The sequence below is a fragment of the Sarcophilus harrisii genome, chromosome 3 (assembly GCF_902635505.1).
Source record: "Sarcophilus harrisii chromosome 3, mSarHar1.11, whole genome shotgun sequence".
NCBI classification, from domain to species: Eukaryota; Metazoa; Chordata; class Mammalia; order Dasyuromorphia; family Dasyuridae; genus Sarcophilus; species Sarcophilus harrisii.
In genome coordinates, this window is record NC_045428.1 from 503,596,388 (window position 1) to 503,668,476 (window position 72,089).

The window sequence follows — 72,089 nt, forward strand, 5'->3', positions numbered from 1 at the left end:
ACTGAGGTTCCCATCCCACCCTGAGAACTCTAGCTAAGTGATTGAGAAAGAATATTCAGGCCAAAAGGAATCTTGTAATTTTGTTGTTCTGAAACTGCAGGGCCTTCCAGCTAGCTGACAGTGGCTAGGGCCAGCAATAGTCTAGCTGCGCTCCAGTCAGGGTCACACTTACACTTATATCACCCAAAGTAAAACTGAAATCAGGGGACTGCAAAGCTCAGATTAAGAGCAGCAACCATATTTTGCTCTAAATCAGGCAATTTAAGGCATACTGAAAGTTTGCAGGTCCCTAGCACAAGCTGTCTCTGAGATCCTTGAACATAATTCCTGGAGAAAGCAGCAACAGGACTTCTGATAACACCAAATAAAATCAAATAAGACCCTGACACTGTCTTCAGAAGAGCACAAAGTCCAGACTCCAATACAAATTACTAATTCAAGAAGTCTAGAAGAATGATTAAACAAACAAAAAAGATTTTCATGATAAACAACTTTTATGGTGCCAGGAACTTTCAAGATATAAACCCAGGAGAGACTGACTGCAAAACAACTACAAACAAAACCACAAGAAAAATAGCTTGACCATAAGACTAACTAGAACTTTTAAAAGAAATATAGTCAAAGAAATAAATTCCATAAACAAAGAAATGAGATCTTGTAAAGACTAAGATAAATTAAGAATTGGATAAAGAATTAACAGTTTAGTACATATTTTCAAACTTTTCCCTGCTTGAAAATTAGAATGGACCAAAGAAAAGTTAATTATTCCATGATGTTTCATGACTGACAAAGAAAGGGTCTTTGATATCATATTTCAAGAAATCATGAAAGAAAAATTCCCAAGTGAACATTATAGCCAAAACTCAGAGATTCTAGGTCAAAGAAAAAAAATATGGCAAACAGCCAGAAAGAGACAGTTCAGGTGCCAAGTAGTAACAACCACAATCACAGAGCTTAGAATATGACTTTCCAAAAGGCAAACTATGTGGGTTTATAATAAAGAATATTTTATCCAGGAAAATTGAGTATAATCTTTCCCTCTTTTATTCTTTTAAAAATTTATTTAGCATTGTATTCTCTCTCATTACATGTAAGAACAATTTTTAAACATTCATTTTTAAAAACTTTGAGTTCCAAATTCTCTTCATTCCAACTTCTCCATCTGCCACCCCATTGAGAAGGCAAGGAATTAATTTGATAGAGGTTATGCATATGTAATCATGAAAAACATTTCCACATTATTTGTGTTGTGAAAATTCTTTCTCTGGGGATAAGTAGCATTATTCATCACAAATCCTTCAGAATTTTTTTGGATCATTGTATTGCTGAGAACAGCTAAATCATTCATAACTGATCACCTTATAATATTGCTGTTACTTACATCATAATCATATACCATAATTTGTTCAGTCATTCTTGATTTCTTGATTGATGCATATCCCCTCAATTTTCAATTCTTTGCCACTAGAAAAGGGCTTCTATAAATATTTTTGTCCTCCTACTTTTTGGGTTTTAAAAATCTCTTTTAGGATATAGACCCAGTAGTAGTATCACTAGATACAAAGAGTATGTATAGTTTTATAGCTCTTTGGTTATAGTTCCAAATTGTACCACAGCATGGTTGAATCAGTTCACAACTCCACCAACAGTGAATGAATGTCACATTTCCCCCACATCTCCTCCAACATTTGTTATTTTCCTTTTCTGTCCTATTTGTACCTCCAAATTGTTTTAATTTACATTTCTACAATCAATCATGAGTTAGGATTTTTTCATATGCCTAAAGATGGCTTTGATTACTTCATCTGAAAACTGTTCATATCTTTTGATCATTTATCAATTTGGGAATGGCTCTTATTTTTATAAATTTGACTCAGTTCTCTATGTATTTGAAAATTTCATGAGGTCTTTATAAGAGAAATTTGCTTCAAAATTTTTTCCCCAATTAGGATTGCTAACTGCATTTTCTTCCATCCTTCTTTCTACTCATCCCCATTTATTCTACTTTCTCTCCTTTCACCCTATCTCTCCTCAAAAGTGTTTTGCTTCTGACTACCCTCCTTCACCAAACTACCCTCCTTTTTATCACCCCCTTTTCTCTTATCCCCTTCCCCTCCTACTTTCCTGTAGGATAAGACAGATTTCTGTACCCAATTGAGTGTGTTTGTTATTTCCTTTTTGAGCCAATTCTGATAAGAATTCATTCACTCCCCCCCTTAATTCCCCTCTCTTCCACTCCACTGTAAAGCTTTATCTGTCTCTTTTATGAGATAATTTACCCCATTCTACCTCTCCCTTTCTCTTTCTTCCAATACATTCCTCTCTCACCCCTTAATTTTTTTTTTTTAGCTATTATCCCTTCACGTTCAACTCATACCTGTGTCTTTTGTCTATATATAATCCTTTTAACTGCCCTAACAATGAGAAAGTTCTTATGAGTTATAAGTATCATCTTCCTATATAGAAATGTAAACAGTTTAGTCTTATTAAGTCCCTTATGATTTCCTTTTCCTGTTTACCTTTTTATGCTTCTCTTGAGTTGTCTAAAGCCAAGAGATGGAGTGTCTTATTTGTAGAACAGAAAAAGGGCTTCTTACTGAATCAAAGAGTACATGTCAGGGAATAAGTTTGTAAAAGACTGGAAAGGTATAAAGGGGCTAGTTTATGAAGGGCTTTGCATGCCAGAATATTTTATATTTACTTCTGGAGGCAACAGGGAGCCACCGAGTTTATTGAGTTGGGGGAGCTTGGGAAGCAACATGATAGGCCCATTATTTTCGGAAACCAAGAAAGATAAGAGGAAATAATGAGGTAACCATCTTTCTGCATTGGTCACTTATCAAGCAGATTGCAGACCAGTAGGTTTTCCACTGCTTCCTGTTGCTGAGCTATTGGTCTGCTCTCTGATATGGTCTGCTGAGAAGGAAAAAACTCTTCTCTGCATTGTCATGTTTTATTGCTGAGAGATGAAGAAGAATTCTGAAAAGTAGTAAGAGTTGGAGAGGGTTTTGCCAATTCTAGGATAAAGTTTGCCACTTTTTCTTAAAAGAATGTAACAAAATGTCAACTGATGGTAATGAGCTAAATTTGAACCTAGATGTGCTAGATATATATACGGTTGCTGTTGAAGAATACAGCTTGAAAGCAGAGAATCCAAGAAATCTCCCATTGTATTTAGTAGTTTGGTGAGACATAACCAGTGGGTATTAGTAAAGAACAGTGTGGATCAATTCATTTTAATGGAAGTATCTGTTCAACATTGAAGTTACAATTATCAAGGTAATTTATGGACAATTCCTCAAGCAGAAAGAAGATACTGAAATTTTCAATTCTGGAATTGTTAGCCAAGGAGATGGCTCACTTCATTCCCCATTGGGTTTCCATATGTACCCACTTTCCCCCACAGATACTGAATGAATCAGTAGAAGAATGATCTAGGTTTCTGTGTGCACTATAATGTATTTCATATTTCTATACATATACCTTATATGAGGACCTATAATGTAATTATTATGACTTTTATCTTATTCCTTATTGGTGGGTTTTTGTTTGTTTGTTTTTTTGCTGAGACAATTGGGGTTAAGAGACTTGTCCGGGATCACATAGCTAGGAAGTGTTAAGTGTCTGAGGTCAAATTTGAACTCAGGTCCTCCTGACTTCAGGGCTGGTGCTCTATCCACTGCACCACCTAGCTGCCCCCTTATTCCTTATTGTTAATGATTATGTTTAACATTCAATGTATCATCATTGTGATGGATTTAATTTTTGTAAATGGGGACTCGAGCTGACAGTGATTAGAGTGAGTGTATTCCTTTACAACAGGGTTACTTACCCCTAAGGCCCCAAGAAGACCTGAGTGCATTTGAGAGCTGAGTGGTGATCAGTTTTCTGTGGGAACCCAGAACTGTCAGTGAGGGCAGACTAGGGTAAGAGTTAAGTATGGGAGTCATCAACACACAGCCCAAATGTAGACAAGAAAACGGAAACTTTGCTCAAGGTCACAGTCTGAGTTAGCAAACTGAGGCAGAACCAGAATCCATTCCTCCTGATTCACAGACCAATGTCCTTTTCATTATACCACACTGGATGTTCCTCTATAAAATAGGGATAATTTTTGTGGTTGTTCAGTTATTTCAGTTGTGTTTGACTCTTTGTGATCCCATTTAGGTTTTCTTGGCAAAGATTTTGGAGTGGCATACCACTTCCTTCTCCAGCTCATTTGATAGATGACAAACAGGGGCAAACAGTGACTTAGCCAGGGTCACACAGCTTGGGTGAGTATCTGAGGCCAGACCTAAACTCAGGAAGATGAATCTTCCTGACTGCTCTGTGCATGTGGTGCACTTAGCTCTCCTGTGCCACCTCCCTAGATTTTTAGTTTTTCTTTCAGATATTTCACTGGTGTGGAGAACTCCCTGTGAGAAAACTCCCTCCATAAGGTAAATTGGCAACTGCTCTTTAACCTTTGATCTTACCTGATTGGTAGGAGCACTGAGGGTTACTTGATTTGCATAGTATGTACAAGAGGTGGGACTTACTTAGAAGTCTTTTTTTTAAATAGGCAAACATATTTATACAATTCTCTTGCTGCACAAGAAAAATTAGATCAAAAAGGAAAAAAATGAGAAAGAAAATAAAATGCAAGCAAACAGTAATAAAATGAGTGGAAATGTATGTTGTGGTCCACACTCAGTTCCCACAGTCCTCTCTCTGGGTGTAGATGGCTCTCTTCATCACTGAACAACTGGAATTGGTTTGAATCATTTCATTGTTGAAGAGAGCCACGTCCATTAGAATTGATCATTGTATAGTCTTGTTGTTGTCGTATATAATGATCTCCTGGTTCTGCTCATTTCACTTAGCATCAATTCACATAAATCTCTCCAGGCCTTTCTAAAATCATCTTGCTGGTCGTTTCTTACAGAACAATAATATTCCATAACATTCATATACCACAATTTATTTAGTCATTTTCCAACTTATGGGCACCCACTCAATTTCTAGTTTCTTGCCACTACAAAAAGGGCTGCCACAAACATTTTTGCACATGTGGGTCCCTTTCCTTTCTTTAAGATCTCTTTGGGATATAAGCCCAGTAGAAACACTGCTGGTTAATCCACAGGGTATGCACAGTTTGATAACTCTTTGGACATAGTTGCAAATTGTTCTCCAGAATGGTTGGATAAGTTCACAACTCCACCAACAATGCATCAGTGTCCCAGTTTTCCCACATCCTCTCCAACATTCGTCCTTGTCCAACATTTATCTTTGTCTAATTCCTGTCATCTTAGCCAATCTGAGAGGTGTGTGGTAGTACACCTCAGAGTTGTCTTAATTTTCATTTCTCTGATCAAGAGTGATTTAGAGCACCTTTTCATATGACTAGAAATGGTTTTAATTTCATCTGAAAATTGTCTGTTCATATCCTTTGAGCATTTATCAATTGGAGAATGGGCTTGAATTCTTATAAATTTGAGTCAATTCTCATTGTATTTTAGAAATGAGGTCTTTATCAGAATCCCTGGATGTAAAAACATTTTCCCAGTTTATTACATCCCTTCTAATCTTGTCTGTATTAGTTTTGTTTGTACAAAAACTTTTAAACTTAATATAATCAAAATTATCTATTTGGTGTTCAGTAATGATCTCCAGTTCTTCTTTGGTCACAAATTCCTTCCTTCTCCATAGATTTGAGAAGGTAAACTATCTTATGTTCTTCTAATTTGCTTAATAATATTATTCTTTATGTCTAAATCATGAACCCATTTTGACCTTATCTTGGTATATGGTGCTAGGTGTGGGTCAATGCCTAGTTTCTACCATACTAGTTTCTAACTTTCCCAGCAGTTTTTGTCAAATATTGAATTCTTATGCCAAAAGCTGGGGTCTTTAGGTTGGGCAAACACTAGATTGCTATAGTCATTGACTATTTTGTCCTGTCCACTGATCAACTTCTCTATTTCTTAGCCAGTACCAAATGGTTTTGGTGACTCTGCTTTATACTATAGTTTTAGGTCTGGTACAGCTAGGCCACCTTACTTGGCTTTTTTTTTTTTTTCATCAATTTCCTTGAAATTCTTGACTTTTTGTTCTTCCAGATGAACGTTGTTTTTTTCCTAGATCTGTAAAATAATTTCTTGGGAGTTTGATTGGCATAACACTGAATAAGTAGATGAATTTACGTACTATTGTCACTTTTATTATATTCACTCAGCCTACCTATGAGCTCTTGATATTTTTCCAATTGATTAGATCTGACTTTATTTGTGTGGAAAGTGTTTTGTAGTTGTGTTCATATAGTTCCTGACTTTGCCTTGACTGATAGATTCCCAAATATTTTATATTATTGACAGTTATTTTAAATGAAATTTCTCTTTGTATCTTTTTGCTGTTGGATTTTGTTAGTGATATATTAAAATGCTGATGATTTATGTGGATTTATTTTGTATCCTGCAACTTTGCTAAAGTTGTGAATTGTTTCTAATAGTTTTTTAGTTGATTCTCTAGAGTTCTCTAAGTGTACCATCATATCATTTGCAAAGAGTGATAATTTGGTTTCCTCATTGCCTTCTCTAATTCCTTTAATTTCTTTTTATTTTTTTTTATTGCCAAAGCTAACATTTCTAATACAGTATTGAATGGTAATGGTGATAGTGGATAACCTTGTTAAACCCCTGATCTTATTGGGAATGGTTCTAGTTTATCTCCATTCATATGCTTGATGATGGTTTTAAATAGATGATACTGACTATTTTAAGGAAAAGTCCATTTATTCCTATATTCTCTAGTGTTTTTAGAATGGGTGTTGGATTTCATCAAATGCTTAGAAATTTTCTTGATTCTGACATTCTGCATTCCCCCCTCCCCCCAAACCACTGCCGGCTGCCTCCCTAGATTATCCTGAAAACCAAATAACAAAGTATCTAAAGCACTTTGTAACCAGAAAGCATTAAAGGTTAGTGGTTGTTATTAATGAAAACACTTGTGACCAGTACACTCTTCCAGGAGCAGGATGGAACAAAACTTTTTCAGTCACCACCAACCACAATGGAAGTACGTTATTTCTTTTTTTTTCTTTTTTTTTTTTTTTAATAGCCTTTAATTTACAGGATATATACATGGGTAACTTTACAGCATTAACAATTGCCAAACCTCTTGTTCCAATTTTTCACCTCTTACCCCCCCCCCACCCCCTCCCCTAACTGGCAGGATGACCAGTAGATGTTAAATATATTAAAATATAACTTAGATACACAATAAGTATACATGACCAAAACATTATTTTGCTGTACAAAAAGAATCAGACTCTGAATTATTGTACAATTAGCTTGTGAAGGAAATCAAAGATGCAGGTGTGCATAAATATAGGGACTGGGAATTCAATGTAATGGTTTTTAGTCATCTCCCAGAGTTCTTTTTCTGGGTATAGCTAGTTCAGTTCATTACTGCTCCATTAGAAATGATTTGGTTGATCTCGTTGCTGAGGATGGGCTGATCCATCAGGACTGGTCATCATCTAGTATTGTTGTTGAAGTATATAATGATCTCCTGGTCCTGCTCATTTCACTTAGCATCAGTTCGTGTAAGTCTCTCCAGGGAAGTACGTTATTTCAACTGCTCTGAGCTGTTATAGTGCCCACATCCTGGGAGATGTGATTTCTTTTCTTTAATTGATAGGAGACAAGTTTTAGAGATGACAATAGTGCTGAAGTTATATCATTCATAGAGACTAATTTCAAGGTGTAAATCCATTGCATAAGAAATTGGGATTAAAGTATTATATTGGGTAGATAAGCTAATTGAATCTGGGAAATACACAACAGTGCTCCTTGTAGCATTTAATTTTCATTGATCCAATGGAGGAAATATCACCCATACATTTATCATTCTGCCTCTCAACGCAATTGATCAAAGCCCTACTAATAACATTTTGGTCAGCTGACAGAACACATTTACCGTGATAAAAGGCAGACTGAATAAATTCCAACAATGTCAAGTAATGAACCCGATTTTAAGTTGGAAGGAACTATAATGGCCATTTAGTCCAACTCATATACAAAGGAAATACTCAACAAGTAGTCATCAAAGCCTTGAAGAGGATTCTATTTGAAGACTTCCAAGAAGAGGAAACCTCCCAGGAAAGATCCCATAAAGAGTAAGTCCATCAGATCTGGCCTCAGACACTTACCAGTTCTGTTGCCATAGGCAAGTCACTTAAGCCTGTTTACCTCAGTTTCCTCATCTATAAAATGAGCAGAAGGAAATGGCCAACAACTCCAGTATCTTTGACAAGAAAATGGGATCACAAAGAGTTGGACACGACTGAAAATGACTAAACAACAACTGCTAGGAAGTATTTGCTGAGCTTGAATTTGCTTCTGTTGTACCCTTTGGAGCGAGACAGAATAAGGCTAGTTCCTCCTGTACACAACATGCCTTTATATACTTGAAAACAGTGACCGTATCTCCAGTATTTTCTCTTCTCCAGGCTTAATATTCCCAGTTTCTTCAAATAATCCTTCTAAGACTCAAGCCAGGCCCTCTTCTGTATGGGCTCTAGTTCATGAAAATCCTTATTAATCTGTGGCATCCAGAATTACTGGGCATTATTTGAAAGGAGCATGACAGTGTTCACATTGCCTCCAAGAGAACCATAAAACAATCTCTGAACGTTAACAGACCTGAAGTTCATTGGCTGGAGTTCACAATGCCTAGGCAGGAATTCACACAGAGGGACCTTATGACACAGAGACATCACTGGCCCAGACGATGCAAAAGAAGTATCATCGATTCAACATCATATGGGCACTGGACTTCTTGCCCTCCTGCAGCCCATCTGCATAGTATTGGTAGCATCTCAATGCCACATGGATAGTATACATTTTACAACAAATATACATATTTTAGGGCTCATAGTAAATACTTTTTAAATTTGAAAGTAAAATCTAAATAAGTTACTGGGCCAAGATAAGTCACAAAATTATAAGGATTGTTATAGACTATCTTGTTCAACCTCCTTTTTTTCTGAGGAACTTGAAGTCCAGAGAAAAGTGACTTGCCAAAAAATGTTTGTGGCGGCCCTCTTTGTAGTGGCAAGAAACTGGAAACTGAGTGGATGCCCATCAATTGTAGAATGGCTGAATAAGTTATGGTATATGAATGTTATGGAGCATTATTGTTCTGTAAGAAATGATCAGCAGGATGAATACAGAGAGGCTTGGAGAGACCTACATGATCTGATGCTGAGTGAAGTGAGGAGAACCAGGAGATCATTGTGACAGCAACAACAAGATTATATAATGATCAATTCTGATGGACATGGCTCTTCTCAGCAATGAGATAATTCAGGCCAGTTGAAGAGAGCCATCTACACCCAGACAGAGGACTGTGAGAACTTCATGTGGATCACAACATAGTATTTTCACTTCTTTTTGTTGTTCACTTGCATTTTGTTTTCTTTCTCATTTTTCCCTTTTTGATCCGATTCTTCTTGTGCAGCAAGATAATTGTACAAATACATATGCCTGTATTGGATTTACATATATATATATATATATATATATATTTTTTTTTTTAACCATGTTTAACATATATTAGATTACTTGCCATCTAGGAGAGGGGTTGGGGGGAAAGGGGAGGAAATTGGAACACAAGGTTTTGCAAGGGTCAATGATGAAAAATTATCCTTGCATATGTTTTGAAAATAAATGTTTCAATTTGGAAAAAAGAAAAAAAAGTGACTTGCCCCAAACTACACACCTATTTCCACTATAATATTCTGTCTCTTCTAACCAGTGTTAATATTGGTAGGATAGCTGGAAGGAAGTTTGGCAGAAATTAGTTTTAGACCAACATCTTACATCATTTACCAAGATATATTCCAAATGGATGGATACATAACCTAGCTAGAACAGGTCATTTGAGAAACATTTTAGAAGAGCAAAGAATTTACCTCTCAGATCAAAGAAAAAGTGACAAACTCATGAGCAAACAAGGGGTAGAGATTACAGATAGTGGAGAGAGGAAAGGAAGAATCATTTATTAATTACCTACTATTGGTAAGCCCTGTTCTAAGTGCTTTACAAATATCTCATCTGATCCTTATAACATCAATAATGATAAAAGACAATTTTAATAACAAAATTTAAATTTTTGCACAAATAAAATAGGGATAATTAGAAAGGAAATAAGTAACTGGGAAAAATCTGTGCATTAAGTTTCTTGGATAAAAAGTTCCATTTAAATGTGTGAAGAACAGATTCAGGGCAGCTAGGTGACACAGTGGCTAGGACATCAGGCCTGAGTCAGAAACATTCATCTTCCTGAGTTTAAATGTGACCTTAGATACTAGATGTGTCATTCTGGGCAAGTCATTTAATCCTGTTTGCCTTAGTTTCCTCATTTGTAAAATGAGCCTGAAAAGGAAATGGTAAACTACTTTAGTATCTTGGCCAGGAAAACACCAAATGGGATCACAAAGATTCAGACATGACTGAAACACAATTAACAAGGTAGAGATTCAAATTTATTGCAAATAACAATTTGCCAACTAATAAATTATCAAAAGATATGACAGTTTTCAAAGGAAAAAGATCCAAGTTATCACCAGCCATATAAAAAAAATTCTCTACATCTATTAACTATTACTGTATAAATAAACAGGAATATGCACCATTGTAAAAATGATGAAAATTACATAGACAGGCCAAAAAAAAAAAAGGTAGGTATAAAGGATCATGTTTGTATGTGTCAGAACCAGAGAAATTTTAACGAGAAAACTGTATTAAATATGTCACCATAAATACAAAGAAGCTGGAAACATACTGTCATCTTTTATATCAGCTTTTCCAGAAGAATTAAGTATCTCTAGCTAAATCATCTACAAATCAATTTTATGTATACAAAACAGATAGAAACAATGGATATCAAACACCAAATACGTTTTACTAGGAATTATCCAAAATGTCTATATCAGTGATTCTCAAAGTGTGGTTCAGAGATTTTGAAGTCTCTGAAACCCTTTCAGTTAGTTTTTGCTTCTAATAAGGTAAATATCTATTAATATAACCCATGTAAACCAAAACTCTTTGGACAGATCCTCCTATAAATTTTAATAGTAAAAAGATGCTGAGAACAAGTTTGAGAACCACTGGTCTATTTGTCTTCTGTATTTCAATTTAAGGGTAACTACCAAGCTTGGGGGCAGCTAGATAGCACATGAAGAGTGCCAGGTTGAATCAGGAAGATTCAGCTTTCTAAATTCAAATCTGACTTCAAACATTTACTAGCTGTATGATTTTGGGCAAGTTACTTCACCCTGTTTGCCTCAGTTTCCTCATTTGTGAAATGGGCCAGAGAAGGAAATGGCAAATCCCTCTAGTAGCTTGGCCAAGAAAACCCCAAATAGGGTCACAAAGAGTTGGACAAGACCCAAATGACTCAACATCACCATGTCTAGTCTGCCTTTGTTGGGCAGAAATGAGCGTTAACTGCCAGGATTTCAGCAGACACTGGGGTCATCTCCAGTGTAATTAGCAACAAAAGCTGCTATTTGATGTCAAACCTCCATACTTTTTTGTTCTTTAAAGAAGAAATTTTACATGTAATGGCCCAGCTTCACTAAGTGGGAATGATTTCTTGTTCTAGATTTTCCCAGCTCTATAAAGTTCAAAATATAAATTGAAGATGAGCATCTTAGTTTAACCATTTTCCCTATTTTTTCTGGGGGGAGGGGAAGGAGAAAGGAAAGAAGGCTGAAAGCCATCTGTTCTTTTTAGCAATGACAGAATGATGAGGCATCATCAATATTATGTTACTTTTCTCAAATATAAGTTATAAAACATAATTATAATTTGGTCTTGTAAGAAAGAGAATCCAGATGCAGTTTATGACATAATCATCTTCTTCAGTTGGGTTTTGACATCTGGAAATTTACAGGCAAAATGTGACCAATTAAAATAGGCAGAAGTCTCTTGCCTGACAGTGTTCACACTGGTTCACATTTAAGGAACAACCAACCATATGTTCTGGTTGATTCTTTTCAAACTGAAGTTCAAATTTCTCCAACTGGCAAAATGCCCTTACGTCATTAATAGCTGGTAAGCAGGAAAAGTAATTTGGGATATTTTAATTTGGGATATTTTAACAGATTTGAGTCTTTGGAAATCTGTGACCTCTTTGTGTAATGTGAGATAAAGCAAAGTTTGGCTATGTTCTTTCAAAGGTATATGTGTGGTAGATGGAATGCCAGGAAGTCAAACAGACCTGGATTCAAGGACTGAAATACTAGTTATGTGACCAAAGGCAAACTAGAAAATCTTTCACAGTTCCAGGCAATCTTTGAGGATTTTGGGATATACTATATGTACTGTTTTTATATCAGAAGGGTTCCACATGAATGAAATTACAGATCTGGACTGAAAGAAAAAATTCAGAGATATTCAAAAGCTTGAAGAAAAAAAAAGTCTGAAGGTAGAAAAAAAGATAAGACAATATCACAGAATTTGAGGAAGAGACCATCTAGGAAAGAAATACATATTACTTCCCTGACATGGTTTTCCAAGTTTCAACATTCACTTTTGTAAGATTTTGAGTTCCAAATTTTTTCTCTCTCCCTTTCTTACTTCTCCCTCCCCAAGATAACAAACAATTTGATATAGGTTATACATGTACAATCATTCCCAAGTTTCATAGTGGGGACATACAAAATCTCAAGGCAATCATTCTGGAATAACTTTATTTATTTATTTAATCTGCCTCTTTACACTTTCTAACCACTACTCCTACCTTTACCCTTAGGGACAAGGAGAACACACTGAACCCCTCTTACATATTCTGGTCTTTCAAATATTTAAAGGAAATAATGACGTGACATTCTTTCCCCATTATCCTATGTCATAACTTTAGTTGTTTCATAGTTGATTTGATCAGACTGTTTTTAGTCCCCCCCTTTGCTAATGGAGAGCTGTGTTACATTGGATAAGCCATTTAATTTCTCCAGACCTCCAGATCTCTCTTCTATAAAATGAAGAATTTAAACAGATACCTTTCAGCCCTAACATTGTGTCCTCAAGTCCCTTCTAACTCTACCATTCTATTATTCAATGACCATCTTTGATGGGCTGCTATGTAAACATTTGAGAAAACGGCTTCCACAGTGTGCTCCCTCTGCTGGCAGCATGACCCAATAGCAAATTGTATTCTTGATTTTACACAAGCAGAAAGCCAAACTTGGCCTGATTTATTTCTTGCCATTCTTTTCCTAGCTAACCAGTTTATTTAAGAAAGCCCTCCTCCTCCCACCATACCCCTCCTTCATTTGTATCATGCTATTATTTCATTTAAAAGGACTCCTAGAATGAGGGGTCTGTGACCAGACCACCATCTGCTTATATATGTCCCAATGGGAAACCTAGCTGTCAATGAACCAAAAATTTTAACATAGAAATATAAAGTAGTATTTTATTTAGCTCTGTCCCCAGTGTGTGGTTGTAATTATGTTTTCTATCCTGACAGTAATTATTTTGTGGGCTATAAATAACTAAGCTGCTTGGATTTGAACCTATTATTTATCTTGAGCAAGATTTATATTCAGCAGAGCAATCTGCATCTCTCCAACAGACAATTTTAAAGGAGGCAGGGTTTCTGTTTTGTAGCTTTAGAAGGGCAAGTGACTTCTCACCATGGTGATAATCAGGTTGCTGTGGTGGGCAACACCAGTATTTTCAAATTTAAAAAAAAAAAAAGAAAGAAAGAAAATAGAGCCTCTCTGAATGAAAAACATCAGTGGGTAGTTTGGAAGAATGGTGCAGACATGTTCAAAGCAGGACCCACTGAAACGAATGGCTTCTGCCACCAGCAACCTTTTTCAAATGCTGGTTAATTTTCCATGAGGTAATTGCCTGGAAGTCATCCAAGCAGTCCCTTTATTCATTGTAGCTTCGCCTTGCCGACAGCAGGGCCAGGCAACATTGAAATAGACAGTCTGAACCAAGCATATGTGATGCCTGCTGCACAATATACTGAAGTCAGGAACAAAGGAACGAAGGGGTACTTTAGTTTCCAGGGGGTGAAAGGAAATACAAGTTCACAGCAGATTTCCAGAGGCCCCAAGCCAATGAGGTAGATGGTTTCTATCCAATTAAGAAGTTTTTCTTTTCTATAGGAAAAAAAAAAAAAAGAGTTGGTTTAGGGCTGTTTCTTTAGTTGAGTGAATATTTTTCCAATTTAAATTTCCAAACTCCACTGTCTGGAAGAATAAAATAAGAGAAACTGTGTGGCGTGAGGCAAAAATGACTAGGGTAGGAGCCAAGCTTCTATGGTAGTCTGCTTCTGTCCTTGGCTCACTAAACCAATTTAAGTCAATTACTTCCTCTCTTTCAGCCTCGATTTCCTCTTCTATAAAATGAAAATGTTAGATCAAATCTCTAAGATTACTTTCCTTTTCTGTGGGAATGTGAAAATAACAATATATATTTATATAACACATTAATGTTTTAAAAAGCACTTTCCTCATAACAGCTCTATGAGGTAGGTAAAATAAGCATTATGTTTCCCATTTTACAGAGAAGGAAACCGAGGCTCAGTAAAGGCCCTTGCCTAGTACCACATAAGTACTAGTTCAAAGACACTAACCTGGCTTTCCCCATTTCAAATCTAATATTCTCTAAAGCATCAAGTTGCTTATGGTTTCACATATGGAAAAATGGTCGACAGAATAATATCAATGGTAAGCCATAAACACTCCTCAGCACTCTCACTTTAATTCCCATATCACCCAAGCCCAGTTTATTATAATTCTGCTGAGAGACTAGTAAGGGGTTGGTTGTGAGCTATGGAGATGGAGGAGTCTAATGACTATTAGAGATACTAAAACAGACTTAACCAACCCATTTCACAATCACTTACCTATTTAGAGAAATATGAATTTTGATAGATATGAATTACAGCTGAGTTTATGATTCACTAAAAGAATACTTCCCTCCAAACTCTGCTTAAAAATAGCTCTAATTCATAATGTACTGATTTTGGGCAAGAATAAATTTAATCATTTAATAAAGCATATTTTATAAAATTAACTTTAAATAATTTAAATATTTTTTTTCAATTACCTGAACAAAGTTTTCAGTGATGAAAAACTATAAACAGTAAATAGTAGCATGAGTAACACTTTAATTGGGAATTCTAAAAAACAAAACAAAAGAAGATTACATTCATTCATCAATATGCATTTATTAAATGCCTACTATATATAAAATATTGCTACTTTTGGAAAGAGGAAAAGATAAGAAAAGCAATATCTGTATCCTTAAGGAATTAATAATCTAGTAAAGAGATAAAACACAAAAATGTAAGTATAATATATAATACACTATTATAAGTGCATTAGAAGGATAACAAAGTGTTATGTGAGGTTTAAAGGGAAAAATTGGTTGTAACTGTAGGAAGAGAGTCAATCAGGACAAGCTTCCTAGAGGAGGAAGCATTTGAATTGGGTTTTAAAGAACAGGCAGGCATTCTAAGCAGGCATTGGTTCTGTGCTAAGGTTAGAAATAGGGAAAACACAGGGTATGTTTGGTGGTTAGAACTGATCTCTCTGGCTGGGTTGTAGGGCTCTGGCAGAGTGATAAGAGAAAGCTGAAAAGTCAAGGGGCTGCCAAATTGTAGAAGCTCTAAATGCTTTTCTTACTGCTGATCAGTCATTTCACTATGTCTGACTCTCTATGACTCTATTTAGGGTTTTCTTGGCTAAGATACTAGAGTGGTTTGCCATTTCCTTCTCCAGGGAATCCATTTTGTCAGGAAATCAGAGATTCTGTGACTTGTCCAGAGTCATCTAGCTAGGAAGTATCTGAAGCCATACTTGAACTCAAATCTTCCTGACTCCAGGCCTGGAACTCCCCACACTGTGCCACCTGATTGCCCTCATTTTAAAGCTAAGGAAATGGGAATTTTATTCTGGAGACAACAAGAACCTAATGAAGAATTCTGAGTAGAGAAAAAGCTAGTTTAAATGGTTAGATATTTGCTATAATCAGTAGGACAGTGCAATTATGGGAATATTAAAAATATTATAATTATATTATATTGCATAGTTACATTATATAGTTGCCAGATATATATATATATAGATATATATCTAGATATATTCTAGATACCTTATAGATAGATATATTATTAGTTATAACTTGAATAACACTATTCCTACCAACATAATTTTATAAGTGTGTACAGTATATACACATCATCATATCATCATAAGTATCATTTTAGTTATATTCTAAGTAAAATTCATCATGATTTTTTGATATCCTAGGACACTGCTCTGGATGGTAGCTGGCTCCTTTAGCTGTCACTAAGTCATGACTGCTTGATGAATGGAAGAGAATGGAGATTCTGTCTGATCAGAAAATGGATGCTACATAGAGATTTTACCTCTCTTCACCCACATAGAGAAGAGGTTGCAAAAGGAGTTTCAGCATGGTAGAATCTCACAATTTTTCCATTATTCTCCAAGTTTTTTTAGTTTAAATTTTCATCACCAAGAAATGGAACTTTTGGTTTAATTATCCTCTAGAATGTAGTTTTATGTAAAATATGAGATTGCAGAAAGAGCATTGTCTCTTGAGTCAAGAGGATATGAGCTCAATCAAAGTCTGTCTCTGACATTATTTTGTATGATTTGGGATAAATCTATTTAACTTCTTTGCATCTCAGAAGGTTGTACTGAAACAGTCCCTGAAATGCCACCCACCTCTAGAGCTGCAATCTAAAAAGAGGGTTTTCATAAAGTATATTTCACAATGCAGAAGCGAGGCAATGACTATCACTTTGATTATCCATTTCTGTGGGAGTACAAGGTTTTAAAGGTTAGGATGAACTAAAGGGTGCACTAGCACCATAGGATGATTCATTGCTGAAGGCAGCAGGCAGACTTCCTTGTAATGCCCCTGGACCAACCATTTATGTTAAATGAAGACAAAGCATTAAGCCAGAAATGAGTCTTACTACAAAGTGAAGGTTGGTCAAACCACCAGAAGCAGGAAGCCCACTTACCTGGGGCTGTGAAGAGCAATGGGAAGAGGGAATAATGGCCGGTTGTGGTCAGAAGCAGATAAATCCCAGCATCTTGTGGCTTTCCCACAGACAAAAGGCTGGAATAAAAAAATCTCATGTTGATTAACTATACTCTAAATAATCCCCCCCCCCCCAATCTTTTTTAAAGAATATGAATAAAGAATATTCTACACCCCAGTCAGGTCACCTGGGCTTGACTCTGGGCCCTGCACCGACAAGATCCAACTCTTAAGCTGAAATTTACTTAAACTCTAAGATCTGTAGTTTCCTCATCTGTAGAATGAAGATGATAATGCTTGCCTCACGTGGTGGTTGTGCTCTAGTAATGTGAACTGTTATTATTATTTTTTGTTCATGTGGACAGATAACATTTTTTCAATATGACAAATTCAGTAGACTAATTTTTCATTTATTCAACATTTACTGATTATTGACTTTTTCCACCTCTTCCATGAAGCTTCTCCTGATCTCCTTGGCCAATAAGCACCTTTGTTTTTTTAAACTCTGTAATGCACTTATATAATATTGTCTGTTACAGACTATGTCCAATCCCTCTACCAGACAGCAGAGATGCCATTTCATTGAATTCTCTATTACCTCCAATCACGTAGGCCTGGGGCTTTGTACAGAGTACTTAATAAACCCTTGCTGAGTAAAGACCTTCTCTCAGGTGTTGGATGTGGTAGTGGTGGGGACAGTCAAGGATGACGCAAAGATGAACTCACCATCCAGCAAGGGAAATAAACCACCCATACAAATATAACACAAGGCAGAGAGTAATAGATTCACGAGAGAGTTACAAAGTGCTATAAGAATTCAGAGAATGCTTGCTGTTGTTGACATTTCTGGGTAGGGCTACCCAGGATTGGGGATGGGCAAGATGAAAGATCAACAGAAGGACAACTGATTTCATGATCACTGTCTATACTATAAAACAAAGAGAAAGTTGCTCCTCCCCCCTTTACCATAGGATCATAGCTCTAGAGCTGTAAGGGACCTTAGAGGGATTGGATCTAGTCCAATCCCCTCATTTTAATGATGAGAAATATGAGCCCCTGAAAGGTAAGCAACATTCTGATGGCAGTAAGTGATAGAGGGGGATTTGAACTAATTTCTAGCCCACCTCTAGATCACGAGTAGCCCAATGTTGTTGCTCCCCAGGGGATACTTGAAATTATAGTCACATTGGCTAATTTAAGCCCTAGTGGAACAGAAATAAAGGTACACGAAAGTACACAGCCCTTCAATCTTTTGAGATATTCTGTTTTCAGCCAGCTTAGCAGGTACAAGATATATGTGACTTTCCCCTCCTCTGAAAAATTGCAGGGGAGAATTTAGAGGTGGGAAGATGCAGTAGTCAAGGCAAGAAGGCAACAAAGGGCTTATGCCAGGGAATAAAGAGGAAATGTATGAAAAAGTAAAGGAAAGAAGGAAGACAAACTAAGAAATAAACAGAACAAATCCTCTCCAGAATGTTAAGCTCAATAACTCAAGTGAATTTTTGGTTCTCATAGATTTCATTTATCTCTAAAGTATGAATCACTATAGAAACTCTCTTTAACATTCAGAACCTCTGAGTTCAAAGCTTCTATAATAAAATTGACAATGTTTTTTTTTTTCTTAATAAGCCTCAGATATTTTGAAGATGTACTTAATTACACCTTATTTATTCGCATGCACTCAAAGAAAATAACATCACACTGAAATATAACATTTTATAGTATTCAAAGTACTTTTATATCCATTATCTATTTAGTTCCTGAATTTTAGAGTTAGTGAAAGGTTAAGTGACTTATCTTGGAAAGTGGATGGTAGACATTTACCAGCTGATAAATGGCCAAAGGATATGAACAGATAATTTTCAGATGAGAAAAGTCATTTCTAGTCATATGAAAAAAATGCTCTAAATCACTATTGATTAGAAAAATCAAATTAAGACAACTCTGAGATACTACTTCACACCTCTCAGATTGGCTAAGATGACAGGAAAAGTTAATGATGAATGTTGGAGGGGATGTGGGAAAATTGGGACACTAGTATATTGTTGGTGGAACTGTGAATACATCTAGCCATTCTGGAGAGCAATTTGGAACTATACTCAAAAAGTTATCAAACTGTGCATACCCTTTGATCCAGCAGTGTCTCTATTGGGTCTGCGTCCCAAAAAGATCATAAAAGAGGGGAAAAGACCCACATGCACAAAAAATGTTTGGAGTGGCCCTTTTTGTAGTGGCAAGGAACTAGAAATCCACTCTCTGGCTGAATAAGTTAGGGCATATGAATGTAATGAAATATTATTGTTCTATAAGAAATGATGAGAAGCCTGATTTCAGAAAAGCGTGGACTTACATGAACTGATGATTAGTGAAATAAACAGAACCAAAAGAATATTGTACACAGTAACAACATTATGTGATGATCAACTGTGATAAACTTGGCTCTTTTAAAAAATGAGATGATCCAAGACAATTCCAGTAGATTTGTGATGGAAAGTGCCACCTGCATGCAGAGACAGAACTTTAGAGACTGAATGTGGATAAAAGCATAGTGTTTTCAGCTTTTTTGTTGCTGTTTTTTTTCTTTCTCTTGTCATACACAAGCAGCATGACAAATACGGAAATATGTTTAGAAGAACTGCACATATTTAACTTATGTCAGATTGCTTGCAGTCTTGAAGAGGAGGGAGGGAAGGAGAGAGAGAGAGAAAAATTTGGAACACAAGGTTTTGCAAAGGTTCATATTGAAAACTATCTTTGCATGTATTTGGAAAAATAAAATACTATTAAAAAAAAAAACGAAAGTTGATGGCAGAGCTAAAACTAGATTGAGGATTACTGAATCTTCTCATTAGAAGGAGCAGAAGGCGGATTAGATATAAACTGGAAGTGGAAGAGAAAGTAGAAAATGGCCTATATATTTCTATTAATGGAGGTAACACAAAGTACTAGGCACAATGTAGGAAGAATATCCACAGGGAAGATCAGTAATCTATAGTAGTTAATATCTATATAAGAAGATATCTAGAAATAAAAGCCATAGCCTCAAATGCAAAAGACAGTCCTCATTCCCACAGAGTTCACAGTTTAATGTAGACAACCTACAAGAAACCATGTACATAAAAGATCTAGACAAGACAAGTTGGAGATAATTTCAGAGGGAAGACACTAAAATTAAGGACAATCAAGAAAGGTTTCTTGTAGAAAGTGAGGATTCTGCTGAGACTTAACAGAAGAAGAAACTAAGATAAATTTCCCTCAATAAGCTCAATTCACCGGAAGTGAATGAAATACATTTTAAGGTATCAAAAACTGGTAAACATAATTTCTGGCATTCCACCAGTGACCTCTACAAAATCATGGAGAATAAGAGAGATACTACAGGATTTAAAAATGAGAAATATCCTGATTTTCAAAAACATGTAGAAGAGAAGTGTAAAATTCTAGAGCTTATTAATAGTGGAATGGGAAACAGATGAAGAATTGGCTTGAATTCTAGAACATTTCATACCAGATAATGAATTTTATTTTTTGTCAGGGTTCCTATACTGGTAGATCAATCTATAACTTGGTCTTCCTGCCTCCACCTCACCCCTACTTCCCCCACAAAAAATTAATTGGTGTAAGTATAGCAAGACAATAATTCATGCAAAAAAGATCTGATAGTTTTGCCCTCCTTACTGTTAGTTTTATACGTGTCAACAGTGGGACCTAGCAGTCAAAAACATCAATGTGATCTTAGAATTTATAAAGACAACCATATTGTTCAAAAAAAGGAGCTGATAATTCCACCATACTCTGCCTTGGTTAAGCTATATCTGAAATAATGATTTTAGTTCTGGTGATTACCTGTTAGGAATGATAGGAAAATGGGAATCTGCCTTAAAGAAGGTAATTAGAGTGATAAAAGACAAGAAATTATTTCATTTGAGTGACTACCAAAGAAACTAGCAATGTTTAGCTTAAAAAAGCAATAATAGTTGTCAAAAAGCATAATGAGTTGTCAATAGGAAGTAGTGGGGAGATCTGTCACTGAAGGCCTTCAACCAATTGCTGCCTAAATTACTAGGTAGAAATGCTCTTGAGGAGATCCTGTTCAGGAAAGTATCAAATAATATGCCTTCTGAATATTTCTTCAACTCAGAGACTCTGAGTATTTTTTGATTCCTTGCAGCACTGTGCGAACTTCTCTTATAATTTACAGTTGTATTCTTATCTTATCCATTGTATTAGGCTGTTAGGTATATAAGGGAAAGGATAATGTCTACTTCATCTCCATATTTCCCCCCAAATTTCTAGGATGGAGTAAAGACTCAATAAATACTTGCTGAATGAAATATTGACTAAACTGTGGACTATTGGAGGAAGTCTACCTTTGTACTTTCTAACACATATATTTGGAATGGGAAAATCAAACCAAGGATAATAGTTTCATTATGAATTTTAGCAATAAAAATATGAACAAAGAGTGGGCATAGATGTGAAGTGTGCTTACCTCATTGGGAGAATTGCTAGGAGTATTGCTTTTTCATGAACATGCCACCCAAACATGAAGGAACTTAATGCACAAACAATTAGACACCGAAGAAAGCCTCTGGGCCCTTGGGGTTTAAACCAAAGACAGAAAATAGAGGGCTAGAAACAATAGGCAAAAATGAGACTTCAGTATCATTTTCAATAAACTTTTAAGTAACATTTTTCAGGCTGGTTAAATGTTTGCATAATCAATAAGATACTATATAATTCAGACAACTGTCAATCTCTCCCCCTCCCTGCAGAAGAATGGAATAGTTTTAACAAATTGTTACCAAAAAAAACCCCACAATGCAAAATATTTCTTGTCAAAAGTCAAGTAATCTACTCTCATTAATATCTGAGGAATCTAGTATAAGTCTTGTAATGCCCATCTCCAACTGTAATTTACTTATTAAATCTCACCAGAGCCCAAAAGTTCCTGGGAAGCTTAAAGGAATAATAACATAGGAATACATTAAGCACTTTCCTTACAAAAACACTTTAAGGTAGATAATGTCCGCTTATGATTCTCCATTTTCTAAATGAAGGAACTGAGATTCAGAAAAGTGACTTGTCCTTGGTCACAATTAGAAAGTGTTAGAGGCAGGAAAGAAACCCTAAAATTATTTGGGTAAAAATTAGTGAGGAATTATCACTTAGGAATACTAGATCGGGAGTCAGTAAATCTAGATTCAAATCTCAGCCCTATTATTCACCAATTATATGATGCGGGCAAGTCACAACCTCTCTGGGCTTAAATGTTCTCATCTGTAAAATTAGGGAGTTGGACTATATCATCTCAAAGGATTTTTCTAGCTTCAAAATACTTTTTGTTTAGTTGTTTTTCAGTTATATCTGACTCTTTGCGACCCCATTTGGGTTTTTCTTGACAGCAATACTGGAGTGATTTGCCATTTTCTATTTCAGCTCATTTTACAGATGAAGAAACTGAGGCAAGCAGGGATTTAAGTAACTTGCCCAGGGTCGGGCACTGACCCAGTGTGTGAGTCTGGATTTTAACTCAAGTCTTTCAGACTCCCAGGCTAGTGCTCCATTTACTGTTTCTTACCTCCTTTCCTAAGATACTTTGATTCTATATAATTGACTTTCTAGCTTTGTGGGTTAGAAAAGAAATATTTTCAGTCACTATGACTAGAGAACTATCTCTCTTATTTGTTTTTGTATTATTCTTTAAGTATTTAGTATATTCCACTTGTATTACAATTATCTGTACAATTATTCCTCTATTAAGTCTTAAGCTTTTTGAGGTCAGACATTATCTTATTTATCTCTTTCTCTGACCCCCTCTCCCCTGCCCCAATACACAGTACAAGGTAATTCAAAAATTATTAGGAACTTACATAAACAAATGTATCAATACCACAAACTTCCTTTCATTTTTTTCAAAATAATAAAAGAATGCATTTATATAACCCTTTATATTTTACAGAAATCTTACTTCCACTAACTAGTGCAATAGATGGTGAAAGTATAATTATCCTCATTTTACAGAGAAAACAGGCAATAAAGATTAAGTGATTTGCTGGAAGCTAGTAAGTAGCAGAAGTGGGATTTGAATTCAGATCCTGATTCCAAATCTAAAGTTTTTTCTCATATATTACATCTTGTTAATATTTCTCATTCCCAAGTTATCGTACAAAAGTATTTTATTATATCACAATTAAAGCTATATTTAACAAAATGATTAAGGAAATTTTTTTATATGACTGCACATGTATAACCATATCGGACTGCTTACCATTTTGGGGAGGAGGGAAAGAATTTGGAAATCAAAAATAAAAACAAAAACAAAAAGAAAACAAATCAAAACAACAATAAAGACATGCTTAACTATTGGGCAGATTCTGATCAGTTTTTCCTATCTTAAACTATGATTTTCTTCTAACAATGTAGTTCACAAGTATTCTATATCTTTTTATACCAAGAAACTTTTATCTGCATTTTCTCACAGATTTCTCACAGGGGCTCATCCAATATGTGGGAGATCTTCCTCTAGATCTTTTAATGTTCTGTGAGCAGTAACGCATTGCAGCCCGTATCACCTCTGGTCTACATTATTACAACAGCTTCCAAACTGGTCTCCTAATTCTTTACCAATTTTTTAGTCCGTTCAATACACCATTGCCAAAGTGATTCAGATATAACCATATGATTCCTCTACACAATCAATTTCAGGCTTCCTATTACTTCTAGGATCAAATAGAAACTCCTTTGTTTACTTCTTAAAATCGAACTCTATCTTTTTATTGCTACTGGATGTTTTTCTTCCTCCCACTCCCCCCAATAAAGACTGGCTTTTTCTCTGTTGTTGATCCCCATGTTCTTCCCCCCACCCCTTCATACTTACTGTCTCTATGGGTGGCACATACTTTCTCTTCACTTTTGTCTCAGAAGATCCTTCTTTCCCTCATCACCCTAACTGCTAGTGTCATCCCTCCCAAACTATCTTATATTTAACTTTGTATATATTCACTCTATATTTTTGATGGCTATCTATATCTGTCTATATGCCCTTGTTGTATCCCTCATCAGAATGAGAGCTCCTTCAGAGTAGGGCTTGTTTCAATCTTTGTACTTGGATTTCCAGGGCTTGTTAAACTGTCTGGCATATCATAGGAGTTTAATAAATACTTGTTGATTGACTGAATTGTGTAATCGTGAAGATACAATCTGTTCTGGAAGATTTTTAAAAAGTCGTATTATTCCTTCCTCATATTTTCATCAAGGTTGACTTCAATAGCTCCATTCTCAAATTTTGTTGAGATAAAATGTAGAAATATGGGTTGGTAGGTATTGTTTTCTCATTCTTTCTGAGAACTGATCCCTCAATGACTTCAAAATTTTGTCACATTCATTACAGACTGCCTTTGTACATAGCTGGTCTTATCTTGTTACTCCTCCTAGCTTGTTTTTATGATCATTTCCACTTTCTCATACTTAAACTTCCAACAGTAATAGAGATTATAGATCAAATAGAGAGTTCCTGTTATCATTGATGAAGATAATAAGTTTATCATAGATGATGATAATAGACCTATTAGATTTTTCATCCATTGTTTTCTTTCCAACATCATCTTAAAAAGCTCTTGGGATGATCTTGTTTTTGTCCTAAAATAAGCTTTCTGAAGATTCTTTTTTCCTTTCCATCACTTTGCACTGTTTCATGGGGTAATACTTCCACAAACTTTGATAAAGTTTTGAAATCGGTTCTAAATCAGGGGTGGAGAATCATTTTTTTTTGCCAAGGACCATTTCAATATTTATAACATAATTTGCAGATTGTACAACATTATCAATTTAAAGAACTCAAGAAGTAGGAGGTGGTGGTACCTAGATTTCAGCTTATTATTGACTGCAATTGGCGTGACAAAGGATTCCTTGGGTTTTATATGGTTTACAGGTCTGATATTTCCCATCTCTGCTCTAAACAATAATTGAATCTGGCTGCCATCTCCTGCCTGGCAAAGATATTAGGTGTTTCCAGCAAAAGAAGCTTCTGGCATTTTTTGGTCTGCCCATAGCAATTGCTTTATATTCAATTAAATTTTCATTAGAAATCATGACAGTGGCTAGTTACTGCTGTTAATGGCTCAATGTTAATTTGGCAGAAAATCTCTAATAGAGTGCTCAGGGACCTGTGCTATTTAACATAATCAAAGGCATAGATAAAGGCATAAATGACAAGTTCATCAAATTTTTTGCTGACGTAAATCTAGGAGAAATAGTTAACTAACTGGATGACAGAATTCAAAAAGATCATGAAAGACTAGAAATTAGGCTAAATCTAATAAGATGAAAGTCAACAGTATTAAATGTAAAAAGTTCTTTAGAAATGACTGCTGTTTTTTTCTGTTAAGATAGTTAATTTCAATTTTTTGTGTGTAGTTTGATCTGTCCAATCTTCTGACTTTCTTCTGAAAAAGAAAAGTATTCAAGATATATAAGTATGAGGTTTTTGTATAATCTATAAAACTTTGGACTCTGTGGTCTCTCAATCCTGAAATATACTTTTAAACATTTTTCGCTATCTTCCACTATGTCCATCTTTGATGGTTTGAAGTATTTTACTGAATTCTTTGTGAATTCCTCTACTGCTTCTTTTCCTATGTTAGATTTTGGCACATAAGGTTTAACTACCTTCATGGTGGTCTGTTGATTATGTTCACCTTGAGCACTGAGAGTCTAAATGACTGAGTAGCCTATGAAATTATGTTCTGTGCTGCATGTAAGTATAAAACAAAAGTAATTCTTTCAAATATTTTATTTGTCTCTCTGAGGAGATCTCCTTTTAATCTTCTGTTTCATTTAGCATGAGAATGACAATACTGATCATTCAGTTCTGTCTGTAATGTCAAAAAATTGGTCCTTTGACAAATAATTCAAAATTTGACTATCAGTAATTGTTAGTGTTTAAAGATAGTTTAAAAACTAATTTTAAGAATCCTCTGTCCCCTGCTGCTATTATTATTGTAGAGATGGAAGGAACTCCATAGGATTGAAGACTATTTTAATTCTTTTGTCTGTGTTTCGTGGATGTCATGGCCAAAAGAATTCATCATCTGGTGGCTGATCATACAGGAGATGAACTTCTCTGTACACAGATAAATTGGTTTACACCCAAACCACTCTAGCTTGGTAGATCATATAATAGCTTGTACTCCATAGCCATTGACTTCAATATCTCAGGATCACCTTTCTTTCACACTGTGACACTGGGATAGAATTTTTCTGCTATCAATTAATATATATTTATGAAATACTACTAATAACTGCCAGATACTATATGTTACTTCCACTGAAAACCTTTTTTGCATATATTACAAATGAAATGTAGCAAAAGTATGTTATCCTTAAGAGTTATTTTCCTCTACAAACAATTGCTAGGGTATCTGCCTCAGATAGAAAGCAAGACAGATCCATACAAATATCTAGTTTCAAAAGCAAAAACAAATAAGTGTTTTAAAGTTGAAGTTTAATCAAATAAATAAAAGAAAAAGAAAACTCAAGAAATTATTATTATTATTATTATCTGTTAAATGCTTACCAACATGGCTATCACAGTGCAAAGGAGAGTTGCTAATGGAGTCACAGAGGGCAGGACTGTGTGTTGGAATTGTTGAACCAAACCACTTGTCATTGAGGCCTTGGGAATCTTCTTGGGATCAAGAAGATTAAACTTCAAACCTGTGAAGGATATAAGGCATTTTGCTGAAAAGAGACATCACAGTATCAAAGAAAACTATCAGTTCCCTGAAGAAACAATTTTATTTCTTAATGATGCTAGAGTTAAGATTTCACAGATAACTGAATCTGAAACTATATTGCCTAGTTAACTGTACCATCACTATGGTGAACACAAATGGAATAGAGTAATGTAAAACACAGGCTGCCCAGGAATCCATGGTAGTCTCTAGGAAACTGGATGAATGAATGGCAATCTACACAAGCCACTACTTGTCCCAAACTTTTCCAACACCCATTCCTAAAACCAAAGCTTAGGAAATCAGAACTTCTTTCTGCCTCATTCCAGGCAAACTAACAACATAAGGGGAAAGGCAGGAGAATCTTGGACAGTTTATAAACCTGTTTGACTCTCCTGCCTATAGAAATGAAAAGCAAAAATAAGTAAGAAAAACTTAGACTACTAATAAGAGAATAGTAGCATAATTTCCACAATACTTGACAATTCACAAAGTGCCATAGCTCTGTGAGGTTTGTAGCATAGTACCTATGTTTTATAAAAGAGGAAACTAAAATCCAAAGATAAATGACTAGCACCAGCATCAGAAAGTTAGGACTTGAACCCCAGTTCAATCTTTCCCCTGGTCTCAGTGTCCTCAACACTCCACTCTTTCCCTGAATTGAAACCTGAACCTGAAGGTTCTCTAACCTTCTTTATAGCAACATCTCACAAAGTTCTTGAAGATGCAGAATAAAATAGGTTTGAAAAATCAGGATTCCTACAAGTGAAGATCCTAACAGTAATTATGACTAAGTCTCATAACATTTAAGATGTTATGTTGAACACTAATGTATGAAAACTAGATCCTGAGGATAAATCCAATGCATCTAATCTACAGGGGAGTGTGGGAATCAGTATGGAGGAATGATTAAACACACAAAGGGGAGCTTTTTAATGCGTGGCTGTGGAGGAGTTACTGAATTTGGCAGAAGACAATGTTATCCAAGATCATGCTTGACTGAATAATAAGAATCTCCATCAAAGCTCAGGGTTTACCTTAGGACTTTTCTTTGATCACTGGAATTGTAAGCCAGCCAGCAATGATCATGATAGACTAACCTCATTTCCTTTTGTGACTAAGTAACTAGACACAGAACAGGGGAATGTTGTACATGCAATTTGGTAAAACATTTGATATAATCTCTCATGTTTTCCTCTAGAACAAAGAAGAATGTATGGACTAACTAATAGTAGTTAAATAAACTAAAATCATGTTGAATGACTAGATCCCAATGTAGTTGTCAACAAATCAATGTCAACTCAGAATTCAGATAACTTAGAAGGAGTTACCAGGTAGAAAGTTACAAGGATTCCCAAGATGTAGCAACACAAATAGCTCAACACCAGAAATGGATGTGGCTTTTTATCAGTAGAAATAATATTAAAAATTCATAATCACTTGCTTTACCAATACATTGCAAGACCAATGGAATCTCTCCATCTGGCTCCTACATGTGTTGCTTCCATCTAGAATACGAGTTCCTTGACAGCAGATTGTAGTGCTATGCATACAGTAAAGACTTAATAAACAGTTTCTTCCTTCTCTTTTTCCTTTATTTCCTTTCTCTTTCCCTTCCTTCCTTCCTCTCTTTTCCCCTCATTTTCTCTTTCCTTTCTCCCTTCGCTTCTTTCCTCCTTCCTTCTTCCCTCCCTATCTCTCTCTTTCCCTTCCAAGACAGCTATTCAAAAGTGTAACAGACTTGGGAAGCAGTAGGTTCCTTTCACACAGGAGGTGTACAAGCAAAAGCTGTAAGATCATTTGTTGGATATGGCAGAAAGGGGATTCTTATTCTGCATGAATTGGACTAGGTGACTGACCTCTTGGGTCACCTCAAACTCAGATTTTGTGATTATTAGGAACTGTCACTGTGCAGGTGTTCTAAGGTATTCCACCAAAATTTATTGAAGACAGAGCTGCCTTTGCTTCATCAGGAACAGGGACAGCCACATCAATGAGTACACATGAATATGTGAATAAAAGAAAGGAGGAAATAAGCATTTATTAAGTATTTCCTACTAGTCATACAGTGTGCTTAGTGCTTTACAAATATTACCCCATTTCATACATCACAACAACCCTTGGAGACATATGCTATTACCATACCCAATTTACAGTTGAAGAAACTGAGGCAGACAGGTCAAGGGACTTGCTTGGGGTCAAGTAGCCAGAAAGTGTCTGAGACTGGATTTGAACTCATGTCTATTTGACTTAAGGCCTAGTGCTCTATGCCATGCACAACCTAGCTGCCTGAATCAATGCAGATCATTTGGACAAACTGGTATTATCTCTCTCATCTGAGTTTTTTTAAATTTTATTTTAAAAACGATTAATACTTCTTGACTCAATAGTTCATTGCTGTCCTTATTCATTGTGCTGGCTAGCAGAAATTTTCTGCGGTAATAAATTTAAAAAAAAAACTTATTTATAAATTGTTATGTTATGTAAAGGCTGAATACTATGTATGCAATTGCTAGAAGATATCTAGTCAACGCATCCTTATCAAGTATAATTTTACCTAAGAAATCCAAATTGAAGCATATCACTCAACTTTCCTGATTCTTCTTGTTTCATGCTTTAGGATAGTTTAAATTCTCTACATGTTTAAGAAAATTACATAGAAGCACAATTTATTAAGGCTTAGAACCAGAGCACACTTATTCTGAATATCTGTTTTTTCAACCAAATATTGGTTTTTAAAAGAATGTTAAAAATTGCTTTTATCTCCCAAGTAGAAAATCAATAACCTCACTTCTATCAAGTTTTAGCAGGGATATTTCTCAGTATGTTGCTTACAGCACACCCTTTTCAGTTCTCAATTCTAGGAGTCATTTCCTCTGATAATCTAATAGCTCTGTCTGGACATCTGTAATTTGGTTCATGCTCCTGTATGATGCCAGGAAATAAATGGCTGGCACCCTCTCCCAAACCACAGCATTTCTCCCACAGCACAGGCACAAGTACTAAGTAGCAAGACTGTTAAGCGAACCATACCAATAATGGAGAGCATCTTGTCCAAAGCATTGTACAAAGCCCAGAAGTTTGGAGCCCAGTAGGCATGGCAGAGACCCCTCTTGAAAGGGAAAAGCCTCGAAACTATCTGAGGCAGCTGGTTCTGTGAAAAGGAATAAGAAATTCATTAAAATGGGGAAGCAACATGGAGACTGCTGACAGGATGATGAAGCAAAAAGTCATGAAGTTAGGAAATCTTGGCTATACTTTAGGCATATACCTTAACCTCCTTTTGCCTCAGTTTCCTCTTCTTTTGAATGCTGACAACAGTACTTGCCTTGCCTATTCCTTGGATTGAAGAGAATCAGGAAGTAAAGGGAAGAGAGCTGGACAGGGAGCTGGGAGAGCCAGCTCATGTCATGACTTCTGCACCACGTGACTATGGGAGCTGCTGCCTCAGTCTCCTTCTCTTTACCCTAGAATGATAGTCACTGGGCTGCTGAGAGGGAGTCTCCTTCTAGTGCCACTGAGATGGAGTCAGAAGGAGACAGTGTTCTTCTGACACTGCAATTTGAATGGGAATTTTCTAAAGAGTGAGTGCTATGAAAAAGTAAAGGGTCATTCCTCTACCCTGAACTTCAGGGTCATCAAAATAAGAAGGACTCAATGTCCACAGTCCCTCAAAGTTGGGGCTGAGAAGGCAAAAGCAAAATCCCATTGCTATTGATACTCCCAAGATGCCTGTTTTCTCAAGGGAGGAATAATCAGTGAACAATGTGCACAGTGCTATAGTCTATGAGAATGGGACAAGCATACAAATGCTGAAAAGAGAATGAACTTAGCAATAAGAACAACCAAAAAAATCAAGGGTAATGCCTGGTTGGAACATCCCTAAGCCAACCCTGAGCCAATCCTCAGCATGGCCTGCCTGCCAGGTAGTCTTCTAGGTTCTTCTTGAGGCAGAACCTTGTGAGGAAGGAAAGCTAAACTGTTTCTCAGGTATTTGATCCTCTTTGAGACGGCTCTCCCTATGAGGAACATATTCTGACATGAAGCCTAAATGTGCCTCTTTACAACTTATCTCTATAGTTTCTAGCTCTGCCTTCTGGGGCCCAATCTAACCCCTCTTCCATGCAACAGCCCTTCTCATAGTTCTTGCATTCAATAGGGCATTGGGCCCACCGAACACTGGAGTAGTAAGGAATCAGTGATTTCACTGATGTGGTGCTTCCTCCATGAATGCAGATCAGATCAAAGCACTTCCATCCTTTCATTACTGTCTTTATAAAATGTTTTAGTTGAAAAAGTTACCACTGGTGAGACAGAACCAAGATGGAGTAAAGACAGGGATTCACCCGAGCTCTCCCCCAAACCCTTCCAAATACCTTTAAGTAATGACTCTAAACAAATTTTAGAATATCACAACCAAAAAAGACTGAGAGGAACAGTTTTCCAGCTGAAGACAACCAGCATAGCCCTGGCCCCAGCAAACCAGGAGATGGCTTCGGGAACCCTTGAATCAATAGCAATAGTGGCAGTAGTGACAGTAGCAGCTTCTGGAGGTCCCAGCCCATAGATGAAGAGGGAGAACAGCTGGGCAGAACATGCCAAGGATCTCTTTGCTTGCACAAAGGCAGGACTCGGTTGCTTTACCCATATTCAGATTTGGGTTGCAGTGCCTAGAAGGTCCCTAGAAGGATCTCTGAAAACAGCCATATAAAAACCCTGAAGCATGGGTCACTACCCCCTCTACCCTGGAAATAAAGCCGTACTTTAACAAGGCTAGGAAAATAAGCAAATAAGATCTTTGATCAAAAAGCCCTCAACCTTTATGATGAGCCTCTCTCCATTTAGTGTGACCGATAAGACACAAACAAATCTGCTCCCAGCTTAGTCCCAAAGCTTCTTCCAGGTTGGCAGGATGGCTTCTAAATGACATGGTGGGTAGAGCACTGAGCTTAGGAAGATCTAAGTTCAAATCCTTTCTCAGACACTTATAGCTGTGTTAAGTTATAACCTGAGTTAAGTTGCCTTACTGTGACACTGTGCTTCATTTCTACATATTTAAATTAAGGAACTGGAGTCAATGGCCTGTATATATACAGGCTAATTATAATTGCTCTTTACGTCAAACTGACATATCAAGTTGTAAAAAGTAGAAAGCACCAGTCCAAAGACCTATTTTCAACTTGTTGCTATAGAAAGAAGGAACATGGATCCCAGAGCTAGATTCAAAATTCTGGCAAATTACTGCACCTCAGTTTTCCTCGTTTTAAAAATGGAAATCAAAATATTTCTTTGCACTTGTCCAGTGTAGGTATAAGGAAAATGTGAGAGATATCTGCCCACATGCAGTGGGCAGAAATGACATCAACATCTGGATCCTTGATTTTTCTTGTGCAGCAAGATAACTGTATAAATATGTATACATATATTGTATTTAACATATACTTTAACATATTTAACATGTATGGGATTACCTGCCATCTAGGGGAGAGGGTGGGGGGAAGAAGGGGAAAAGTTGCAAGGGTCAATGCTGAAAAATTACCCATGTATGTTTTATAAATAAAAAGCAAAAACAAAACAAAACAAAACAAAAAAACAAACAACCAAAAGAAAAAAATCTGGATCCTTGCCATCAAGTTTGAGAGTTGAGGAGTTCACAATGGGATCCCCATTTGTGAAACTTTTTATATACATGCCAATATTATGTTAGAGCAATGGAAACGCCTTCTGGCCTTTCTGATTTGGAGTCAGAAAACAAGATTTTAATCCCAGCTCTGCTATTTCTCTTGTACCAGCCCAAATAAGGGATTTGCCTAGATCACAGTGGTATTACAATTAGAAACAGGGCCATATAGTGATTTAGAAAACTACAAGTTGGCATTGTTTATATTATATTGGATTTTAACTTATTTTGTTTCATATTTCCCAATGTAATAAGCATTTATGTAATACCTATCAGTGCCAGGCATTGAGCCTAGTGTTTTATAAATATTATCTCATTTGTTCCTCACAATAATCCTGCAAAGGAGGTGCTGTTAGGATCCTCATTTTCCAGTTGAGGAAACCGAAGCAAGCAGAGGGTAAGTAACTTCTTTCAGTACATAGCTGAAGTGTCTGACGTCAACTTTGAACTTTGGTCTTCCTGACTCTAGGCCCAGCATGCCATGCAGTGTCATCTATTTGATCTCTAAAGTCTCTTCTTAGCTTTCTACACACAATGTACTAATATGTGTAATATGCAAATTTTTCTCTATATGTTTATATGTATAGTTTAAAAACAAGATAAGGAAGATACTTACCAAGGCTATAAAAGGACCCAAAGAAAGGGCAGAAACAAAGCAAACTATGAAACCCAGGGCAATTAGTCGGTGAAAACTGAAACTGCTCCATCTGACAGAGCCATCTATGAAAAAGAAACATTATCATTAACAAAGAGGAAGGGATGTCACCGCTGAAATTGGTATTAAAATGATCTGTGAGCTCATCTATCTTATCTCTTCAACTAGCCTGGGAAACTTCTTGCAGGTGAGAGCCACTCTTATTTATCTTTGTTATAGTAGAAACTTACACATCTTCATGAAGCTTTTCCCCATATCTCACTTGAGTCAATAAACATTTAAGTACCTACTTGTATCAAGCACTGTATTAAGGGTGGACAGTATAAAGGAAAACAAAAAATAGTCCCTGCCCTCAGAGTCAACAGGTTAATGGGGCAGACAAAAGGCAAACAACTATGAACAGATATAAAACAGGATAAATGAGATAATCAATAGGAGGCCACCAGCATTAAAGGGGATTAGAAGAGACATTGCATAGAAAATAGGGAGCCAGGAGATAGAGATGAGAACACTCTATGAAGGGAAGACAGACACAAAAATGTCCACTTGGGAGATGAGTGTCTTGTGGGAAGAGCAACAAGGAGCCCATTGTCACTGCATGTAAAGTATTTGGGGTACAAGTAAGGTTTAAGATGACTAGAAAGGGCAGGCTGTAGAGAGGTTTAAATGCCCAAAAGAGGATTTTATATGCAATCCTAGAAGTTTTAGGGAGCCACTGAAGTCTATTTAATAAAATAATGGCATGGTAAGAACTGAGCTTTTAGAAAATCAATTTGACATCTGAAAGGAAATCAGATTGGAAGAGAGAAAGGCTTGAGACAAAACCAAAGATCAACAAAAGTTGATTGTAGTAACATAAACATGAAATAGGAAGAACTAAACTCATAGTGTTAGAGGAGAGAAGGGTATCTACAAAAGATGTCCCAAAGGTAAAAACTGATAAGGCTTGGCAAAAGACTGGGTATGGGGGTATGAGACAGTAAAAAGTTAAGGATGACAATTGGATTTCAAGCTTGTGTGCCTTGACAGTAATAGGGGAGTGTGGAAGAAGGGAAGGTTGGGGTAAACAAAAGGAGTTCTGTTTTGTGCATTTTGAATTTAAGAAACCTAAGACTTTGAAATGTGCAATTGTCATTAGGAAAGATGCAAGTCTAGAGATGAGCAGAACTGGATAAGTAGATTTGAGAATTACTAGCATAGAGATGATAACTGAAACCACAGGAGCTAATGATAATGAGGTCACCAAATGAAACAGAATAGAGGGGGAAAAGAAGATTGCCAAGGACTTTCCACTGCAGTGCTATGTTCTATATTTTATAATACAATTACAATATAGAATCTTATAACTTAGAACTAGAAAAGATATTTGAGGCAATCTAGTCTAACCTCTTTGTTTTACAGAGAAGGAAACTGAGCTCAGAGATGTTAAGTGACAAGTAGGGTCACACAGCTTATAAGCTACATAGATGAGATGATGCTTTTTTTTTACATTATTTTTAATATGTTTCTATTGTTAAATTAAATTTACAATTATTAATTATAATTAAATTTATTATTAAAATCATTAAATTTTATTAAATATTAGCTTTAATTATTAAATTATTAAAATAATTATTATATATTAAATATGTATTTTATTATTAATATGCTTTTTATTTTCAAAATACATGTATAGTTTTCAATATTCACCTTTGCAAAACCTTGTGTTCCAAATTTCTTTCCCTCCCTTCTCCCCACTCCTTCCCCTAGAGAGCAAGTAATCTAATATAAGTTAAATGTGTGCGATTCTTCTATACATATTTACACAATTATCATGATGCATAAGAAAAATCAAAAGGGGAAAAAATGAGAAAGAAAACAAAACACAAGCAAACAACAAAAAGAGTGAAAATCCTATGTTGTGATCCACACTCAGTTCCCACAGACCTTCTCCGGGTGCAGATGGCTCTCTCCATCACAAAATCATTGGAATGGTCTGAATCATCTCTTTGTTGAAAGGAGCCATGACCATTGGAATTGAGATGATAATTTTTTAAAGTTATTTTAAGGTTGGCAAAATGCTTTGCATGTAGTAGTGCATTTGATCCTCACAATAACAGTGTAAAGTAGGTGCTATTATTCCCATTATATAGATGAGGAAACTAAGGTTGAGAGAAGTTAGTAGCTTGCTCAGTCATATGGCTAAGTATCCACTCTTCCATCCAGTTATTAGGATTTGCCGGAAGACCCCTGACCATAGATCTGATGTGTAATTTTGTATCACTTTGCTCCCTGTGTCTTATTCCCCTTTCATGAGGGGAAGCCTCAAATTTTATCTTAGTTTTTATCATTAATAATAATAACTGTAAGTTATATTTATTATGTAGTGATGAAGGCTTACATAGGAGTTGTTCATCCATTTTCTTCTTCTTTCATGTATTTTTGTGGGATACATTTCAAATTCCAAATTGTCTACCTTCTTTCTTCCCTCCCAATCCCACACTAGAGAAACCACCATTTGACACAGCTACCATGATATAGAGACAAGAAAAGAATAAGCAGATGAAAAGAGCAAAGAGTAGATTGAGTTACAGGTTAGGAGATGAAGTCTAGCTCAGGGTAGATTCTAATTCCCAGGTATTTATGCTTTTTAGCTTGATGTTTTCAGCCATGTTGTCAAACACCTTCAATGAGGACAAACATGGCATCAAAGTCAGCTGCTGCACTGATGGTAAATTCTTCAACCTGAAAAGGCTACAGGCCAAACTAAAGTGGAGGGAGCTTTTGCTTGCAGATGATGGGTGCACTCCACACAGTCTCTGAAGCTCAGATGCCACAAAGTATGGACTGATTCTCTACTGCTTGTACTAAACTTTGACCTAAGAATTAACACAAGAAAACACAGGTGCTCCATCAGCCAGCACCTCACCATCTGTATGTGGAACCATCAGTTAGAGCAGATGGAGAGTTCTGAATGCTGTGGAGAAGTTCTCTTACTTTGGCGTTATGCTTTCCAGGAATGTTCACATTGATAATGAGGTTGACACACACAATCGGAGCTAGCTCAGTGTTTAGGAGACTCTGAAGGAAAGTGTGGAAGAGGAGAGTAAATTAGATTGACTATCTATCACATGCAAGACTTACAGAGCTGTTGTGCTGACCTTGTTGTATCCTGTGAAACCTGACAGGATTTCATATCCATGAAATGGACAGCCATGCTGGGAAACTAAATTGCTTCCATTTAAATTATCTTAGGAAGATTCTGAAGATCTCTTGGCAGGATGAGATAAGACACACTGAAGTCTTTTCTCAAACTAAATTGCCAAGCATTCTGACTCTGACTACTCTGCCAAGCTCTTAGAGAGTACAACTCTGTTGGAATGATCACACTGTTTGAATGCTAAATGTATGCTTGCCAAAAAAATTATTTTATGGACCATTCACAAAGGGTAAGTGCTCCCAGGGTGGTTAGAAAAAGTGATACAAGGACACTCTCAAGGTATCTTAAGAGATAAAAGTTCTTAAGAGAACTTTAAAATCAATTGTATGACATGGGAGACACACTGGCACAGAACCATCCAGTATGGCATGCCCTGATTAGAGAAGGGGCTGTGCTCTATGAACAAAGCAGAGTTGAATTAGCTCAGAAGAAAGATGCAATGTGCAAGAATTAGAGAAGCTATCTCAAATGTTTATCTGGATTCTTTATGTCTGAACTGTGGCAGAATTTTGGGTTTGTACTGGTCTGATCAACCACAATCAGACACATTCATTTTGGTCCTTTTTGAGAACTAAGGACAAGAACTAATCAACCAATCACAGAAGTTAGTAAAAAATAAAGAAAGCAAAAAACAAGGTTGATGACTCTGAAACTTGCCTGGTTTATCTTCAGTGAAACAGTAAGATCTCAGCAAATAGATTCCATAAGCTGGGGCCACATAAAGGTAGATGTGCTTAAAATTCAGGAGAATGGCAAAGAGAAATGCTCCTTCCAAATGCCTTTTCTGGGAGATTTAAAAGAAAAAAAAATCACCTGAATGTGTAGGAATGGTTGGTGCTGTGCAATTTTAGCTAGTTTTATGTACTGAATTTAGTGGGTGCAAATTTTGATAAATACCCTCTCAGTAGTTCAGAGAATGCAATCCCCTTCACTCCCTCTTCATAGCCTAGCAAAGTTTATTTTGTACTGCATATCACTGGGGTGTCAAGTCTGGGGAGGGGGGGGGAGAATAGGTGAGTGAGAAAGAGAGAAAGGGAGAGAAAAAGATACAGGGAGACAAAGAGACAGAGAGAGAAATAGAAAGGGAGGAAGAGAGGGAGGGAAGGAGAGGAAGAAAAGGAGAGAGGAAGGGAAAGAGTAAGGAAGGGAGAAGAGAAGAAAAAGAAAAACAGGGAGGGAGGGAAGGAGGAAGGAAGAAAAAGGGGAAAGAAGAGAGAGAGGGGAAGAGAGAGAGAGAAAGGGGAGGAAGAGAGAAAGAGGGAGGGAGAAAGGGAGAATGGGGAAGAGAGAGAAGGAGAGGGAATCAGAGAGACAGAGAGAAACATGATTATTTTGATGGTTGGGGGCATACAAGTGGCCCAGCCAACAGAGAAGGTCTTGGATGTAGGGGAGTGAAAAGGCCCAGGGTGTGGTCATATATAAGATTGTATTATTAAGAACCCATTATATTCTTTCCTTTTTTCTTTCCTGTTCTACATACCATCTGCTGGGACCTGACCCCAAACTCTGCCTCTCCATAAACAGGCCTGCCAGCTCTGCCTTCTGCTCTAAGTGTTCCTGAATGTATTTATCATTCTTTTCCTTCTTCTGAAATGCCCTGTCTTCTATGGAGTCTTTCCAGATTTCCTCAAACAGAAATAATTTTTCCTTATTCCTCCCACAGTATTCTGTGCCTTGTTCATGTCCTTGTTAGGTTATGTTTTCTATTACAACTGGGTGGGGTCATATCTCATTTCTGAGATTATAAATTCTATCAGGGCAAAGATGATTATTTGATGTTTGCCTTATAGCATGGACTCAAGAAGCAGAAAACATTACTGGACAATCTCTATAATCACCTCAAGATCAAGTACTAGCTTGGTACCTTGCTATCCTGGGAGTGAGCTGAAAAGTATCCCTCCTCCTTTAGGTTTCTAAAAAAGAGGTGAATCCTGGAATTCAACAGTTCTAAAATGAACAATGAGATTTCTTATTTATTCTCATTCTTCTGTCAATTTGACCAAAATAAGATAAAGAAGTACAAAGAGAAGAAAATGGGAAGCTTCCAAATCTCTTTTCATTAATTTTATGATTTAGACTAATAACTTAGTTTTAGAGACAAAATGACATACTTATAAAAACAACTTTAAAAAGATAGCTCATAAGAAGAATAATATCTAGGGGATTTGGATAGCAAACAACCCAGGTCTTGGTTTCTTCCAGTGTTCAATATCCCCTGAAGATATTGAATGCAAAAGAAGTACAAGATTCTAAACCCAATAGTATTCCTACTCTGGCATGAAAAACTCTTTACAATTCAAGTTCCTATTTTCAAAAATGAGGAATCTGTGCAAAACTGAACACTGGGAAGGATAGCCCATCAAGAGTTCTGCAAATGTGCTTGAATCCACTGACTAAATTTTTTGAGCATCTTCCATTCTGGAGCCTCTAAGAGTTAAAAAAGGCTTATGTGTATTTAAAAAAAGAAAAATCCATTTTCCTGTCCATTTTGTGGTTACCTGAAATAATCGGGCAATTGAAAGCAGCATTAATCCAAATAAAAAACCATTGTATTGAAAGTGAATATCTGAATTTTGGGTGAAGGAAAGAGCGAGGGAGACCTTAAATTCAAAATAAATCATGCCATATGCCATTATGCTTAAAATAATGGAGAGGAATATGAACAGTAATTAAAAATGCTTTTAAAGATGATCTTAAACACAAAACTATTAGCATTAGACTAATTACAAAAACACTTGACTTTGAATCCTGATTGACTAGTTTGTGTTTTATCATAAGGATCAGAAGAAAACGTACTAGATTTGGACCAAAGTTTAAATGCTTATTCTTCTCCTTATAAATAAACCCCAAACAGCAAAGTCATGGGAAGGTCATTTAATCTAAAATGAAAGGGTTTGGACTAGATGATGATTACTAAGGTCCTTCACCTTTAATTCCTATGATTTCTCTGAATCCTAGTTGTTGTTGTTTTTTCCAACATGAGGACAATAATTAAATAATCTATTTCACAGGACTGTAGTACGGGTGATGCTCTGTCAACTGTAAATACTATTTAAATGTGAGCTAAGACTAACTTTACTTTATGAATTTCCTTGAAAAGCATTTTGAATTATGGTCAATTATCTTAGATTTCAGTTCAGAGAAGAAAAAAGTTGAAATTGTGACTTTTAAAAAATCCAGCATCAATAGATTATGATTTGTTTAAAATCATTTGTTTAAATCAAAGTTTAAAAATATTTTTTTGATTCATAATAAGCTTTTAATATATGTTTGGGCGTAATCTGGTTTTAACTTTCTATTTAAGTGGCCTCTTCAGATGCTTAAATTTATATCATTTATGACCTCCATCTACTGTTTCCAAACTTACTGCTTCCTTCTAGCTGCTATATTTTGATTGATTTGATCTGAGTGATCACTCTGTCATTTAGTTTTGAGATTACAGGGTGGACCACCACCAAAGTCTTACAATGTAACAGAAAGAACTGAACTTGGGATGAAAGAACCTGGGTTTAAGAATTACCTTGGCCCCAGATAAAACAGATGGTAAATGGCAATTAACCTCTTGTCACACTGATCACTCTTTTGGATAAATTACTTAGCTTTTCCCTCTCCTTTCGGCTGATCTAATAATGATAATTCATGAGGACCAGGGTGGCTATACCAAAATGGTTTTAATCTGTTGTCTGAGGAATAGGCTACATAAGCACAAATAAGTGCCTAACCAAAGAAGGGTCAGGCACAGCAATTCATGAAGACTTTTCTCTGCTAAGCAAGAATTCAGTCATTTTTCAATCGTGTCTGACTCTTTATGATCCTATCTGGGGTTTTCTTGGCAATTTTCTTCTCCAGTTCATTTTACATATGAAGAAACTGAGGCAAACAGGGTTAAATGATTTGTCCAGACGCACACAGCTAGTTAGTGCTCGTGGCACAGCTAAATGTAGGAAAAAATAGCTCTGTTCATTGCAAAATTTTGGCTAACATAGGAAATCACACATACGAGCTCTGCATTTGGATACTGAAATTTTGCTTGCTATAGAATTAGACTTTGGCCTTACCACACATTCTTTATATAGCTCATGTTTCTATTTTACTTTAATATTTATATCAAAAGCATTCTTCATAACTTAGGTAGAGAGTTCAGATATTACTGTCCCCATTTTTGGCTGAGTTGCCAATGATCAACCAGTCAGTAAGTGTCACAGCTGGAATTGGATGTGAAAGTTAATATTCTGGCCTTAAACCTCATGTAAAGGGCCATGCAAGAGAGATACGATGCTCCTAATGCTACCTTGTATTTTTTTCACTGAAAGAGGAAAAATATTTGTTGTGTATTCCTTCTCATAGGTCAACTACTCTTCATTCTTAAAATTTAAAGACTGACAGAGAAGAGAAATTTGTGAATAGCTCTGCTCCAACAAGACAACACAGAATTACAACAGGATGACTCCACTTTGACCCTGTCACCAATCAACCCAGAAGGACAATGCAGTGGGAACACCAGCAGGCCTAGGAATTTGAGAGTAATTATTAATAGCTTACTTTGAGATAGCACTTCATACTTACACTATTCTCATGATAGTCCTGAGAAGTAGTACAAGTATTCATTATCTTTGTGCAAAGGACAAATCTAAGGCAAGTTGCCCAGGGTTATATAGCAACTAAATCAGAATTCAACTCAGATCCACTGAAATCAAATGCAGTTATTATTCCTAATAATTGCTAACCATAATAATAATTTATTAAGCTAACATTTATGTAATACTTAAAGTTTGCAAGGCTTTTTACGTGTTATTTTAATTGATCCTCATGACAACTTTGGGAGGCAGGAACTGTTTATCTCCATTTTACAGATGAGAAAAGTGAGATTCTGAATGATTTTAAGTAGCCTGCCCAGAGTCACAGACCTCCACACAGTACTCTATTCACTATGCCCCATTATATCAGAAGTTTTGACATTGGACTTCCTCAGGCAACTCAATGACAGGAGGAAAACATATTTGCTAGATTTGCATTAGATTTTGGCAATAAAATTTTGGACATAAACGTAACGATGAGAGAAAACTGAAACTTACTCAATCCTACTAAACCTAAATAATTCAGCAGAAAAAACTCAAATTTCAACACAATCATTAACAGAAAGTATTAATCTTGTGTCCAGTGTATATGTAAGAGAAAAGAAGAAAATGTATACAAAATTAAAAGGATACGATCCACAATTAGCAATCCAAAATTCCATAGAAGTAAAACGGAAAGAATAAATGTTGGCTTCTCTGTAAGTTCTTTTCCAGCTTTTTTCTCCTCTATGCATTTGCAGCACCTACAGGGAAATATTTTGAAGGAATAAAGCAGAAATATAAATAACATAAAAATAGACTTATTTTAGAATTTACAGGATAATAGAAGTTTAGAATTATAAGTAAAAACAAATAACAACTCATATTTTTGAAGAGCTTTTGAGATTTATTTCCTCTCAAAAATTCTGTATAAACAGTACACATATTATTATTCCTATTTTGCAGATGAAAAAACTGAGTGATTTGTCTAAGGCAATCAATAGAGTATAGAAATGTTCAAATCCAGAGTCTCAGGTCTCCTGACTCTCAAATCTAAGTCTTTTTTGCATCATATCACATTAAATCTCAGAGACTTTCCAGTTCAACCTATATCCAAATCATAAATTGTGAATAAGGAGACAACCAACCTTTAATTAATTAAGATACAAATGCTTATATGGAACCATAAATGCTTAAATGGTAGTCTAGCATAATGAAAAGGCACTGAAATTGAATATTAAAAACAATCAAAGAATCTAAGAGTGATAAGGGATTTAGAGGTTGCCTAGTCTAACCTGTACTTGACCAAGAATTATTTCTACAACCCAATAAGAAACTATCTTGTCTTTGCTTGAAGACTTTCAATGAGGAGAAATTTACTACTGAGGTGGTCCATTTCAATTTTGGATTGACTTAATTTTTAGTTTTTCCTTATATTAAACCTAAATTTTATTATTATATATATTTATTATTATATTAAGCCTTAAATTTCAAGTTTTTCCTTATATTAAACCTAATTTTACCTTTCTGCAATTCTACCCAGTATTCCTTTAAACACTTAAAAAAACTATTATTTCCCCTCTGAGTCTTCGGCTAAATATATTTAGTTCTTTCAGTCAATTCTAGAAATTGAAATCAAGCTTATTGGTTTAAAATTTAGACTCAACTCTCTTCCCAGGACATTTGTTCTTTTTAGGCTTATAGCATTTCTCCCACTCTCCATGATTTTCAGTGATGAGCTAGTAAAATTTTTAAAAATTTGCTTCTTTATATTGCCATTTAGCTCATATATCTCCATTTAATCCATATGCATAGTAAGACTGTATAAAATGTCTTACAAAGATCTAAGCATTTTAACCATTATCTACAGCATTTCACTGACTTACCAATTGGATTACCTATTCCAAAGTGGAAATGAGATTAGTTTGGTTTGATTAATTCTTGATAAAACTATATACTACTTTTAATGACCACTGATTCCTCTGTTTCTAAGTGCTCACAAATCATCATAATAATGTATTCTGGAATTCTACTAGGAAAAAGTCAACCTCTGACCAATGAAGAAAAAAGAAAAGGTATCGTCATCTCTTCTTTGTTCAATATGTGGGGACTATGAGTTTAACACTGAATGTACTATCAGATTGTCTCTTGAAGTTCTCAATCTAAGATAAAATGCTCTAATGATGCATTGGTTAATTCTGTCAAACTTTTTTTTTTTTAATTCTTTGTTAGAAGGTATGAGTCTGGGTAAGGGAAGAATGACAGATTGAGAAATAAAGATAATGTAAAAACTAAAGATATCACTACATTTTTTTAAAAAAGGGAAATTCACAATTCTCTAATTTATAGAGTCTACTTTTTATTCCTCTTTTGAGAAATGGGACATTTGTCTTTCTTAAATATTGTAACGTGTCATTTTCAAAAATTTAGCAACTACCAACTAGCTTAGCAAGCCCATCTGTTTTTTCAATATTCTAGCATGTCTGGGCCTAATGCATATAAGGCAGTATTCTAGTGGGTGTTCATTATCTCTTAACTATTTTTGTTCTGTTCTTTCTAGATTAAGGATTAATTTCCTTAGAAGAAAAAACAGAATAAATATAAATAGATTTCTTTCTCACTGTTTTCTATAATTTATTGTCCATCTAAAGCAGTGATCCTGTTCTTTAATTGATTTTTCTTTTACTTTTAATAGAAGTAAAAAAAAAATCCCCAAACCAACCCTTATTGGGAGAATTGTCACCAGGTTCTGCTTTTTCTGTTTAGCACTCATAATATAAATCTTACAAGGTTACTTGTATTCATTCTTTGTTACTTTATATTTTTAAATATTTTTATATTTTATCTTTATATCTTTTTTAGAGTAAATCTTTTTTAAAGATTTATATCTTTATATTTTTAAAATCCAAGTTTGTTGATGGATTCTCCTGTACATCATTAGTTTCTTTAGAGAATTCATCCTTTTCTCTCTTCAATGGAGTAATTTCTGCTTGTGAAGTCAGAATTTCAGTTTAAGAGAATTTCCTATTCTACTTGGGTCAACTTTTTTTTTTTTTTTTTTTTGGACCAAAGTGATTTTTATTCTTAGCCCCAGTCCAAGGCTTTTCCTACTTCCTACTATTTTTTTTTTTTGTTGTTATTTATTTATTTATTTTTTTATTTAATAGCCTTTTATTTACAGGATATATGCATGGGTAACTTTACAGCATTGACAATTGCCAAACCTCTTGTTCCAATTTTTCACCTCTTACCCCCCCACCCCCTCCCCTAGATGGCAGGATGACCAGTAGATGTTAAATATATTAAAATATAAATTAGATACACAATAAGTATACATGACCAAAACGTTATTTTGCTGTACAAAAAGAATCAGACTCTGAAATATTGTACAATTAGCTTGTGAAGGAAATCAAAAATGCAGGTGTGCATAAATATAGGGATTGGGAATTCAATGTAATGGTTTTTAGTCATCTTTGGGTCAACTTCTTGTGAAAATATTAGGCCACACAATACCAATAAACTTGGGATGGAAAATGCTAGCCACATCCAATGGGAGAACTGGAGACCAAACATAGGTCAAAGTATAGTGTTTTCACCTTTTTTTGTTGTTTGCTCATTTTTTTTCTTTCACATGATTTTTTTCCCTTTTGATCTGATTTTTCTTGCATAACATGGCAAAAATGGAAATATGTTTAAAAGAATTGTACATATTTAACCTATATCAGATTGCTTCCTTGTCATCTTGGGGAGGGGGAAGGATAAAAAAATTGGAACATACAGTTTTACAAAAATGAATGTTGAAAAACTACCTTTATATGCATTTGGAAAAATAAAATACTATTGAAAAAAGTTGTTCTCATTTAAAAAAAAAATACTAGGCTAGAGGTGCCAAAAAGTGGCCCATAAATTACATATGACATACAATACTTCCACATGTAACCCATACCAGATTGAAAAGTAATGGGGATAGGAGCAATAAATATTAATATAATCATTTTCTAAATTAATAGGCACTTAGCAGGGATCTAAATTTCTGATATAGTCCCTGAATATTTTTGGGTTTGACACCACTGTATAAGGCTACTAAGCTTTCCTTATCATTTCTTTGAATCCTTGAAAATCAATTCTATTCTTTTCCTATTATGAAATCTATGATAGAGTGGTCACTTGCTTCCAAAATTCCTGTATTTAAGAATTCCTATTTCTTTTTTTTTCTTTTTTGCTGAGGCAATTGGGGCTTAGTGACTTGGCCTTAGTGACTTCAGGGTCACACAGTTAGGAAGTATTAAGTGTCTGAGGCCCGATTTGAACTCAGGTTCTCCTGACTTCAGGGCTGGTGCTCTATTAACAATTCCTATTTCAACAAGCTTAGCTTCTTGTTAGTGAAGAGTAGGTCTTGTTGATTTCTCTACCTTTTGAAGAGTAAAATTATCCTCAAGGTAAGTTACAACTTTGGTCTTTGGTAATATTTTGGAGAGAGTTCAAGAAGATTTATAGATACCTGAGTCCTGCTACCTGGATTCAAATATTAGGTCTGCTACTTTCTACTTGTATGATCTGTCACAAATCATTCTTATTATGAAGCTTCAATTTCCTGATCTGGAAAGTGAACTAGGTGGTTTCTAAGGTATTTAACAGCAATAAATACTATTATCTAAGTGAACTACTTCTTTAAAATTAACTCTTTCATTCCTTTACTCTACAGATTGGACACATGGAGTCTCCAGGATGATATGAAAAGATGATCTAACATGTCATAATTAGTCAGTAATGGAGCCTGAAAAAAACCTCAGGAAGAGTTCTACTTTATTTTCTAAGCTATGCTACTTCTAATAAACATCTTCATTTTAGACTTTTTTATTTTTAAACTAACCATAAAATTCTGAGAATTTGGAGGGCACAGTATGTTTCATATCTTCTTAAAAGTGAAAATGTGGAAAAATTGGCTAACACAGGCTACTTTATGGTTATATTAACCAAATTAAGAACAGGACAAACTGTCAACTCTTGATTACCTGAATAATATCCAATTCATATACTTGAATGTAGAATGGAATGGAATTTTGTACTTGTACCTTCTAGAAACTTACATATTTCTAACAAAATAATATTAAATGCTGGAGGGAATATTCATTAGTTTAATTATTTCCACTTTCTCCCTTGTTTGATTCATCCTAACTGCTGGATAGGACAACATTTAAAGTTATTCAGGGAACAAAGGTCAGTATAAATGCTACCTTCTCCATGAAAGCCTTGCCTAGATTCCTTTAGTTAGTAGGAGCATGACTCTTTACTCCCCCTTTTGTAATTTCCTAGTACACTCATATTCTACTTTACATTATAGCTATCTGTGTCTCTCTCTTATCTCCCTTCTAGACTATATGATCCTGGAAGACAGATACCATATCTTATTTATCTTATTTTCTTCTCCAATGTCTAGTATAGGACCTCACACATAGTAAGCTTTTAAAAATATCTGTTGAACAAAAATGAATGAAAATTTACTGTCTGATGTACAATTTCCCAAGTAGGTAATCAAGATCTCTGATTAAAAGAAATAATAGCTTTTATTTATATAGTGTTTTGAAGATTTGTAAAGCATCATACATATTTTATTAAAATATTAATAGCTAGCATTTATATAGCACTTACTATATGCCAGGTATGATGCTAAACTCTTTATAAATCTTATTTGATCCTCAAAATAACCCTGGGAGATAGAAGATATTATTAGTATCACCCCCATTTTACAGATGAGAAAAAGAGGCAATTGGAAATTAAGTGGCTCACATCGCTAGTAAGCATCTGAGGCTCAATTTGAACTCAATTCATCTTGGCTTCAGGCCTAAGGCTCTATCCACTGTACCTAGCTGCCTCAATCTCATTTGACTGAAGAAAAAAAGTTCAAACTCCACTCTCTTTCAGCTACTGAGAGATTGTAAATCGAGACGTAAATTGAAAGGAAGATTTCTCTCTAAAAAAGCAGATGATGCTACTAGCCAAAGCTGATTATACTTGACTTTTTATTTTCCTTTGTGTTTTCTTTCTTTCTCTCTTTTTTTTTTTTTTTTGGTCCTTTTCACTCTAGTTCTCCATAAAAACATTCTCCTCCTCTCCCCCCACTTCCCCAGGAAGAAGTTGCATGGAATACTTGAAAGGGCAATGTGTTTAGAATTCCAACATTGATTCAAATTTTATCTATGTTACTTACTATGTGTCCAGGCGCTAGACCATGAGCAGTTTCCCTTTTCTGGGTCTCTGTTTTCTTCTATGTAAAATAGGGGTGATGGGACTATACTAGATGTTTTCTAAGGTCCGTTTCAGCTCTGGGAACTCAAAGTTAAGATCAAATACTATAATAATTTTCCTGTCTTGGACTTTACATAGCACATTTCCCCTCTATTTCCTTTAAGTCCCTGTGATTTCTTATTTTGAATATTATTCAAGTTTGTGTCATCTTTCAGTAGGTTGTTACTTTCACTTACATCTGATACATCAGGCTTCTAGCCCGATACCCAGAACAGAGCCCTACACCAAATACATACTGAAGGCTTCACCAAAAAACAAAAACAGAACCCCTCAAAAAACATTTACTTCAACATGTATCATACAATTTAGAATTTCTGGAGTCCTTGATGCCACAGGAACTTTGTTATTAAAAAAATAAGACATGAGAACAAATTAACTGGGAAACACTATTTTCCCCTCCACCACACAAGTAGATAATACTTTAACTTACTCATAGACTGCATATATAAAAAGGACATCTGTAAAGATGACAGAAAATCTCTGGAAAAGTACAGTTCTAGGACTGGCATAATTCAAGTTTTGTATATTCAGCATCTCTGGATCAAAAACTTTGGCAATGTGTGACAATGCATATTCAAACCATGCAAAAAATGGAGGGTAATCCAAAGTCCACTCTGAAGTTGCCTAAGAACAAAGGAGAGAGAATACACAGAAACACAAACACCCAAAATCATAGATGAAAGAGATAAAAATAAAATTAAAATCTTTTTAAAAACATCACTTCTTAGAAAGCAAATTTAAATCAAACTATCTTATTTTTTCTTTTTTGCTGAGGCATTTGGGGTTAAGTGAAAATCAAACTACTTTTAAATAGTATATAAACAAATATAATGTAAGCTCCTCATAAAGCTAAATGCAAATGGCATGTACTCTAGGATATGGTTCTCAAAGTGTGGTCTGGACAATTCTGGGGGGTCTCAAACTCTTTCAGAGGGTTTACAAATTCAAAATAAAATTTTTATTACTAATATGACAAATACCTAAAATTATAACCCACATAAACAAAAACTCTTTGGATTGAGCCTCAATACTTTTTAATATAATAAAGAAACTAAGAACTAAAGTTTAAACACTAAGGTTTTCCTGATCTCACTTGGTGACATCTTCCCTTTTAGGCACCAGAGAATACTTGTTTATAACCAATGCACATTTCAATTATAATTGTTCTACATGTCTACAACATAGGGCACTCTAAGACTTGTAAGCATTATTTTCCTCATACCTTTGTTTAGTAACTAGTATAAACAGTATTTTCCTCATATTACAAGTGAAAGAACTGAGGCTATATGAATTATCTACTGTCACAGAACTGCTAAGTATTTGAAGCAGGACTTGAACCTACTTCTCCTGACTTTTAGTCTAGTTCTTTCCATTATATTACATTTTCTTATATGCCTTATACTGACTTATGCCTTACTAGACTATAAAATCCTGAAAGTATACGTCTTATTCAAAATTTGCTAGAATTCAAAATTATAGTAACATTTTTTTAAACTGAATTTTTTTTTCAATCATCAAGAATTTATTTTTTCTACTACCCACCTTCCCTCTATGAAAAAGAATAGAAAACAAAATTCTTTTAATAAATATGCACAGTCAAGCAAAAAAAATTCCCATACTGTTCATATTAAAAAATGCATGTCACTAATTCACTGTTGGTGGAATTGTTAACTGGTCCAGTCATTTCATCAATCTGGAAATGTATTGAAAAAATTATTGAATTGTGTACACTTAAATCCCATAAAAATGCTACTCAGTCTATGCCCCAAAGAGATCAGAAAAGGACTGACATGTACAAAAATATTTATTATGCCTCTTTTTGGAATAACAAAGAACTGAAAATTGAAAGGATATCCATCATTTGGGGAATAGCTGAATAAGTTATGGCATAGGAATGTGTTAGAATACTATGGGTGCTGTAAGAAATGATGGAAGAATGGTTTCAGAAAAACCTAGGAGGACTTATGTGAACTTAGACAAAAAGATAATCAACATTGAGTCTGTGAAAGAAAATAACCATCAGCAACTTCAAAGGACTCCTAATAAAACATGCTATCCATTTCTAGATAGAAAGATAATAGACATAGAAAAGATAAAACCATATTTTGTTTTCTTTCTTTTTTTGGATATGGATAAAACAGGAATTTGTTTTGAAATTACTATACATATCGTAATGCATTTTTTTCCCAAGTTTGTTTTTTTAGTCGTCTCATGTGTTTTCTCATGTGTAAAATGAAGCAACTGAACGAGATTCTAAGGACTTTTCCATGTTTAGATTTACTTACAAATATTTGAAAAGCTGGTATGAAGAAATAAGAACTGCTCTTTTGGTCCCAAAGTACAGAACTAGGAGGTACATATAAAAGTTGCATGGAGGCAAATTTGGGCTTGATGTTAAGAAGAATTTTCTAAAAATCTGTCAAAAGTAGAATGGGCTGTCTTTGGAATAAAGGGGTTTTCCTTCACTGGAAGTTTTCAAGTAGTTTCTAGATGGCCACTTGTGAGTATTCTCATTCAGATATCAACTAGGGATCCCTTCTACTCAGAAATTGTCAAGTTCTGTAACTGAATTAGGTATTCCTGGAAACTATTTTCTCCTCATTGATACATATATTTGTATCAAATTCCCCACTAGAGGAAAGATAATGTATGCTTAACATTAAAAACAAAACAAAACATATTTACCTCATAGTACCATTGTGATACTGGTAAACTGTGGGTGATAGCAAGCCAGTTCCTGTGTACTTCAAAATCTGTAGAATAACTATCAAAAAAGAAAACCAACAAAACAAAACCCTTTCATTATAATGATCTTGGATTGTACTTTGTTTCATATTTCCATTCTTAAGGAACTGAATATTTCCTAATACAAAATTTATTCTCCTATAAGAAAGGCATTAAATAAATACAGTTTTGCAATATAACTTAACTCACTTATGTAAAGGTCAGACATGAGGCAATGCCAACATCCTAAAACCTAATCATAAACCCAAGAGTAAAGAGAAAAGGCCTTTAACCAGACAAAATAACTATCATAAGTCCAAGGCATTGCATATCAAGTGAAGGTTTTTACTCAAAGGCTAGTTCTATTTTATATACAATTCTTACAAGTTTATTTTTTTTAGTATATAGTAAACTAGGAAAAAAATTGCTGCACAGCAAAATAATGTTTTGGTCATGTATACTTATTGTGTATCTAAGTTATATTTTAATATATTTAACATCTACTGGTCATCCTGCCATCTAGGGGAGGGGGTGGGGGGAGGTAAGAGGTGAAAAATTGGAACAAGAGGTTTGGCAATTGTTAATGCTGTAAAGTTACCCATGTATAAATCCTGTAAATAAAAGGCTATTAAAAAAAAAAATTTGCTGCACAGAGAAGTGTCAGATAACAATAAATGGATAGGAAAGAGGACTGTAAAATTAGATGTAAGAACTGAAAGCATAGCACTCTGGGGTTATCTTCATATTGGGGCAAGTAAGCACTTCAAAAAAATCTGAAGACATATTTATAAGATGAATAAAGTCGTACAAGGTTTAAAGTAGGAAATAGTGCCTCAGCTGTGTTTTTAAGGAAGTTAGGGATTCTAAAAGGAAGATATTAGAAAGGAGTGGAGATAGAGATATGGACAATTGTTTGCTCACAGGTATGAAAGTAGGAGATAGAACTTGGTACAAGAGAATTACCTAGCAAGTCAGTCTGACTGGAACTAATGGGGAATAATGTGAAATACAACTATAAATGCAGGGTATGATAGATTGTGGAAGCCTTTAAAATATGCCAGAACAAGAGACTTCTATTTTATTCTAGGGGGTGAGAGGTGTAACATGGTCAGATATGGTTTTAGGAATATGAGTGTGACAGATATGACATATCATGGAATCCAATTAGGATGCTACTGCAGTAGTACAGGCTAGAGATGATGAAGAAATCAGGTAGGATGGTGGTAGATGCTTAAGTGAAATACATGGATGCAAAAGACATGGAAAAGATTTGACAACTCATTAGATATGGAGGCTAATGGAAAGAGAAAAGTCATGGATGATGCAAAAGATCATCTAAGTCAACACATTTTACAAAAGAAATCGTGGCCTAGTGAGGTTAACCATATATGTGGGTCGGCTCTAGGGCCAAACATGAACTATTCTAGTTGTCATTTAAAGCCCTTGATGGTCTGGCTCTAATCTATCATTGAAAGCTAATTAATACATTACTCTGACCTACCCTCTGCAATCATTAAACAAAGGTGTTTGATAAATACTTGTTGACTGACTGGACAGAGATGGAAGGGTCTTCTGAAAACAGTGTGAGAGCTGGGAGGGGATTAAGAACATGGAATGTGAGGGCTCAGAGGGCCCTTAGAAAACAAAATGTCATGAATTGATCAACCTGCCATCTGGGGGAAGAGGTTGGGGGGAAGGAGGAGAAAAGTTGGAACAAGAGTTGAAAGGGTCCTTAGAACAAAAGATGTCAGTGCCGAGAGGGCCCTTACAACACAGAGTGTCAGAGCCCAAGGGCCCTTAGAACACAGAAGGTCAGAGCCGGGAGGGCCCTTAGAACCCGGGATGTCAGGGCCGGGAGGGGACTTAGAACCCGGGATGTCAGGGCCGGGAGGGGACTTAGAACCCGGGATGTCAGGGCCGGGAGGGCCCTTAGAACCCGGGATGTCAGGGCCGGGAGGGCCCTTAGGACCCGGGATGTCAGGGCCGGGAGGGCCCTTAGAACCCGGGATGTCAGGGCCGGGAGGGGACTTAGAACCCGGGATGTCAGGGCCGGGAGGGGACTTAGAACAGAGAACGTCAGAAGTGGGAGGGAACTTAGAACCCGGGATGTCAGGGCCGGGAGGGGACTTAGAACCCGGGATGTCAGAGCCGGGAGGGCCCTTAGAACAGAGAACGTCAGAAGTGGGAGGGAACTTAGAACCCGGGATGTCAGGGCCGGGAGGGCCCTTAGGACCCGGGATGTCAGGGCCGGGAGGGCCCTTAGGACCCGGGATGTCAGGGCCGGGAGGGGATTTAGAACCCGGGATGTCAGGGCCGGGAGGGCCCTTAGGACCCGGGATGTCAGGGCCGGGAGGGCCCTTAGGACAGAGAACGTCAGAAGTGGGAGGACCTTCGAACATGGGATGTCGAGAGCTAACTTCATGTGCGGCCAGGCCTCACTGGACGCCTGCAGATGGGATGGAACAGAAGCGTAGCCATGAGTGTGGCGGAACCCGGAGTCAGGAAGAGCCCGATTGGACGCGGCCTCGGTCACTCAGGAGCAGCGTGAATGAGGCTCCGCCTTCCTGTAACTCTAAGACCGGAGACCCCACAGCCTCTGATCCGAACCCAAGACCTGCTGGGCAAGCGAGGCCGGGACCCCGAGGGCGGACACTAGGGCAGCCCCGGCTCGAGGGTCTCCGTCCCCCCATCCAGCTGTGTCTCCCCCTCCTCGGCAAGGGTGGGGCGGGCCGCCCCTAGCCCCAGCCCTCCCGCCCGATCCCCCTCCGAGCCCCTTACTAGGCGGGTACGAGGAGGCATTTGAGCAGGGACACCCCGAGCGCCAACGACAAGAAACCCAGCCCGCCGCCGCTCCGGCCGCCGCCTCCGGCCGCGGCTCCGGACGCCGCCATTGTGGCCCGCTCGCGCTCTTCCAATCAGCTTTATCAGCACCACCCAAGGCCGCAAACAGGGATCGAGGCAACTTCCTGGACGCATGCGCAAACACATCCTTAGCCGGGAGGAGAGGGGGATGGGCGGCTTCGAATTTCCCGCGTGCCCTGCCCCCTTCCTGCCTTCTCTCCTGCCCCCAGCCCCTACTTCGCTAAGTCAGGGAAGGGCTCCACTGCGCTTGCGCCGTCTCTAGGACACTGCTGACGTTCACCGAGTTCTCTAAAGATGCTCCCGACGCCCTTGGGTTTACTCGCTCATCCCCACCTTATAGCATCACAGACTTAGATCTGGAAACGCCTTCAGCGGCCCCAGGTCACACAGAGAGTGAGGAGAGAAGCCCCCGCCTCTCGGTCCTGCCCCTCCCGCGGCTCCTTGTCTCGGAGACGCCAGGTAGTAGGGGCTTTGTCTTTCTCCGCATCTGCCGTGATCAGCGCGGCGCAGGCACGCAGCAGGCGCCTACTAAATGCTTGCCGACTGACTGACCCTACGGGCTGAGGGATGGTCGTAGGTTCGGGAACATTCTCCGAGGTGACCCTTCAGTAGGCAGCCCCGAGGGATTCACTTAGAGCCCGGGAAGCCGAAGCCCGACTCCTGGCTCCGACGCCGGCCCTTTTGTTTTTGCTTGATAAGCCGCACGCGTGAAGCGCCGCAGGGCTGCTGTGTCGGGCAGAGACCGGAGAGGGTTGCCACTTCCTTCCCCATCTCCTTGGACAGGGGAGGCAAAGGCGGAGAAGGGCCTTGCTCGGGGTCACGCAGCAGGAGGGCGCAGCTGTCCCCAAAAGGACTGCCTTGGATGGGGTCGTGACCATTTTCTGGAAGCTTCCGTTGCGTCACGGACTGTTCCAGGCCACAACAGAAGGCTTAGATCAGTCAGTAATAGGCCTTGTGCTAAGTCTTAGAGGTACAAATAATAATAACGGTCCCGCCTTCAAGGAGCTTATACGCTAAAGCCAACGCATAAAAGGGACCTACCCTGGAGGCCAAGTCCAGTCAGAAATGCTGTAGGCAGAGGAATGACGCCTGACCAGCGTGAGCTCATCCCAAAATGGGCTCTTCTTTCCCCAAAATGGGCTCTTCTTTCCCCAAAATGGGCTCTTCTTTCCCCAAAATGGGCTCTTCTTTCCCCAAAATGGGCTCTTCCTTCCCCAAAATGGGCTCTTCCTTCCCCAAAATGGGCTCTTCTTTCCCCAAAATGGGCTCTTCCTTCCCCAAAATGGACTCTTCTTTCCCCAAAATGGGCTCTTCTTTCCCCAAAATGGACTCTTCTTTCCCCAAAATGGGCTCTTCTTTCCCCAAAATGGGCTCTTCTTTCCCCAAAATAGGCTCTTCTTTCCCCAAAATGGACTCTTCTTTCCCCAAAATGGGCTCTTCTTTCCCCAAAATGGGCTCTTCTTTCCCCAAAATGGACTCTTCTTTCCCCAAAATGCTGTAGAGTTAGAAGCACAACCCCTGTGCAAACCCAATAAAAAATTGTGATTAAAGCCGAACATAATTATCTAATTAAATTCATGTAGTCCAGATATATTTTTCTCTGATCATATGTGCCAATAATGTCCTCGATGATCTATCTCCTTTGTACCTCCCCAGACATTTTTTTTGGCACCTCTTTAAAGCGTCGGGATTATAATATTGTATATTCTTTCTTGAGGTGGATCTTTGTAGTATATAATTCTCCACTGGCTTCGGGTGTAATTTTGTAGATGGTGGTACTCTGCAACAAAGCCCCAGCCACCTTTCCTTGGTGATAGCTCTCCTTCTCTTGGTATACCTCTGAGAGTCTGAGAAGGTATAACCTTCTCTTGGTTATACCATAAGGTAGGTACTGTGTCTTAATTAAAATTTTGTTTTTCTTCCAAAACTTAGCATAGAGCTTTGCACAGAACAAGTATTTAACAATTTTTTTTTAAACATTGAAGGAATTTCTGATCACACAGTCCAAAAACTGAAAATTATGCCCTTGACAGATAACATTTCCATTTATTCAACTCCATGAATGTTTATTAAATGGTATAGCACAGCAACTGTACTGTAGAGGTCCCAAAAATGTGCTCCCAGATTTCAAGAAACTTGCTTTTAAAAGAGCCAGAGAGAAAAAAAATATATACTTTGTGTGAAATAAATATCTTAAGTTTCCAGTTTTTAGCCACTACAAAAAGGGCTGCCACAAACATTCGTGCACATACAGGTCCCTTTCCCTTCTTTATAATCTCTTTGGGATATAATCCCAGTAGTAACACTGCTGGATCAAAAGGGTATGCACAGTTTGATAACTTTTTGAGCATAGTTCCAAACTACTCTCCAAAATGGTTGGATTCGTTCACAACTCCACCAACAATGCATCAATGTCCCAGTTTTCCCGCATCCCCTCCAACAATCATCATTATTTTTTCCTGTCATCTTAGCCAATCTGACAGGTGTGTAGTGGTATCTTAGAGTTGTCTTAATTTGCATTTCTCTGATTAATAATGACTTGGAGCATCTTTTCATATGACTAGAAATTGTTTCAATTTCTTCATCTGAGAATTGTCTGTTCATATCCTTTGACCATTTTTCAATTGGAGAATGGCTTGATTTTTTATAAATTAGAGTTAATTCTCTATATATTTTGGAAATGAGGCCTTTATCAGAACCTTTGACTGTAAAAATATTTTCCCAGTTTATTGCTTCCCTTCTAATCTTGTCTGCATTAGTTTTGTTTGTACAAAAACTTTTCAGTTTGGTATAATCGAAATTTTCTATTTTGTGATCAGTAATGGTGGAACTATGCTCAAAAAGTTATCAAACTGTGCATACCCTTTGATCCAGCAGTGTTACTACTGGGATTATATCCCAAAGAGATTATAAAGAAGGGAAAGGGACCTGTATGTGCACGAATGTTTGTGGCAGCCCTTTTTGTAGTGGCTAGAAACTGGAAACTGAATGGATGTCCATCAGTTGGAGAATGGCTGAATAAATTGTGGTATATGAAAATTATGGAATATTACTGTTCTGTAAGAAATGACCAACAGGATAATTTCAGAAAGGCCTGGAGAGATTTACACGAACTGATGCTGAGTGAAATGAGCAGGACCAGGAGATCATTATATACTTCAACAACAATACTATATGATGACCAGTTCTGATGGACCAGGCCATCCTCAGCAACGAGATCAACCAAATCATTTCCAATGGAGCAGTAATGAACTGAACCAGCTATGCCCAGAAAAAGAACTCTGGGAGATGACTAAAAACCATTACATTGAATTCCCAATCCCTATATTTATGCACACCTGCATTTTTGATTTCCTTCACAAGCTAATTGTACAATATTTCAGAGTCCGATTCTTTTTGTACAGCAAAATAACGTTTTGGTCATGTAGTCATGTATACTTATTGTGTATCTAATTTATATTTTAATATATTTAACATCTACTGGTCATCCTGCCATCTAGGAGAGGGGGTGGGGGGGTAAGAAGTAAAAAATTGGTACAAGAGGTTTGGCAATTGTTAATGCTGTAAAGTTACCCATGCATATAACCTGTAAATAAAAGGCTATTAAATAAACCCCCCCCCAAAAAAAATTGGAAAAAAAAAGAAAAAAAAAAAAAGAAAGAAATATCTTAAGATAATAGCCTACAAGATGGGATAGTCCTTAGCAGTATTGGGATAGAAGGTCAATATTGGACATGCTTTCAGTGTGATGGATTGATCTCAAAGGAACACAGCAAATGGAAAGTTCGAATTCTAGCTTTCTCTAAGTCCCTTTGGACAACATACTCAAGAATATGACATCATTTTAAGGAGGTGGGCTGGCATTTCTATTAAAGCTGCAGATTGTTAAAGACCTTCATAAACAGCTCCCATTTCCCAGTGCTTAAAGGTTTCCGAAATTCTTTTCTCAAAATGACCAAAGGAGCTAGGTCATGCATTATTATTTTCCTTTAACACATGAGAATCTGAAGCTCATAGCAGGGCAGAGTCTTGATAGTAAATGACTGATTCAGGTTTCAAGCCCAAGTTTCCTGACTTTAGATACAAGAATCTTTCCAATTAGAGCATGTTGTACTCATTAAGAAACTGATGCTTGAATCTTGTTTCTATCACTAGCTGTGTGATTGTGGGGAAATCACTTTACCTCTCAGTCTCAGTTTCTTCATCTGTAAAATGGTGATAATGATGCTTGTACTAATCTTCCATAGTATATTACTAAACCTTAAAGTCCCAGGAAAATGGGAATATTTAATATATAAGTTTTAGGGTTTTGACAAAACACCATTCATGATTCCATGTGAGTTGCCCATTAGTGGTAATACAGGCTTCCATATTGAGGGGCTTCCCTCTTGGTCTTCTCTGCTCCCCTGATTGGGGCTGCCCCTTCTACTTAAAAGCTGATGTGGCAGCTCTATTCTTTCCAATGGCATGGAAGGCCATCATATCTGCCATCTGCCCTATTCTTCCTCCTCAGGTCCTCCAGGCCTTACTATCTCCCAATGTTTATACCCTTTGGTCCTGGAACTGTTATCTGACTCACAGATGTTCTGGAGCCTTGTCATGTGCCCCAGTGCTGACCCCTTAGTATATTTGGGCTCTCTCATTCACACTGAACTTTTAAAAAATATATCAAATCCCCCAATTTGAGTGTGAGCTCTATAAAAGCAGGCACTGGTATATTCTTTTCTATTGTATCCCCAGCATTTAGTGCAGTCCTTGGCATATAATATGCACTTAAGAAGTGCTCATTCATTCAGTCTATGTGATAAGTTAGTGTTCCATTGTGAAGAACCAAGTAGTCTAGTAATAGTTTTCTGCCAGCAATCTTCATGCTTAAAAAGAGCCAGAAAGAAAGAGCTAGAAATCAAGAAACAAATATTGAGGCTAGAAGGAATCTCAAAAGACCAAATCTTTTGTTTTACAGAAGAGAAGTGCAAAGCCCAAAGATGAAATGGACATTTTATTCAGATTAATTGATAGATAAAAATAAAGGTTCTACTTTTACCTATGGAGCATCTAGCATCAGAATCAGCCTAGCATTCAGAAAATAGGGATCTAATCCAGAGATTTAACATCTCTCTATCTTTGTGGTCTGTGTATATTCCTGTGGATAAAAGGGAATAAGCATTTATATCTCTCCTACTCTGTGTCAGAGGGGATACAATAGGAAAGAATATATTAGTGCCTACTTTCACGAAGTTCACAGTCAAATTGGGGAAGACAATACATAATTTCATACAATATCCCTGAAGGATAGATTCTATTATTATCTGAATTTTATAGTTGAAGAAACTGAAACAAACAGAGATTCAAAGTCTTGTCTAGGGTCATTCAGCTAGGTAAGTATCTGAGACCAGATATGAAGTCAGGTCTTCCTCTAGGCCCAAGACTCTAATTAAATACTTCCCTTCGAGGAATCAAACCTTGGTCTATATGTGACAGGCTGGGTATCTCATCACTATAGTAAAGAAAAGTTTGGACAAAATGCTTCCTAACTATAGTAACTGCCAGCCCCTGCCTTTTGTCACCCCTCATTTAGAGTATTGACCACCAACCACTAGTGTCCTTCTCCAGGCCCGTCTTCCTCCATAAGAACTTTGGGGTTGAAGGCAATAATTTTCTAGCACGATTGCACCTGCAATGGAACTTTCCTGTGTGCTTCCATCCTTGACTTTGGTGCATTTGTGGCTACTTGTAATTCTATTGCAAAAGCATGGAATCATTTTTATATGCATTGGGGACCATGAGCTAATGAAGGTCTCATTCTTATATGTGTGATAAGCTGCCTAAGATGAATCCGTGTGTTGGTGAATCTACTTCTGGAAATGGGTGATGGAAGGGCCCCATTCAGCTGGCTTCAGAGCATGTGCAGATCCCCTCTGACATCATATTTCCTTTGGGTATACTACTTGGTGATGAAAAGCCTTCTAACTGGCTGCATATGAAAGGCTTCAACCTACATACTCCTCCCTCTCTGCTCAGACAGCACTCACTGAACCAACAAAAAACAAAGAATACTTGTGCAGTGTCTAAAGCTGGGAGAGAAAGGGCCCTGCAGGCTTCCTAAACCATCCTGTGGGTTGGTACCATACAAACCCTAGTGAACATGCTTTAAAACCCTCACTGTCCAAGGTCCTTCATCGCATAGAGATTTTTGTTTTAAGGATTTGGTTCTAAGCTATTTAGTCTGTACAATAATTTTCCCATGCCTTCTCCAGTATTTATCGAAAAATTAGAAATGAGACTGCTTGATAGTTATACTTGATGTGTTTCCAGTGCATCTAATTAATGCAGGCTTCCCATCATTTAGCAATTCTTTACTAAGCACCTACCATGTACAAATCAGTGCTGGAAGCTGTGGGGAATACAAAGATGACATTTTCAGTACCATCAGAGAGTTTAGGGTAATGGCTTTTATGATGAGGATTTTCATTTTTAAAATACTTTAAGGATTGCCAAAGGCTACATCTCTCACTTCCCTCTTCCTTCCCCTCCCCAAGAACTCAATAAGATGGGGAATATAGAGGATGTTATTCTTATATTACAGATGACAAAATCATGCCTGAGGCAAATTGAGTGACCTGCTTAACATCACCTGAGTAACAATACTATGATTCAAATTCATATTTCTTAACTCAAATTCTAGGAAACTGGACCATCTGACTAAAACTTATAATAATCATTGGTTATAAATCCAGTTTTTCTACATCATTTCAAAACAGTAACAAAATTCTTTGAAGAATAAAATAGTATTCATAAAGGAAAGAAGACTATAGAAAGTAAAGAAGAAAAATTTTCCAAGAAAATTAATAGAAAAAAATTTAATTTAGTCATTAAAAGAGGCTCCAGTAGTCAATAACTATTATTTTTTAATTTTTAATTTTTTTTTCAGCTGAGGCAATTAGGATTAAGTTACTTGCCCAGGGTCACACAGTTAGGAAGTGTTAAATGTCTGAGGTCAAATTTGAACTCAGGTCTTCCTGATTTCAGGGCTAGTACTCTATCCATTGCACCACTTAGCTGCCCTCAAATTTTTTTAATTTTTAAAAAATTTTTATTTTTAAGCTTTTTATTTTCAAAACACATGCACAGATAATTTGACAACAATGACCCTTGCATAGCTTTGTGTTTCAGATTTTCTCCTCCTTCCCTTCTCTCCCTCCCCTAGATGGCAAGCAAGTCAATATATGTTAAACATGTTAAAATATATGTTAACTCCAATATGTATAAACATATTTATACAATTCTCTTCCTGTACAAGAGAAATCAGATAAAAAAAGAAAGTAAATGAGTAGAAAAACAAAATGCAAGCAAACAACAACAAAAAGAAAAAAATGCTATGTGGTAAACCACACTCAGTTCCCACAGTCCTCTCTCTGGGTGTAGATGGCTCTCACCATCACAAGATCATTGGAATTGACATCAGTCATATCATTATTGAAAAGAGTCACATTCATCAGAATTGATCATCGTATAATCTTGTTGCCGTGTATAATAAGCTTCTGGTTCTGCTTATTTCACCCAGGATTAGTTCATGTAAGTTTCTCTCCTGTTGATCATTTCTTATATAACAATCACATTCCATAACATTAACTTACCACAACTTATTCATCCATTCCCTAATTGATGGGCATCCATTCATTTTCCAGTTTCTGGCCACTACAAACAGGGCTGCCATAAACATTTTGGCACATACTGGTCCCTTTCCCTTCTTTAGTATCTCCTTGGGGTATAAGCCCCGTAGAAACACTGATGGGTCAAAGGGTATGCACAGTTTGATATCCCTTTGGGCATAATTCCACATTTCTCTCCAGAATGGCTGGGTCCATTCACAACTCCACCAACAATGTATCACTGTCCCAGTTTTCTCACATCCCCTCCAACATTCCGCATTATCTTTTTCTGTCATCTTGGCCAGTCTGACAGGTGTGTAGTGGTATCTCAGCATTGTCTTAATTTGCATTTCTCTGATCAATAGTGAGTCAATAACTATTATGGAGTAAAAGAAAATACCAGAAATAGCTAATATTTATATAGTGTTTATTATATGCCATGCATTGTGCTGAATGCTTTGTAATTATTATCTCAATTGATTCCCACAACTATCTTACAAGGTAGGCACTATTATTATTTCCATTTTATAGATGAGGAATTGAAGTATATGAGTTTAAGAGATTGAAGAGCTGATAAGAATGTAAAGTCACATTTGAGCTCAGCTCTTCCTAACTTCAGGCCCAGCTCTATAGAGATGCAGTGCTTAGGGATATTGCAGTAATAACTTTCAGGTTAGTTGGTCTAGGGAATGATATAGTATAGAGATCCCATTACTTTTCAAGTCTTGGGAATGATGTAGCTACCTTAGCAATGTAGGTAGTGGGAGTGATAAGGCACAACCTTGAAGAATGTGTTTGACAGAAAGGGAGCTGGGCCTGATAGCTTTTATTTCACTACATTATTCAAGGAGGCCTGATTTGTCATCCAAGAATCTGGATTGCTATCACTCACCTGGACTTAAACAGTGAACACCTCTTAGTCTCCTGAAAGAAGAAAGGGGATTGTTGTTAGCCCTCATTACCAAACTTCTCACCAGTCATATGAACCCCAATCCCATAATGTCATTTAGCCTACTCTGTTCTTTGTTCTGTACTCCCCAACTCCACTGCTAACAGTTTTTCATATAGATTTACTTGTTTGCCCTCCGCTCTTTGCTATCTGCCTCTTTTGGCGTTTAGCTCACTTTAATTGGCCTTACAATTATAGTAAAACTTTGCCTCTTGACCTAGAAATTAAACTTGCAACACTAATCTGGAGCTCTAATATATTTGGGGGATCCCACAATACCCCAACATATCCATTGTGCCAACTAGCTTCCCCAAGGAGAAATATTTAGAAGGAAAAGACAAGACTGTCAACAGCTACATTTCCAGAAAAGATAATGTACAGATTTCAAGAATCTTCAGAGTGGTTTAAAATTATAATAAGAGAAATAAAAACCTAGTATTTATAAGATAACAAGTAATATTGATGAAGGAAAAATTCAAGATGAACATGATAATTGGCAAAGTAGAAAACAGTGGAAAGAAATCAGTAAATCAGGGGAACATTTAGGAATAGTCTGGTCAGGCAGAATGAAAAAATAAAATACAGAAGTGGACAAAGAATGAAGCAAAATGTTAAAATGCGAAAACTGAAAGTAGACCTCAGATTGATATGAACCAAAGCAACATTGCTAGAGAACAATCCAAAAAAATATTTATTAAGCACCTACTATGTGCCAGGTACTGTGCTAAGGAAACAATTAATAAAATGACTGTCCTTGTCCTAAAGGAGCTTACAATCTAATGATAGGGGAGATAATACATAAAGGAGGGAGAAAAATAGGATGGGGGGAATTTAAGGGAATACCTGGTGTGGGAATGTCTTGGTCTGTGAAAATGAAATCAGGCAAAAGAGTAGATGCAAAATGAGGAAGTAATAGGATAGCGTAAAGCTTCAGAAAATGATTTAAGAATTATTGGTCTGGAAGGCAATAAATTAAAAAATAAGAGGAATTTGCACTATAAATTATCTAACAAAAGAAATATTTCATCAGAGTGAAAGCTGATTCTTCAATAAAATCTTCAAAAAAATTAAATAACTCTGATTTTTTTTCTCATGAGAATTCTAGAACTAGAAAAAGATTGTAAATGTAGAGGAGGAAAGAATTTCAGAGGTCATCTGATCAGTCAACAAACATTTAAGAGCTTGCTCTCTTCTGAGCACTGCAGTGCATTCCTCTCATTTTATAGATGGGAAACTGAGACCCAGTGAGGTTATATGTCCTGCCCAAGATGAAACAGAGAAAATAAAGGAACCTAGAATTAAAAGCAAATAAAATGTAAAAGATGATTCAATGTTAAGGTGGAATAAGGAAGGATAAATCCACTGAAACTTTCAAATCACATATAGTAAAGGTATCATTAAAAAGCAATCTAAAAATTTTGAGGGAAGATTTCATTTTTGCCCCTTTTTATGGTATTTTGTTTTTTCAAGCATATGTAAATATAGTTTTCAATATTCATTTTTGTGTTCCAAATTTTTCTTCCTCCCCCACTTACCTCTCCCCTTCACAAAGACACAGTAAGGCTAATTATGTGCAATCCTTCTAAATGTGCTTCAATATTCATTATATTGTGCAAGAAAAATCAGACTAAAAGGGGAGTTTACGAGAAAGAAAAAAAGACCAAACAAACAAAAGGTGAAAATACTATTTTGATCCACATTGCGTTTCCATAGTTCTCTCTCTGGATGTGTATGATACTTTCCATCACAAGTCTATTGGAATTACTCACTGTTGAAAATTACTCATTGAATCACTCATTGTTGAAAAGAGCCAAGCCCAAAACTGTTGATCACCACATAATCTTGTAACTGTGTATAATGTTCTATTGATTCTGCTTATTTCATTCAGCAACAGTTCATCTAAGTCTTTCCAGGCTTTTCTGAAATCAACCTGATGATCACTTCTTATGGAATAATAATATTCCATTATCTTCATATACCATAACTTATTCCCCAGCTGGTGGGCATCCACTCAATTTTCAGCTCCTTGCCACTACACAAAGAGCTGCTACAAACATTTTGCACGGAGGGTGCCTTTTCCATTTTTTACTATCTCTTTGGGAAACAGATCCAGTAATGACACTGCTGGATCAAAGGGTATGCAGTTTTGTAGGTTTTGGGACATATTTCCAAATTGTTCTCCGGAACACTGAGTTCAAATTCAGTCACAGACACTTACTAGCTGTGTGATCCTGGAAAAGTCATTTAACCTTCTTTGCCTCAGTTTTCTCATCTGTAAAATGAACTGGAAATGAAAATGCAAACCACTGTAGTCTCTTTGCCAAGAAAACCCCAAATGTGCTCACAAAAGAATTGGATACAACTGAACAACAAAATCCCTTACAAGAAGTCATCCAAGCTTTGCATGACAAAGCCGAGGAACTTACTACATCCTAACATAGTTTGCTCTACTTTGGAGTATCTCTAATTATTGGAATGTTTTTTTTCTTATTTTGAGTCAATATTTGTTGCTGCAATTTCTACCCACCATTATTAGTTCTTTTCCATGGGGCTAAGGAAAACTTTTATATAATTATGCTTCAAATACTTATAGCCAACTATTAAAATCTTTAAATTAAATCTTAAATTTTAAAAATCTTTTAAATCTTTAAATCTTTTTTACTCAAGCATACATAGTTCCTTCAAGTGATTCAAAATTTCTGGTGCCCTAAACATCCTCTTACAATTTGTCAATATTCTTCCAAAAAATGTGGCACCAGACACTGAATAAAGTACTCATGATATGATTTAAAGAGGATGCAAGAGGATGATTACTGGTCCCCCCTCCCTCATTTTGCAACCTAGCATAGCATTCACATTTTTTGGCAGTCAAAGCACCATGCTGAATAATGTTCAGCTTATGGTCCATTAAAACCTCCAGTACTTTGTCTGCATCTCTCTTCTCTTGCCACTATTGCATTCTATCATTTATCTTACCCATTTGTATTCATGATTTTATACCTCCTGGTCAATTGTATACCCTTCAAGGTCAAGGATTATATTATTTTCATCTTTGTATTTTTAGCATCAAATACAGGGCTTGGTACAGAGTAGATCCTAAAAAAAGACTTATTAGAATTGAATTAAAGAGATGAGACATCATTCAGCTTTTGTCCAAAGACAACCAGGAAAGGAAGGGAAAAATCAATATTGTTTCAAATCAATTTTTAGGAACATGTCCTGAAATTGAACCTAAACTTACCTTCTATCAACATCAAGGGATTTACTCCTAGATCTGACCTTGGGGACAAAACAAAACAGAATCCTTCCATAAGATAGTCTATTGAATACTGAAAGACAGTTTTTTTTTTTACTTTCACTGCTATCTTCTTTACTCTAGAATGAACATACTTAGTTTTTTTTTTTTCATCTAAAATGTTTAATGACATAAACTCAGAGCCAATCGGTTTCCTAGTTGCCCTTTCTAAAAGTTCTCCACCTGATTAGGGGCCTTCCTAAAATGTGGCGTTCAGAATTAAACATTATACTTTAGATATAATTTGATCTGAAGAGAATACAAAGAGACTAGCATCTCATTCCTGGAAGCTGTTTTTATTTAATTTACTTATTATTTATTATGTAACATATTAATATATAGTATTTATTTAATAATAATAATATTATTAATAACTAAATCTGTTCAAAGGAATTCTATCCTTGAAGTATTCATTGGCTTGCCCTGCCCTCCCTTTGTTCTTTTAGTGTATTTTTTCCAGTCTGGGAAACTAATCCAACATGTCATCCTTTGTGAGCTCAGGAGTACATGGGTTCTTAGTGGAAGCCAGTTGATTTGTGTGTATCTGGGGGGAAGTAGGAGTAATTATCAGCAGTTGTTGATATGAAATGGTTCAAGATAATCTGAGCAATTTCTGAAAGTGTCCCTCAGAGAGATATAGCAGAAAATGCATTGATATTGTAGGCAAAACACCTAAATTTGCAAACTGACTCTAATGTTTATTACATAACCCTAATTAAGTCATTTAAAATTAGTTCACTTGCAAAACAGGAATGATAATAATAATTGTATTGTCAATATTCAAAGAGCTGTGAGAAAATCAAATTGTCAATACAGAGAGGTGAGCTATAATCAAGGCCCTGATTATGTCTTGCAATAGGAGTAACTGCCTAAGAAGAGGGAGTAACCTCATAGTATACTGTAAAATATACCCTCTTCCTGAGGTCAGAGACTATTTCCTTTGTATGGACCAAAGTCAATTCTAGTCCTTGAAAGGGCTCAGTAAATTCTTGAAGATGATATGAAACTGAACGGAATAACTAAATCAGTTCAAAAGTACAAGATCTGAAAAAATCTCAGCAGGAAAAAAAATTCCAATTAAATTTAATAGCAAAAAAGTAAAACTTTATGCTAAGATTCAAAACACTAACTTCAAGTACAAGATGGAGGAGAAAGCTAAATAAGTTTGTATTAAAAAAATCTGGAGACATAAGTGGTCATAAGCTCAAAATGTGCTGACTTCACACAGTAGCTCTCAAAGATAAAGCCGTCAATGCTACATTCAGAGAGACAGTGTCCTAAAACCTAAAACCATAACTGGAATATTTTATTAAGTCACATTTTGGCAAGGATATTGGCAAGATGAACAGTGTTTAGAGGAGGGTAACTAGAATGCTAGAGATATTCATTAAAAGAACATTAAGGAGATTATTGGGATATTTTGATAAATTGAACTTAATTCAGTTCACCTCTGTCCAGTAGAGGTCACAGAATGATAAAGGACATTTAAAGATTGTTGGGGGAACTATAGATGTTTGCCTGTAGAGGAAAAGATGAAGGATTTTGAATTTGAAGTTACCTCCAAGTATCTAAAGGATTTTGGGAAGAGAAACAGATTAAAATTTCTCTCCTTATACATTTTCTCTCACTATCTTCTCTAGCAGACTGTTCCTACTGTCATCCCACTCTATCTTTTATCTCCAATCTCTTCTATCTATTGTCTTTTTTCCTCCTTAGTGAAGCCCATGTCTCCTAAGAAACACATTTGATCTGACAGTTCCTGCTTGCTATCATGCCGTGTGTCTCAGAAGAGAGGTGACATTTCAGCTACAACTGAGAAATCCAACTGCACCAGTTCCTGTCCTTTCACTTCATTCTCAACCCCCTGTGATTCTACTTCTGACCTCATCATTCAACTGAAACTGTTCCCTTATCAGTGGCTTTTTCTCAAGCCCCACTCAGCCTTCTTGACCTCTCTGCAACCTGTGACACTGTTGATCACCATCTCCTCTTGGATGCTCTCTCTACTCTTAGTTCTTTTAATGGTCTGACTGCTTCTTTGGGATCTTTTAACCCATAGGCATCTCAAACTTAACATATCCAAACCAAAATTTATTATCTTTCTTTTTTAAATTAATAAAAATCCATTTTATCTCTTCCCCCATTTGCTTCCCGTTGGAGAAAAAAAAAAAGCAAAATCCTTGTAACAAATATGCATAGTCAAGCAAGACATTGGTCATGTCCAAATGATATGTCTCATTCTGCATTCTTTTCAAGAGGTGGGTAGCATGCATCGTCATCAATTTTTTTGGCTTCATGACTTTTCTCAGACTTTTCTGAGACTGTTATAGCATATTAGTATTCCATTATATTCATATACACTAATTTATTAAATTACATTTAGTAAAATTAACAAGTACTTATTTTCTCTCCTTCCCCTCTCCCATTGGGGCATAAACTTTGTAATGATAAATATGGTCCAAAAAAACAAATTCCCACATTGGTCTGTTCAAAAATATACATCACTTTCTGTACAAAAATGTACAACACCTCTCTTAGAAAATGGATAACATGCATCATCATCCTTGGGGTTCTGAAATCACAAATGGTCAAAGTTCTTAAATCTTTCTAAGTTATTTGTCTTAACAGTGTTGGTTTTAGCATTGTGCAGGTTCTAGTTCTGCTCCTTTCTCTCTGCATCAATTCCTAAAGTCTTTCTAGATTCCCCTGAAACCATCACAGTCATCATTTTTTAAAAACAAACAGTGTCCCATATACCATATTCATATGCCATAATCGATTCAGACATTTCTCAGTTGATGAGCACCCTTTTGGTTTATAATTATTTGCCATTGTTGATGTGTGGGAATAAGGGGGAGAGATCCCCTCTGTTCAGAGACACAGATCAACTGTGAAAGAATTCATGAACCCAAAATCTGTTTGAAGCAAAAGGAAGTTTTATTGTTTGCTAAGAGGGAATTCCCTTAGTGGGCAAATTCTTAATGAAGAGATTTGCAAAGAGTGTGTGAACAGCAACCTATTTTATGAGCAAATCATGGCCAGAGATTGGGGGCAGTTTGAGCTGATTATCAGACCAACATCTCCCAAATGAATGAAATAACTTTGAAGGCTTTTTTCTAGAATTTGGAATTTCCTGAAGAGGGTCTGGGCTACCCTCAAAAGATCAATGGAGGGTGATTTGACTAAGATTTCCAATCGAATAAAATCATTTTGAAAGCTTTTCCTCAGACTCTGGAATTTCCTGAAGATCCAGGGCCACCCCAAAAGATCAATGTAGTAGGATGCTTTGACCAAGATCTCCAATTAAATGATGCCACTTAGCTTAGAAAAGGCTTGTCTGGAAAATATGCTTTTTCTCCCAGACTTTTTGGAGTCTGAGATCTAGTTTCAGGGTTCACTCCTGCCACCACCACAAAAGGAATCTATAATACTTGAGTATATGTAGATTTTTTTTGGGGGGGTGTCTCTTTGGTGGTGTAGGCTTACTAGTAGTATCAGTAGGTGAAAGGATGTGTAAAATTTAGTAACTCTGAGGCATAGTTACACATTGCTTTCCAGAGTGGCTGATCAACACACAGCTCAACAGTGCTTATATTCACATAGTTATGAAAGGTAATTTTTCTTGCTCCTTTTGTTTATTAGATCACCCTTTTGGTTTAAATCATATACCCATTTGGAGCTTATCTTGGAATGTGGTATGAGAACTTGGTGTATTTGTAGTTTCTATCATATTTTGTAGTTTTCCCATTTTTTTTGTCTAATAGTAAGCTTTTACCTTAGTATTTGAGGTCTTTGGGTTTAACAAATACCAGGTTAGATGTTCATTTACTTCTCTATGTTAAGTACCTATCCATTCTACTGAACAGCATATCTATTTCTTAAGCAGTACCAAATAGTTTTTGAAGTTTACTGCTTTGTAGTATAGTTTGACATCTGGTACTATTAGAATCTTTTCCTTAACATTTTTCACTGTTTCCTTGTAAAAAGTTATCTCTCCCTCTAAATCCTTTCTTTTCCCCAATTTTCCTGTTGCTATTAAGGGAAACCTAATCCTTAACAATCATCTAGGCTCAAAACCCTGATGTCATTCTTGAGTCCTCACTTCTACTCATCCACAAATCTAATTTGTCAGGTTTTGTTTCTACCATCACAACATCTCTTCTATACATACCCTGTTCTCCATTCATGCAGCCTAATTCAGACCTATATTGATTCTTGCCTGAATTACTGCAATGGATCCAGCAAAAACTGGACAATCAGCTGTTCAGGATATTGTTGAGGAAATTCCTATTCAGTTTGAGACTTGACTAGGTAATCACTTATTTTCCTTCTGATTCTGAGATTCTATAAATGACTGAATGAAGGCATTATGGTAGAGTAGAAAGAGAGAAGTTATGGAAAACTCTTTGCCATCCATAAAGTACTCTATTATCATCGTCATCTTCTTCTCTAATAATAGCAGTTAACATTTATAGGATGCTTTGCAAAGTCATTAATATAAACTATCTTATTTGATGCTTACAACAACCCAATAAGGAAGGTGCTAATTGTTGTTCTTACTGTGAAGTGAGGCAACTGAAGTTTAGAGATGGGGCAGCAGATAGAGCTCAGGCCCCAGAAGCAGCAGAACCCGAGTTCAAATCTGGCCCCTCACACTCACCAGCTGTGTGACTATGGGCAAGTCACTTAGTCCCAATAGTCTCCAGCAAAACAAAAATAAGAGAATCACCTAGAATTCACACAGCTAGTAAACATTTAAGTAGGATTCCTGACTCCAAGCCCAACACCTTATCCACAGAGCAGCCTAGTTTCCCACTAAAATGGTTATTGCTATTGCTGTATGTGATACATGCATTAGAGAAAGGCAAGCAAAGTGTTACATGAAGAATGGGGGAAGATTCTATCAAATAGGGAAGATTTTCTGGAGGATGAATGAGTAGGCAGCTGATGCACGGGGAAGGAGGGAGCCTGAGGTTGCCAAGAGCAGAAAAGACAACATTTCCTGGTAACTGCATTGCTCACAAAGAGACTAAATGTTCATCTCAAATTTCTTCAGCTACAGCCTGAACAGAAAGACTCAAAGGCATTAGAAGAGTCTCTGAGGTTTAGTGAATACCATTTACCCTGAAAATTGTATTCTTCCTTCTCTTCCCATCCATGGAATAGATTCTATTCTCACTGCAGCTCAGCTTTTGCATATTAGTGCACACCATAAAAGCCATCTTGGATTCTAAAGAAAGGACTCCTTATACAATTAATCCTTTAGAATCATTTGAGGAACTGGGGGTGTTTAGTCTTTAGGAAAGAAGATTGGTGGGGGACATGATAACTATCTTCAAATTATTTGAATTCTTGTGACTGACAGATTGCATCTGTCTTGTTTGACCAACAGTGAGAGAGAACTCAATTTCTTAGGGCAACCCATTTCTCTTTGAGATATACTAATTATTAGGAAGTTTGGGACTTGCTGAGTTATGGGACCCACTAAGAGGGGGTACCAAAGCCACCTCAGCCGTTGGTGCACAATAAGATTTTTGCCGCATTGCAGAAACACCCTTGTTGAGCAAGGAGCAGTGATTTGTGATCCTGGGAACGAGTGTAAGCCAGAGGGTCACAGCCAGTGACTGTGAACAGGGATGCCTGAACAGGGCCTCTCACCTGTGAGTGAGCTGCTGAATTGCTGGAATGGCTCTCCTCCATTGGCAGATACCATGCATAGCAAAGCCCATGAGCCGTTTCTCTGAATGGTGATTGGGGATTGCCCACTGTTCATGCGCTGATCACGCTTGCAAAAATGTGTATCAACAAGGCTGTATGGCAAAATAAACTGGAGCTCTTTTTTACACTCTATGAGTCTCCTGCCTCTGAGATCAAAGGGCTCATATGCTTTGAGCTCTTAAAAGATGGACTTTGTTTGGAATTGATCTTAAAAATTGGAATTTCCTTAAAAAGAGTCTAAATCTTCCCCTTGACAACATCCACCCAATGCTCCTTTTTGCCCAACCAAGCCAAACCCATAGCCTCAGTTTGCCTACTTATAAAATGGAAGCACCCATTCTTCCATTATTTATCTCACAGCATTGTTGGGAGGATAATGGACGGACATAAAGTGCTTTATAATTATAAAGAACTATAAAATATGATATATAAATATAATCTCAGTTTAAATAACCATTTTCACAGAGATTTTGGAAAATACTACATCTTTAGAGAAAGGAAATGGAATCTTGAGAACGTAATATTAACTTATGTAAAACAGCAATGATTTATTGTGATTTTATTAATATGATTTATCAGCACTTTGATTGAAGTAGAAAGGTAAAAACCCATTCACTTTAGTTCTACTTCTGCCAAAGTTTCCACATGGAACGCAATTGCTCTGTCAACACAAAAATGATCATACTGGTTGGTGGTCAGATAGGAAATGGAATTATTTCATGTGCACAGGATAGCATGCAGTTGCTTCCCCAAACTAGGTTTTGTGCTAGAACTAGCTTATTCTAGATTTGATTGTCATATTTTCAGAGTGAGTATTTATACCTCAAAAGTGACAATTCAAACTAGGGTTTGACTTATTGCTTTTTTGACTGTCTGCGCTTTAAAAAGTGATGAAGAAAATATTAATAGTACAGATTAAATTTACAAGTATGTCATACATGCATTTTTTCCCATGAAGAGCTGGTTGCTAAATATTTACCAGCATACTTTTGCCTCCATCCATTCAAAGATAAGATTGTTTTATTATACCTTGTGGTTTCCTAATACACCTCTCCCTGGACAAGAACCTTTACTTCCTAGTTTTGTTTAAAACTATGACCATAACATCTTCCATAGGCAATGTCATTTCTTTTCTAGATCATGGATGAAACATACAAGATGGTGTTTATATGCTGTGGAGGAGCCAATTTACTGCTCTTTTCACAGGATACTCTATCTCTTGACTCAATGCCTTTTCATTGGCATGAGATTTCCCACCCCATGACTTCCCTGAACAATCAGCTTAACTGCCATTTTCTTCAGTAGATCTCATCTCTACCTTTGTACATTCATTCCCTTTTCTGATATTACTTTCCATCTATTCTGAATATATCTTGTATGCATTTGTATTTGTATGTTGTCTCCCCTATTTGAATGTGAACTACAAGAAAGCTGAGAATATTTTTGTCTTTCTTAAATTTAAATTTAAAATTTTCCCCAATTATATGTGGAAGCAATTTTTAATATTTTTAAAATTTAATTTCCAAGAAAAATAAAGAAATTAAAGGAAAAGTATGCTTCAATCTGCATTCAGACTCTACCAGTTCTTTCTCTGGAGTTGGACAGAATTCTTTATCATAAATCTTTCGGAATTATTTTGAATCATTGTATTGTTGAAAATAGTTAAGTCATTCACCGTTGA

General features: G+C 36.5%; 1 protein-coding gene across 1 annotated transcript; it reads right to left on the minus strand.

Annotated features, from left to right (window-relative positions):
- Positions 1-12,730: 12,730 nt before the first annotated feature.
- On the minus strand, positions 12,731-52,985 carry ALG8 (ALG8 alpha-1,3-glucosyltransferase). The gene is made up of 13 exons (XM_003764690.4): positions 52,711-52,985; positions 49,894-49,972; positions 47,639-47,832; positions 41,554-41,663; positions 38,842-38,909; positions 37,001-37,127; positions 33,106-33,209; positions 29,843-29,963; positions 26,653-26,792; positions 21,568-21,707; positions 17,056-17,153; positions 15,111-15,183; positions 12,731-14,158 (listed from the first exon to the last, which is right to left on the minus strand). The coding sequence occupies exons 1-13, from the start codon at positions 52,821-52,823 to the stop codon at positions 13,930-13,932; spliced, it is 1,596 nt and encodes a 531-aa protein (XP_003764738.1). The 5' UTR covers positions 52,824-52,985; the 3' UTR covers positions 12,731-13,929.
- Positions 52,986-72,089: the final 19,104 nt, after the last annotated feature.

What these genes read in the sequence shown, in the direction of transcription:
- ALG8 (XM_003764690.4), bottom strand. Translation starts at nt 52,823, where the DNA reads ATGGCGGCGTCCGGAGCCGCGGCCGGAGGCGGCGGCCGGAGCGGCGGC. An exon ending in TATCACAATGGTACTATGAG is followed by an intron (nt 47,833 to 49,893) that starts GTAAATATGTTT and finishes CTTTGTTCTTAG; the next exon opens with GCAACTTCAGAGTGGACTTT. An exon ending in CTAGCAATTCTCCCAATGAG is followed by an intron (nt 17,154 to 21,567) that starts GTAAGCACACTT and finishes TTTTTATTCCAG; the next exon opens with CCTTTTGTCTGTGGGAAAGC.